Here is a 60,948-nt window from a genome sequence, read left to right on the forward strand (position 1 = left end):
GGCGGAGTTACACTGTAACTCTGTATAACTATTACCTTCAGTTTACAGTATTTTACAAGCTACTAGCTAAAGGAAGAATAGGCACTAGTTTTTCTTTCCTCTGTTCAAATTTTTCACTTGCTTAGATATATAATTTGTTAAACAATCCACTTACTTTTTTCTAACACTTCAACAACAGAAAGAAAGCATGAGATGCTTTGTAGATTATATGGTGATCCATATTGGTATCAGAGCAGGACTTTTAAGGGACACAAACACGCCCGATCAGGTATACACAAGCGAGTAAGGGATTGTGCATGAAGACGAAGGGAGGAAAGGTTTGGACACACTGACCTGAACAATTGCCTATACAGAATAAGGAAGCATCCAAAAGCTTGTTGTATACCCTGTAGTCAGAGATGGTTTTATCACGTTTCACCAATGCAGCAAACATCAGTAACAAAAGCAGATATGTCAGTTTCCCCCAATGAAGAAGTTGGACACTTTGCAACATGAAATCATTTACTACAACAACAAAAAATGTTCACTGTTTCATTGAAATACATATAAGAGACAAGCCTGTCATGGAAGCCCATTTCTGTCACATGTCCTATCTTAATGATGAGTTTTATAGTTAGAAATATGAGATTTAAAGTTGGAAATATGACTGAAACAGAAACTTATGTGGTAAATGTGACTACATCAGATAGTTACGCGTTTATTATTCCCTGCGTAGCTCTAATGATTCCCTGTAGGGTCTCCCTGTCAGATGAAGAACTGCTGCTGAACCAAGTTATGATGTGCAGAGCAGTGGTAGGACAGCAGAAAGTGTTGTGACAATTTAATCTCTCTCTCAGAGTTCTCAGGAAGGACAGTTATTGAAGGTAGGAAATGTATTTTCCCAGAAACTTGAACGTTGATATTCTCTCATCGTTTTCACATTTATTTACAAGAACAGATGGGACTGTCTTCCGAAAATCAATGAGAGCCTTTTTTGTCTTGGTTTTCAGGGCTTCTGGACGGTGATGTTCCATTATGCAAAAATATGTTTATGTATGCAAGGTATGCAATGTGCTGCCTGTGTGCATATTTACTCCTTTTAATGCATTTTTTTCTGATTAACAATGGGTAGAAATTGGCCAACAATAACACATATTTTATACTCCGGTGAAGAAAAGGTTTTCCGTTTATTATTTATAATTTTATTTTGAAGATCTACCGACGTTGTAAACGATGTATTTCCGACTGACCTCAAAACTGAAGGTGACGTATTTCCGGTAGAGGTCCGCCAGGGTTTTGTAGCTTGTGCTTTTGCAAAATACGAAATGACACAACGCAGCTGAACAAATATTGCTTTTAAAATAAGGACGATGTGGTTTGTGAGGAGATTTCTCTCGTCGGTGGTTTACAGGGGTTCGTATGTATGGTGATATTATGTGTTTTTTATTTTATTAAATCACGTGGTGCAGTTCAGCTGGTTGCAAGTGTTCAAAACTTCAATGGGTAAACTTTGATAAAACCACCATTTAACCCGCTCTGTTTAAATTATTCTAGGGCAGAATATTTAAAGGCAGGCTTATGATGTCTGCTGTGTTTTCCGCTTATATCTCTGTCCGCTGCAGGTCACTATGCCGGGCAGTCCGGACTCCTGCTCCGACCTCGGTTCGGCTCCCTTCCGGCGGACCTGGAGCTGCGCTACCTCCAGTGCACCTGTTGCTGGAGGAGCCGGGTTCCCGTGGCGGGTTTTGAGACTTTAAACGCCGCTCTCACTTCTTCTTCCTCCTCCTCCCTGTCGCCTGAGTCCTGTAAGGAGGACGGCAGGACTACACTGGACGCCTGCTACACCTCCGAGCAGCGGGACGCCATCCTCCAGCTCCTCAACAACGCCACCTCGGCGGAGATGGCCAGCGTCAAGCTGCTGAGAGGCCGCAAGTCGCTCAACATCGTGGAGTACAGGACCAAACACGGACCGTTTAAAACTCTGGAGAGCGTGGTAAATGTCCCGCTGCTGAAGCACAAGAGCGCCGTCATAGTGTTCAACTCCATCGTGAATCCGGTGAAGAAGGAGAGGAAGGTTCGGATACAGCTGGCCAAGTTCATCAGACCGGAGGTGGACAGGTCCTGGTTGGAGGTGAGATGCTGGTTCAGAGACCTCATGTGTCTGATTATGACAAACATCTTCTCAAATCATGTTAGAAGTAAACAGAGCACTCTTGCTGTGGGTTTATGTTTATACAGTGGCTTGCAGAAGTGCTCATGCCCAATGAACTTCCACATTTTGCCTCACTAAGTACCAAAACTAGGGCTGAGTGATAAATCGATTTGATCAATCAATCAAAACTTCTGATTACATTTTAGGAAATGTGGATATTGCACTCCTTGGGTTTCCATAGTCTGCAGGTCAGTCCACCCAAAAATTACAATCTTGTTCGCCAAGCAAATTTTGCAACTTCAATTTATTTACTTTCTCATTGAATGAGAAACTTCCAAACTTTTGGTCTGAACTGTACATTGAAGACGATAGTTGCAACGTAACGAAATGTGGAACATTTTAAGGGTCATGAAATGCTTTTTATGATCACCCTATATTTCGAAAGTAAAAGTCAAAGGGAGCATAAAGCACTGTTCCCAAGTCATTGTTCTTTGTGTACACAGGATGCTACATCCATAGTATCACTAGTATGTGGAACTAATAAAATCGCTTGGGCCCATGTGGACCGGGAGATGACGGTATTAGAGTGGAAACAGAAGGAGTGTCCTAATTTCTTGAAAGGGACGTACATGGCTTCTTCTTACCTGAATGATGTGAGTACGCTCATCACAGCTTTTCAAACGGTGTTATCTGAATCCTCACATCCAGCTGAATACAAAGGTGTTTCCTTTTCTGCCCACAGGTGTCCACGGTTGTGTCCGTCTTGCCATCAGCAGATTTCTATCTGATAGAGAAGCCCGCCATCTCTGTGCAGAATACAGCTCTGTTTCCTGTCATGGCCCACATGAGGACTGTGGAGGCCCTGCTGTTTGCTCTGCTGGAGCCCAAAATCTCCCCACCAGAGCCTAATATTCCTCCCAGGTCAGAAAAGACGCTAATTGAAACAACCATAGTTGAGCATTCCTGTCCTTTGTTTTGAAATGTATTATCACAACTGTGATACTTTTATAGTTATTATTGATTATTTTTCCTGTAGAACAGCGGGGTAACAAGTAAAATAGGCATATCTCATTTGGTGTGATCCTCTAGTGGTTTTAACAGAACCTCATGGACTTCTTTGACTGCTAAGATTTACCAACAGTCAGTTCTGGAAAAACAGCAACACACCTGTTATTTGTAAGATGTTTAGCTTCACACACGTTTGTGGTTAGAAATTATTCACAAAGCCAGTAAACTTCAGAGTTATGAGTTTAAACTTGATGCTTGTGAACCTGGTGGTTTTTCAGATCAATCCTGGGATACACCATTGTCCTCAAAATTGCTAAAATTTGAGATGCAGCTTAAAATGAATGATGCCTGCCACATGTTTTGTGGTAACTGGAAAAGAAGGAAATCAGCTGGGTTTTTTTTGACAGCTTACCTGATTTAAGGTGGCAGCCAAAATGATGAGAAAAGCATATCAACAATAAAGCTGGCATTTTGGTGTCTAATGACAACCAGTAGACACTATCTACTGGTTGTCATTAGACAACCATCTAGTGTCATTAGATGCTAACAGGGTGTTTGGGAGCGATATCTGTAAAATATTTTTTTCTGCCCTACCATCACAAATGTAAACATGTAGAAATTCCTGAACCTCACTGGGACTTTTCCTGTAGCTGTGCTTTGGTCACACGAAACGAAAATGCACCTTTTCAGCTACTAATGCTGCATAAGTCTAGGTTGTTTGTCAAATATCTGCCCAGTTTAGGTTACTAAGTACGGCATGCATTTTATTTTAAAATATCTTTCGACGTGTATTTTTCTATCATTACCACGTGTCTCGTATCAAATTTACTTTTATAATGATTAAGTCAACCAGATTTGAGGTTTAGCACCTTGTCATCCGCAAAAGATTTTACTACAATCCACATTCAGTGAAACCGTTTGACGTTTTCTCGTCTTCAGCAGCATTAAACGCAGAAATAACGAGTCCTCTTTTCCTTATCAGGGTTCTTAACATGATGAGGACCGCCGTGGGACGCCACTTTGACCTGATTGTGGGGGAGTCTCGGACTAGCGGGGCTCAGGTAGTGCGCCAGCTGATGACTGAGTCAGTAACGCAGAAGTTTCCCAGAATAAACGTCCCTCAGGAACTGCTGGCCAAGTACAGGAACTACTTCCAGATGGGCAGCAGGAGAGGAGGGGAGGAGCTGTGTGACGCTCTGCTGCAGGCTGTGGCTTTTTACGAGCTCCTCACTGATTCTTCCTGTTAGCTGGATATGTTTGATTCACCATGAACAGACCTCACTGCAGACTCCTGAACTGCATCATCGGTCCTTTAGGGATCCATAGGGTGTTTAAATGGGATTAATATAGAATTTGGTATTTTGTGTTTGTCATACAGTGAGCTATTTTTTTTCCTCTTTTTGGAGCATCTTCACTCCCTATGGTGTGTAAAATATGTCAGGATGGATTTAAAGCGCACCTAATGAATAGTATAACAAATCTTATCTAAAAATACTTTTATTTATATTTCCTATTTGCACTTTCATGAAAATAAAACATGATTAGTCATCTCTAAGGCAGTGAATCCATCAGTCAGAGTTTAGGTCAAATAAATACGGTGAAACCTGTCGAGCTCAGGAGTCTTTCTGAACTTTCGTTAACAGGAAATCCTCAGCCAGGAGTTGGATGGCAGATTTTGAGAGGCCTAAATGTGAACGGCCCAGGTAGTTCCAACGCCTGTGAGAACAAAAACAGAAACATATTTTAAAGACTATTTGGCTGCATTAAAAAAAAAAAACAGAGAGAGAAGATTCAACTATCTCAACATTATTTGTTTAAAAAGTAGAAATGGTGAAGTTTAGCACAGAATCAGTGACCCACCTGCCCAGCTCTTCTCTGTGCTGCTGTGCACTGACAGTGTGACAGATGAGGCGGAGAACCGGCAGGTAGTCGACGCAGACGGCACGCCTGTTCCCCAGCAGGCTGAAGGACTCACTGCTGAGCAGCAGCCGACTCACTCTGGACCTCCTTTGGGACACCCTAGAAAGACGGATAAGCTACTCAAAGTCAGGTATACTGCAACAGTTCGAGTCTTCTTTTATACTCCTGAAAAAACAGATGTTAGGACCCAGCATAACCTTTACTTTATACAGTCATTGGAAAAAAAAAAACGTACACCCTGTAATCATTTTTCTTTTACTAGCTTGTAAAAGTGTTCAAATTTAATCTCAAGTGTAGAAAAACAACAAATGTCTTACAGATTTACTGAAACAAAAAGCAAAACAGCAAAAAGTAATTATACCATTGCTATTTCCATTTGAGTTGTAAAGGTAAAGAAGCAGCCAGATGCTAATCAATCACATATTTTACCAGAGACTTAAGTCTGTCAAATAAATGGGTGATCTATCCCAGCCTTTAAGCGCCTGATTAATTTTGTGTTTCAAAATGCTGCAGTTTTCATTCCTGAGTCAGATAATGTACAACCGGGGTGTCAGTCAAGTCTGGAACAGGAAAACGTCTCAGACTGGAAGGACGTCAGGCAAGTTCAGATCGTAGAAAACACAAGATCTCCAACTCAAACAATCCACACCTCAGTTAGCATGTTGAAGATCACGATCTGGGAATTTCAAAATGACTTAAATACTGCATGTTTGGAAAGGTTACCAGGAAACCTGTGTCTGTAGAAAGACTATGGAAGCATGGTGAAGGTTTGCAGAGATGCATCTAAGTTGTGGAACAAAGTGCTTTGGGCAGATGAGACCAAAAGTCGAGATGTTTGACCATAATGCACAGCAGTATAGCTCTTTGAAAACAAATAGCTCATCAGGACAAACACTGAATACCAACCGTTAAACATAGTGGTGGAGGAATGATGATTTGTTAACTGAGCTCTGTATACCAAAGTATTCTGGAATCAAATGCAAGTTTCAGGTAAATCTCGGCTCAAAACAACCCGGATCTCAAACAAGACAGAAAATATAACAGTGAATGAAGGCGAATTGGCAGGTTATTATTTTTTTTCTTTGTCCATCAAAACTCCCACCTTTTTCAGCTTGTAAACACACCAAAAGCATGTTCTTTGAGTTTAGTAGACAGAGGACAAATACAAGAGATGTTGATATACTTAAAATGGAACAGCAATGCAATTCCTATATTTTCTGTTGCATTTAAAACTGCTACCTCTAATGTTTTGCCCATGTTTTTATTTTATGAACACTATTGTTAAGTTTATGCCCATCGTTACCTAAGGAGGATTTGTGATGCTGTGGTTTTGAAATACAAGAATGTACTCTAAATAAAGTTATCTTTCCCAGAGTGCGGTTATACTATTGCACTGTATGTTTAATTTTTACAGATCTTTACATACCATTAAATCTTCTAGATTAAGAACTTCTAGAATGTTGAACTGAAAACTGTTTTGCATAAGAAGCTGGCTGGTGTGGAGTATTAAAAGTGGAGCAGACTCACCTTGACGCACATCGAGGTTGAGCAGTAAAGCTGAGACTCTGTCTTTTACAGCAGCTAGTTAACAGCAGCCTCTCCTGCAGTCTGTTCCACTGCTTATCGCCCAGTTTTTGTTTACATCTGTAGGCTTCAGTCCGCGCCTCAGTAACTCTCCACCAGCACTGTCGACAACCCAAACCTTCAGCTGCTGCCTTCATTTCCTCAAGCCTGCCCTGCTTCAGACTCCTGCTGTCCTCCTCCCCCGGCTCATCCAACAATCCGTCCTTTAAATCTGCTCCGGTCCAAACAAACACTTCGGCCGTGTGCGGGCCTGAAACATAGTGAGGTAGCGTCGCGTCAATGTCTGACATGAGGTCAAAGAAATCTGCCAGTCCGTCCAAGCAGTCGGTAACCGATTTGGCTGCACGTTTTTCAGGTTTGTCCCGGGTCTCGGTGAATGATGGCGCTCTTTGAGGTCTGCTGGTTAAATGTGACGCTGATTTGGAAGCCGTGAATCTCCTTCGGCTCAGCCGGGAAGATTTGTTGTGGGTCAGCGACACCTCTGAACCGAAGGTGTGACTCAGTCGCAGGATGTGAGGATTAGAGCGCCTTGGCTCAGTCTGCTGCTGGGAATCGGACTCAGGGGCTCCGATAGAGAGAAGGAGCTCCAGGTTGGAGTAGAGCAGAGGTACACCTCTTCTCCAGCTCTCGGACAGGATTTTGAGAAACTTCAACATGTTCTCTTCTGAGAGGGACCCACGCTGGAGAACAAAAGAAATAAAAAAAACAAGAAGTCTGCAAAGATATTGGGGCTGAAATGGTCAGATTAATCGTGATGAATTGACTATTGAAATGATAGTCAACTAATTTAGTAATTGATTAATTGTTAACTGTACACAGACTCAGAAAGAGGCCATTTGGAGAAAGAACAACACAGAGCAGTAAAGGCTGAGCTTTTCACATCATGATTTTTCAGATGCAGATTCATCCTTTGCTACAAATGATCAAATGTTCACCAAATTAATGCTATGTTATTGCATTTTAGGCAAGAAAATGCTTTTCTTTTTAAAAAAATGAAAAGAATTACTGGTTTATTTGCATATTTTACTTGTTTCTAACATGGTATAGGAAAGGCTTAAATGGTTAAATAAAAAATCTAATCATAATAACCAATAGCTACAATAATAGTTAGTTGCAGCCCTAAAAGGTGTTCAGAACCAGTAAATAGAGCCTCCCAGTGTGTAATCTAATCTTTGTATAAAGTACTTGCCTTTAAGAAATTAAGAAGGTAATTTGGGGTCACAGGATGGAGACCCAGCATGTGTACGGAGCAGCCTGCTTGCCAGGGAGGAACTTTTGAATCAAGACCGCATCCTTCTGTTGCGCTGCAGTCTGCAAACAAAACCGCTTCCAGGTTTGTTGTTGTCGGAGTTTTAAACAACAGAAGACGTATCCACAAAATTAAACTTACGGTGTGAGCTGATCGGTTCTTCAGCCAGCGCTCCGCCCTGCGACCCGCTGCTGCTGTTGACCCAGAGCTGCAGCTGCAGCAGGCTGCGCCTCACGTCGCCGCATGCGAGTCTGAAGAGGCTGCTGGCATCGTCTGGAGGCAGCTGGAAGTTTTCAGCCAGACACACCAGCTGCAGATAACTACAGACATTCACCTTCAAAACGAAGAAAAGACAGTATTTTTTTAAGATTTTGCTTCGCTGATCTCCTCATTACTTAACTGTGCAAGAATTGAGGAAATGGATGAGCTTTTTATGTGTTTTTGAAATCAATTGCAGCTGCAGACATGCATGATGCTGTGTCAATGTAACTTACTGATGGTGGAGTTTTGAAAGTTATTTCATCCAGGTTGCAGCCAAATCTCTCTTTGAATGAGGGATCTAAGGAAAACATACAGACATGCATTTAAAGAAACTCAATATGTTTGATCAGAAGTCTAGATCCGTCCATTATGGACAAGAATGCCATTCACTCACAGCTTTAAATTAATCTTTTACCAGACTAGAGTCAACAAAAACTTTAATGATTTTTTACAAACAAAGACAGAGAGTGCAGCTGAATATGCTGATGCAGCATATCCAGCTGCTTAAACAACTCGTGACTCACACACACCTAGAGAGCATGATTCTGTACTGTTCAGAACAGTGTTCAATCTTAATTGATAATATAACGTGTCAATAATTGTCTAATTAGGACTGTTATTTTTTTAAAGCAAGCTTTCTGGCTTAGAGAAAAAAACCAGTTCATTTTTCAAAGTCATATTTTTACTAGGTTATTCATACATCTACTGTATAGATGTCAGTTTCAAACTAAATATTTAATTTACACACTAAATATTTAGTTCATAAACTAAACATTTAGTTTTGTAACAAACTTTTGTTTGCTAGCTAAATGTATGAAAACTCTTGAACTGTCCATGAAAGTTTGGACAACACTGTAAAAGCAACCAATTTGCAGAAAGTTTGTTTAGTTACAGGATGTTCTGAGAGACAGTTGGCAGCATTTTATAACAGCTGTAAGGATCAAGTATCAAAAAGGTGCAATAAATGCAACCTTTTGCACCCAACTTTGGTTTTGAAATTTGAAATTGTTTTGTTGTTTGATCACACCACCGTGGAAAAAGTTGAAACCCCTAAATTTAGATTACATCACATCCATGTTGAGTATTACAGAACGTTTTTCAATGAAACTGTCCTCTAAATGAGCAATTGCATTATTTCAAGACTTTTATTTAAAATAAAGAGGTTAAAATCCAAACTTACCATTAGTGGTCAGGACAACAGGTCGTTTTGTGGTGGTCATGAAGGCTTTTATGGCTGTCAGGAAGCCAACATCGTCCTCAAATACCACATCAACCTATTAGAGCAGAATGTTGCAAATAAAAAATAAAAATCAACTACAGCCAGGCATTTAATAACTTATAAAGAAAGGTTTTACCTCCTCGAACAGAATGAGTGACGTGGCTGTCTTCTTGTTGTGTGGCACCTCTTGATCGCATCCTGCTGAGGAGTTCTCCACTTCCTTGGTCTTTGCTTTTCCAGTTTTCATCTTAAAGTAGCGAGCCAACGTGACAGTGGCTGGCTTAGCTTTAAATTTACGACTAGACGAGTTTCGCGCTGCACGTTTTTTGGACGCGGCGACGGTATTTTTAGGGAGTTGTAATTTTCCTGGAAAACAAGCATTAAGAACATCAGGAAAAAGTATTACTGTTGCTGCTGACTAAAGAGTCTCGTAGAACAGTTGCATTTTAAATAAACTCAAAGAGCATTATTTACCTTCAAACTAACTGATTTTTTTCTTTAAGGTACAGTGCAGACCAAAAGTTTGGACACACCTTTTAATTCAATGAGTTTCCTTTATTTTCATGACTATTGACATTGTAGATTCACACTGAAGGCATCAAAACTATGAATAACACATGTGGAAATATGCACTAAACAAAAAAGTGTAAAACAACTGAAAATACCCCTTATATTCTAGTTTCTTCAAAGTAGCAACCTTTTGCTGTGATTACTGCTTTGCACACACTCTGCATTTTCTTGATGAGCTTCAAGAGGTAGTCACCTGAAATGGTTTTCACTTCATAGGTGTGCCCTGTCAGGTTAATAAGTGGGATTTCCTGCCTTATAAATAGTGATGAAATAAAGAAAACCCATTGAATTAGAAGGTGCGTCCAAACTTTTGGTCTGTATTGTATTGTCTGCCATCAACTTCTTGATTATTTTTTTCAATTTCATATCATAATAAACAAACTAAAAACAAAATTTCTTTGTGGGGGAAAAAAAACAGATATTTCTGTTTTCACTGCGGTGTAGAAACAGTTCTGGTTGTGCTTTAGTGCAACCAACACCCTACCTGGTAAGGCCTCAGATTTAGGAGTACAGCTGTTTGCACTGTAGTTGTTGAAGTATGCAGGCTTCAGTGGATCTTCCCCTGGAATCTCCACGAGGTGAGACTGTGTGGTTTCCTTCAGCTGAGACAGAACACAGCGGCCACTGCGCTGCGAGGAGCAGTTCACCTCAAACACCTGTCGTTTAAAAGGGGGGGACAGTAAAGTTTCACAATGTCGTCTTAAAATTCTGCAATAATTCCTCTGTGGAAAGACTTAGAAGTGGAAAGATTAAAAAAAATTAGTCCACAATGGTTTGCAACAATCAGCTTTAAGCCTAATAAATAATTGATGGTAAATCCCCACCTTGAAGCCGAGCTCCTGGGCGCAGGCGTACACAGCAGCCGTCTTGCCCACACCCGAGGGTCCTGAAAGCAGCATGGCTTTACCCAGCGGCTCCACTCCTCCTTCCTCCAACCCAGCCTCACCCTGGAAGTCTCCACAGTCCCACGAACCTGCTCAGTGGTATTAGGAAAATGTTGTCAGAATGTTTCTAAAACATAAAAACAAGAAATTACATTAAATCAAACTAAACTTTGAAATAAAGGTAGAAAGAAAGACCACCACTGTTTTCGTCTGGTTTCCTTTCTGCCCTTTGCCTCCGCTCGTCACCGTCAGCTCTTTGTTTCCAGTTCTTCAGCCAACTGCTCAAAAACAGAAAGAAAAAGCGAAAAAAAAGCAGTTTTTCTCAGGAAGTATTTACCATGAGAACTTTATTTGATGGCAGGGGTCAGGACAGACTTAAATTTACCTGTGCAGCTTATTTACCGAGGCAGAATTACCGATGACTTCACTGGAATGTTGAGGAACATACTTGTCGGTCCAGAGAACATCCTCGAAACAGGGATCTAGAAAAAAAAGGGGGGAAAACTATCCTGTACGACACAAAGTCATTGTACAAAGTAAAAGACCCTCTGTTTACTGGGGTTTTGAATATCAGGACTTTTAAAGGATTCAAATTCAAATCCAACTTCAATTAGTGACAATAAGTCACACTGTCAGTATTTATTAAACAAAAACAAAGCTGGACTGAAAAGCTGTAGTTGATAAACTGAGTACAGCCTTGATTATATGCATGATTTCAGAGGTAAAGTAGGACGTAGGTGCTGCTGCTTTATTGCTTGATTGATCAGCAACTGTAATTACCTCTGTACTCCAAACAGATGCTATGCTAACACAATGCTAAGAAGGAAAGACAGCAGCAATTACAACAGAATAGCCATTATTAAAGCCCATTAACCAAGAAAAGGGTTAAAAGGTGATCTCCAAACACTCTGAAGTTCATCATTCAGCATAGAGAAAGGGATTATTTACAAATGGTAAATATTTTTAACAGCAGACAATCTTTTCTGAGTAGAAATATCAGCAAACTCCATCTCCATCTCAAGCTCTACATGCGTGAGATGACTGTTCTGGCAGACAAAGCAAGAATCTAAAACAGAATAAGTAAATTTAAAAAAATGTGTTCAAATTGTTCAGCATTTATTATAAAGAGCTCTATACAGTCTTTAGCAACGTTTTGTCCGGTCTCTGAATCAGTGAGTTTGTGGGAACATTAGGCACAACTTCATTTAAAACCTTTGCTGCCAAGTCTGAAGAGTAAGTATGTCTGTGATATTTTATAAGTGGCATGGAGATCCAAGGTATCCCAAACATAAAAAAGGCATTGCAGTGACCCAGCCAAAGTAACACACCTTGGGCCTATTAAAAAGTATAGGCAAAATATCAATAAACTCATACATAATCGCAAAAAAAGAGCCTTCATTGAATAGATGACTGTGCAATCTGTTGCATAATAAAGAGCAGATCAATTTCATCATGTCCTGATTTGTAAAATCCAAGAATTGACAGAAGGTGTACTTTCTTTTCACTGACCTATTGTGAAAACCGATCAGAATAAAGCAGGGTTTACCTCCTCGACCCTCTTCAGAGCTCTTTATTAGCTCAGTCGCTGGCGTGGTGAGGTTCATCCACCCAGGGTTTGTATGACAGCTGTTTTCCAGACCTACTGGGCTCAGCTTGTGTCCCTTGGGCCTAATCTTCTCATCCTGTCCCGACAGGGGACAGTGTCCCTCTGTTGAGGGGTCAGACCGCAAACGTTTCGGTAGCCTTTGAGAACCTTCAGGTCCACTTCTCCTTTTCTCCTTTTGCATTGAATCTGGATGGAGGGAATGCTCTCAAATGAATGTAAAATAAAATAAATAAATACAAGTGCAGATTCTGGTAGAAAAGACTTGGAAACCTCACCTGCAGGCCCTGACTCATGCAGCCTCTGGCTTGCTTTCTTCAGCAAAGTGTTGAAAACTGTTGAAACTGGAAAAGCTGGATTTGACTTTTGGATTGCTTTCAGGCAGCTTTCCAGATGTGAAGCGGGGAGCCGTTCCCTGCAGATGACAGGTTTGCCTGTCAGATGAGATTCTGGATGTTGGCCCTGCACGTCATCACGCTGAGAGGGGGACATTGATTTGTGTTCAGTCTGATAAGACCCTCCATCTGAACGTCCTTTAATCTTCACGTGCTGCAAGAAAATCGGAGCCATTTTAAATCCTGTGCAGAGTGAGCTCTTCCTCTCCTCGCTGTCAGCTGCCAAGAGCTTTTCCTGCGAGGTTTCACCGTCAGAGCAGCCGCCGTCTGATAACACGATAACTGCAGTTCGCGCATGGCGATGATGTCCATCTTTGTTTTGCTTGGTTTTATTGCGCTTGAGTTTGTTTCGCTTCATCTGAACATCATCAAACTTTCCGGTCTGCAGCTGTTTTGTATTTGGCGCTCAGCTATGATTGGAGACACGACGCCGACGTCAAATTATGCGACGTAAATATCGGCATATGTTCATGTAGCCGACTACTGTTAACGTGGGTACTGCGACGTAGGAAATGACGCCTCTTGTCTCCCCAGATCCGTTAATGCCTTGTGTAAAAGTGAAACCAAAACACTACCTAACATTGTTTACCTCTAAGTAAATAAGTTATTTTAAATGGTATTAACGCTTTAACGTATTGAATTTGTAGGCATTACATTATTTTAACACCGGGGGAACGCTTTAAGCGTGACGCAGCCAGAGATCGTCTATTCAGAAAGACGCTTCCAGTCCCTTTGCAAAGCGTTTTTATTTAACCGAGACAATCATTGGGCAAGAAAAAGCAAATAATACATTGTTTTATTTAAATAGAAATCCATAATCCAATTTGCATTTATTTCCCGTCACTAAATACTTCTTGAACCACTTTTCCTGCAAATCTTTTGTAGTATGTTTACCAGCTTTGAACTTCCATAACACAGAAATATTTGTCCATTGTTCATTACAACTCGATCTTCACGTTAGATGGGAGTCTTTAGGTATCAGGTTTTAAATCTTTCAAGCCAAGAATTTTCAGTATCATAGACATATTGTCATTGCTGTGAAACAAAGTAAGCATTTCTGCACTGTCACATTTTTTTCCCTGTATATTTATATAAAAGATGTACACATTGTTCCTCTTTTTATTTTATTTCCCCTGAAGTTGATCTATTTATTCTTAATTAATGGACACTGTGAGTACCTGTAAAACCGAAGTTCTCGTTTCTCATTTTGGGACTTGTTTAATTTTGAAAAAAAAAAAAAGAGGAAAAAAAAAATACAGGAAACAAATTAATCTGCTCAATTTTGCCAGCAAAACAGAAAGCAGTTATTTAAATTATTTGTGTACAAATTAACAACCAAATGCTTTTTGTAAAGAGATAAAATTGAAATCCAAGTAAAATTTATTGAGAAAGTGCTTTTCAGAGACATAAAGAACTACGTAAGCAGATAATTAGAAAATTAAAACATGAAAGAAAACATGAAAGAAAAATAATTTGGCAAAACATGTCCAACAAGGACTGAGGCATGAAAACAAATCAATGAATGCTTTATTTGGTGATTGAGCAAAAGGAAGCACAAGCTTGACTAATTCTTTGATTGCAATTTCAGTGGAGCACAGTCTCAGCCTTAATGGACGTTTTGAACAAGATAATTTCAAAAAAGTCAGTCAACCAGTGGATTAGGGTGGACAAACTGTTTAACATATGGTTAAAGGATATTTGAAGGTAATTAGCATAGCGGTTAAAGAAAATGTCAGAAAAAGACTAAATGATGCTAGTCAATGGAAAAACTGAATGAAAATAATAATAGGCCAAAAACTGAACCTTGAGGAACTCCGCCATTTACATAGGTATTGTGGGAGGAATGGCACATTGTTTTTAATAAGAGACTGATGATTTAAACAGACTAAAATAAACATGTCTACTACATAAAGACCAGGAAAAAATAAAACAACAACAGGGTCTTTTACTTAATGGCACTAAGTACATATTTTATCTACAACAGAAAGAAAACATTGAAACGAGTTAAAAGATCAATCACCTTTGACACCTTCCAGATGATACAACAGGTGTGAAAACAACAATAAAGAACACACTCTTTAATCCCTGAAGTTGAAATTACATTTTGCTATGAGGTCAGTGGTGGATTTCCACCAGTTTCATCCTGCAGTTGATCACCTTGTAATGGTCACATTGAATTAACTGAAAGCCTACCTTTGTTTGATTTGTTTCCTCTGAAGAGTCTTTTGCCTCAACCTTAAATATTCCCAAAAGCAAAAATAATTTCAAGTTCATTTCTGGTTAACTCCATTATTATAAAAAGTAATGGATACACTATTGGCCTGACAATAAAAATATCATCAGACCAATAGGGTGAAAAAAAATTTAAAGTATGTGTTTCAACTTTATTTAATCTACATTTTGATCTTTAAAACTATACTTTGACTGCCCTTGATGCAGAGCAAGACACACAATCTAATTATTCCTTTGAGAACCATGGTACTCACTCATGGTTTTTTTACTTGCTCATAAGGCAGAAGGTGTCATCACAGATTCTAGTTGAGTAAATGAAAATCATGTCAAAACAGGTTAAATACTTACATGTATTTAATGCAATAGTTAATCACAAGTAAAACAGCTTGAGGTTTTACTTCTGAGACCCACAGCAAGGGTAAACAGAGCTGGATTAATGCACAATTCACAACCTTGAATCGCAAAAATTGACAAAATTTGAAAGATGAAAGTTTGTTCTATAGTGTGTTCACTATAACTTAGGAGGATGAACATTGTCTGAGCCTGTTGATGCTGAGAGTGCTTTGTTCTGCAGGAACTCTGACACAAGCGGTGCGACCACTTCAGGGTTATTCAGGTGGACGTGATGATTGCCTGGAACCTGCACCACCGTGTTCTGAAACGTGCATGAAAAAAAATAAAAATTAACTTGAATTGGCTGTCTTCTCACCAGTGTGTAGGAGAAAAGGTTGATGTTAACGTGGCACCGAACGTTTATTGATCATGTCTTTTGAATTTAGCACCTGCAATGGGGGATGCTGATAAATGCAACTAGTTTAGACTAGCGAAAGCAAAAAAAGTTATGTTTTTGTGATTCTAAAATAAATTCAACACCACAATAACTATTCTGTTTTAGGATTAAAGCACAAATTTCTTGTGTTTTTGCTTCTTTATTACACTTTATGCTTTAGATCATCAAGAAAGCCGACCCGAGTAAATACAAAATACAGTTTACAACCAATGATTTTATTAAGGGGGAAAGCTACCATATCAAACTGGCACTGTCTGAAAAAGTAACCATCTTCTAAGTATAACTTGTTATACTATTGGTGGCAACAATACCTATCAAGCCTTTATGATAACTGGGAATGAGACTTTTGCAACACTGTTGAGAAATGTGCCCCACTCTTCCTTACAGAATTATTTTAAATCAGTCACACTGGGGGGGGGGTTTAAATGTTGAGGTCATCCCACACCCATTAATGTCAGTGTTCAATGGCTCATCAAAAACAGTACTGTAAAACTTAAAAATCATGTGAAATATTATCCTTAAAATTAGTCAAAAAGCTGTGTTTAGTTCTGTTTTAAATGTTCTGAAATCAGTGTTGATCTCTATCAACTCCTGCTGAAAAGTGAACAGCAAACAGCCCTGTGTTGACATGTATTGATGAAGAACAGTGGACCTTTTGAACTTGGATATTGGTTGAAACAACTCTCTTGACAAAAGCAGTCAGGAAAAATGAACTCACATGTCGGTCCCTGAAGGCCTGAAGAAGAGCTGATGTGTATTTCTTCTGATCAGACTCGACAAACATTTTCTCAAAGCCACTTTCTGCTCTGTTAAAACAAACATAAGCACAGGTATTCAGTGTGATGAAATCCGAGTGGAATCGGAAAAAAATAAAAAAAGTGAAGCGGAAGAAGATCTTTACAGAACAAGAAGGACAGGGGCTTCTATGCTTGACTGCAGCTCCAGACTCTGCTCCAGACTGATCCGTACTACGTTTCTCTAAAAACACAAAAGAAACGTTCACAAGCCGCATCGCGTGGCTACACGGAGTCAAACGGCGCAACAGTCGCCTACCAGGTTGATCCGAAAGTCTCTGGAGAACAGAACTCCTGCAACAGAGAATTATCAGTCATGCTTGCAAATCCTTTATGAGGACAAAATACAGCAGATCAGACGTCAGAAGGTTATTCATGTACCTCCTTCAACTTTAACTAGACCTCGCTCTAGGAGGATCTTTGCAGACTCCTCAGTCAAACTTGGGTTTCCAGCCAAAAGCCTAAATGTTGAACACACAGTACGAAACCGAACGAGTGTGACATATAATAAGTCTTGAAAACAGCAGATATAAGAAGATGTGGTACCTCTCAACGGCTTTTTCGTAAGTGTAAACTCTCATCTTCTTTTCTTCCATCTTCTTTTCAAACTGTATCATCTCATCCAGCCCCTGTCGTAATATTCTGGGCATTTCTTTCTGCAAATAAATTGACATCCAGTGATGTCAGAAAGTATATTAAATAATCAATTTTTCATATTATTCATTTCTCTGGGCTCTTGCCTCCAGCATTCCAGAATAGGATAAAAGTATGCAACAAATGGATCATTTTGAATCCAGCAGGTCAATATATCATCATTCAAAGAGATAACATTCAACAATATTTCCTACATTTTTTTTTTTTATTGAATGCAAAGATCTTTAATGACATTCTGACATAAGAATTTAACTGAGAAAAGCGCTGTAGTGTTGGTAAAAATACCGGATCTGTGGGTAAGAATCCGTAGGAATCCAGCAGCACCAAGGCATCCACCATCTCTGGATAGAGAGCGCTGAACTGTGGAAAACACCACATTGTATCATTTATACAAACAAAAACTCTGTGTTTTGTTTCAACAAATACCAGTATTGCAGAACTGTGAATTGAAAGTAAAATTATACGTGCTTTTCAACGTTTGAAACACCTGAAAATTTGACATGAATTTCCTTTAATAGTGGCTCTACAAATTAAGAACTATTTTTGCTGTAGTTTTATCTCTTAGGTTAAATCTCTATCATTTTTACACATCTACAAGCTGACATTTTTCTTTGCAAAACATTTTTGCTGTTTTAAACCCTCCGGTTCTGGCTCTGGTTTTGTGTTTACTGTCCTGGAAGCAACAGCTAAAGCTAAAGCTCAGTCTCAACTGTTTTGTACCATGTCAATAGTTATTAACCTGCATTTAGCTCCATTCTCGTCCCATAACGTCTGGCCAGATTTCCTGTCCTTACTGAATCAAAGGCTTTGTCAGAGCATGATGCTACCACCACCGTGTTTCACAATTTATGTGAATTATATGTTTGTTTCCTTTTGTAAGGAGGTTCACTCACCATTCCACCTATGTTACCACCTGAAGCAAAAACAGGAATATTATTAAAATACAAGAATACTTTACGGCTCTACTGTAGTTCTTTTCTGTATCTTCACTCACCCATGCTGTGGCCAATGATGGAGAATTTGTTCCACTGTAGAGCTGTGGGTGTAATTTTCCACATCATCAACTCCATTTTGAACCATAAAACGAGTCTTAAACTCCTGGTCTCAAGTAATACACCACTGCTTTCAGGTAAACTGGAAATACATGCTGCTAGCTAGTATAATGAAATTTGATTTGATTTAATTGCCAAAATGGGAGTTTGCCAGTTCTGGTCATCACGTACCATCAACAACTCTGCGCATGTCCATCACGTAAGAGGGGAAGACATTCAGAACTCCAGGAGGACGGTGGGATGAGCAGCCGTGACCTGCCAGGTCAATTGCAACATATCTGAAGTCTGAAAAAAGAATGAAGAATGAGGAGAACCTGTCCTCCTTTAAGAGTTACGGCCACAATTATTGGCACCACTGGTAAAGACTTTTAAGCAGCGTTGAAAAGCATATGTTTGTCATCTAAATACACAATTTAACACTGAAAAAAGAATTAATTTAAACAAATTTAGTCAGTGGGAAAAACGTCCAGGGGAAAAAAAATCATCAGTGCTGTATTTAAAGTGTTGGATGCTTTTGATTTTTAGATTTAAAAGTTTTTGTTGCCTTGGGTAATATATATGATGTGACACCAAGGTCATTCAAAAAGGCTCTTCTAAATCAGAAAGACAAGAGGTCATGCCATTTAAAAAAATGAGTCAGGAAGTAGCTGCAACAAAAAAGCTGCTCAACAATAATCTTGCACTTGTAACCCAAAAAAATGTACAATTTGAAAATGGGAAACAACTGAAACTGTGACAAACTAGGCTGGATGAGAACTCAAGTTTTTCTTGGTGGAATATAAAACTCTTCAAAGCTCACTGTTAGCATCTCGGTGTGACAGTATCCATAGAAACCATACACATGGAGTTAACTAAATGCTGATGGCACTTTAATTTGAACTGAGTGCTTTGGTCACATGAGATTAAGGTTGGTAGGTTTGCTGTGGAACAAATGATAACTATGTGGAAAAGCAACATATGTCCACTGTTATATAAAATTGAGAGCTACTATTACTTTTATAGACCCCATGTTACAATAAGGGCTGGGGTTTGATTAAACATTCAGTGTAATTAGAAAACATGTTTCACATTTAATGCAAAAACAAAACAAAAAAACCTCACCTTTAGGTAGAAGAGGGAGCAGCGTGTTGAACGTCCCACAGTTGTCTGCCCAGCCATGCAGGCACAGAACTGGGCGACCGTGATCAGGACCCCAGATTTTACCTCTGATCTCCCCCCATGGGACTGGTACACAGAGCTCTGTAACTGGACATGAAGTGATGAGGTGATCAGATACATACTGTTAATAATTATGGTGAGTGACGTGGTCTCTCAAGATAATTTTAGCCCATCAAAGAAACACATAAATCATTTTTTATGCACTGAAAGCTTTTAAGCAGGTGGTTTCCAAACATTTCCTAATGAGCAGTACCTCCATGTCAAGAAATTTAAAAACAAGAGCACAACAAAAGTTGTACATACATTATTATCCATTTAACCTGAAGGTTTGAAGTAAAATTTTCCAAGTTTCAAGATGGGAAGCCCCAGTTATTCAAGATGGGACAGACAGAGTTTTGAATAGAGTTGTAAATTTCTTGAGTAGGGCACAATCGTCCCTCAGTCTCCTGCTGTATGTTTGTTGTTGAAGAGATCTGAAATACTGAATGTATCCAAATAGATACCTTTTGGTTTAGTTACGTCATGCAGGTTTATTTTAAAACATCAGAAATCAGCTCTACCCCCCAAACTCAAAAGAATGAACCGATGCTAAGATTTTCGTCTTATCATAGTCATTCATATCATGAATCAGATTTCAGACCTGTAAGCTGCAGACCAGGATAACAGAAGAAAAACTGAGGAACTGACCTCATCTGAATTGGTGGTAGACCCCTGTGCATATGCACCATTTCGTGGAAACATCATAAGAGTGAAATCATGTTAATGTTACTGCTCATGTTCAGGAATGTTTGCCACCACTACAGATCTTATATCTCTGTTTGACTAAAGTCACACAGGCAGCTTTTGTTTTAGTTGGGAAGAGATTTGTTTTCACATAATTAGCAAAAGGAAAAAAGTAGCAGATTTGAATTTCTGCTCCAAATTCAAGCTGGGTAAATAAGTTCAAACTCATTTTTTTGTTACAAAATCTTTATGTGGCTCTGTCGATCAACTACTATCAAACTATCAGACATGATATAGCAATAGCTACCTGCTTGCTTCATTGTACCGGACGTTACGTGTCTGACACCTTTTAAAGCCTGTATCATCTCGGACAATTCCCCAAGTAAAAAAAAAAATCTATTAATTCAAAGTCAAATAAAATAAGAAAAACTTGCTGTCAACTTTGAACCAAATATTTAAATTCTTTCTGAGCCTCGCCGATGTCTTCCGGTTGTTGCATACCAGTTAGTTCAGTGGACGCTGCTATTGGATAAACTGGGATCCGACTGAGAAGTTTGATCCAATCAGCGTTCAGTCGGGGAGGAGCGTACTTTTCACCCAGTGCAGTGTTAAACATTAACCACCAGAGGGCAGGTTTGTCACTTGATAACAACCATTGACATTCTGATGCCTACTTATTTCTTCCTCCCCCCCTTTTTGTCACTCTGAGCTGTTTTGGATCATCAGGCAAATTTTGGATTCAGACAAAAATATCCAAGAAATTACAAATGCAATTGTATATTTTTCCTTTTTATATTGATCTTCTAATTTTATTATTGTTATTATTTTATTGTTATTCTTATTTCTATTTATTCATTTTTGCTTTATTGTACCGAAGCAGTTTTCTAGCCTGAGAACTTGTGGCAACAGCAATAAAGTGATTCTGATTCTGATTAAATAATTATTATATTTAATGTTATGACATTTGGTCAAGTACTGCACATTTGTTTATCATGGAAATAAGTTACATTAATAAGCTGATAGTTGAGCTTATAGTTTGCAAATTGTGTGACTAAATGCATGTTAAGAAACTGTGGTCAGTATTTAAACATGTACCTACATTTTGTTTGCATGTAGACCGGTTTTGCACCATATATGGATGTGAAACCCTTACATATGCAGATCTTCTTGAAATTTTAGGTCCAACAGCAGTGAACTGATGAATCTACAAATGAAATAATAAAAATGCCATCATGGAATGCTTTATCTAAGAGGAAACAAACTCTTGAAACTGAAGTGAAATTGTCGGAGCATTCCTTTGTCACACATGGGACACAAACAGTAGGTCAGATGATTTGTAGATGAAATGAAGTCCACTTATTTTTTTGTTTATGAGGGTTGTTTTACATCATTCTGACTTATTTTACATGCATGGTAAATGATCCGGAGAAATTTGGGTTGTAGAGAAACCATTGCAGCTGGTTTATACATAACATCTAAGCTGCAGGTGTAAGCATGAATATAATAATAATCAAATGCATTATTGTTGGCTTGGACAAGTCTTAAAAAAATACCCCACTTTTTTATTTCTCTTCTTGAATGAAAATGTTTAATCAAGATTGTGTGGGTCAGTGTATGACTTTAAAGCTTTATTGTCTAGGGAATCACAGGTTGTTGTGACAGAAAACTGTCTCTGAAGGTCAGTTTGGGGCCACAATAGACCTTCTTTGCTTGAGCTGCACATCCTTTTAAGATGATGTCCTTTGTATACGTACTGGCTCTATTTCTTCGAAGCCAAAACAGGAGGGTTTTGTTTTTCTAACATCCAATCTGGCTGAAATCCGAGAGCAGAATAAAGGAGGGAAGTATCCCCTGAGCAACGCTCGGCGGGGAGCATCTATGGAAACAATAACTCACAAGTCTAATTGTGCAGATTTTAGAATCCTGGAAATCAACAAATAGGATGAAGCACAGTCTTTAATGTTAGTGCTGAGATGAAAAAAATACCTCAAGTGGAGGCTATTACTAGCTAAAATTAAAAAATAACAGCATAGCTGTTGGTTTGATTTAATTAAAGAACATGACTGTTCTTTAACAGTCATGTGAGTTGTGGCTTTTACTATGTTGAAGAATTAATCTGGGAAAGATGTTGTCTATGAATTTTTACACATGTAACTTTATACAATCACATGCATTTATTCCTAAATTGTTGTGTTGGGATCTGGTCCCTAACTTTGATCATAGAAAATATACTGAAAGAATTAGAAAAGCTTGCTTTTAGCTATATAGTAACCAATTTTCTTCTTTTTGTGTGCATGTTTGTTCACATTTCACTCTGTAAAAAGCGTTTCTGTCTCCCATACTTTTGTTGTTTTCTTTATTTCCCTATGTAGATGACATTTCTGTTAAAATTTTAGAACATGCCATTTAGAAGACGCAACAGACATGTGGAAGAGGGTGCTCTGGCCTGAAACGTCCAAACCGAACTTTGGTCTTCTTGTAAAACAATATGTTTGACAGAAAACCTTTGGTAAAACATAGTGGTGGCAGCATCATGGTCTGGAGTTGTTTTCTTCAGCAAGGACAAGAAGCTGGTCAGAGTTTCTGAGAAAATGGATAGAGCCTCCAACAAGAAAACACTATGGAGGCTGTAAAAGACTTGAGATTGAGGACGACGACACTAAACTTCCAAGTAGAGCTACAGTAAAAGAGTTTGCATTGAAAGGTGGCTAAGCTGATGTTTGTTGGGCATCAGAGGTTGGTGGTGGTGAGAGTGTTTTTAAGAGACGTGCAGGAAGAGCAGTAGACTGAGAGGAGTGCTGGAAAAAAATTGGGTGGCAGGACAGAGGGAGGGAGTATAAAAGGACAGTTTGAGAGGGGGGGAGTCAGGCCAAGGAGAAACTTGAATAACCACACAGGATCATTTTTGAGCTTACAGGTCAGTAAATACCTTTACTATTGATTTTGCATCAGAATCTCTGGCAAAAACTGGAACATTTAAATTAATGTCAAAGGTTTAATGTAATTTAAATCTAAATCAATAGACTGAGGAACAATTTCTTTGCAAAAACCGTTCAAATATTTAACTGAGATAATTGGTCCTGGTTTATAACAGATATGTTCAAAATGCATAGAAATTCTTCCACAAAAAGATATCTTTAGATCATTTTTCACAAAGAGTTGACGAGCACAAGCAAATCTTGGAGAACTATTGCCTTTAAAGAGAAAAATATCAATAGTTAAAAGAGAAATGCATGCATGTATTTTAATTTTACAGCTATAATAATCTTTGATGATATTAGATGCATCTACTGTGTATCTAATATCAATTTAAACTATACAAAACAGCACTGAGGCTATATTACACAGTCACTAAGGACAAATGAGGTAATAGATTCAACTCTTTCTGGCAATGAGATGCCCTTGAACTGAGTGGGGTTTGGCCCGAGGCCACCAAACCAAACAGGAGAAATGCAATGCCACACAACAAGATAACACTGTTTGTGGAGCTTTTACAACCCTCCTAAAACTGGATTTTTTTCTGCCACCTCTCCTTTTTGGAAAGAAGAGCCTTAATCCCTAACTAAGTGTGTTTTATAAACTATTTTATACGTCTGTTTCTTGTCAGACTTTTGTCTTCCCTGATCATGGCGGACTTTGATATGGTTCTGAAGCACTGGGGTCCGGTGGAAGCGGATTACAACACCCATGGGAATCTGGTTCTGACCCGGTCAGTGGTTCTGGAATGATAAGACTGTTTCCATCCTTGCGTGACAGATTGTTTTCACAGCAATAATTGGTGTTTCAATAACAACACGTCCTCTACTGTGAATGAAGACAGGAGTTGATGGTTATTTATTGTCATGATTTATAAAAATACAAATCAGACATCAAATTTATTATTGGTTTTTAGTGGTTATTTCAGAGTATTATTTTGTATTCTGTTCTGTCAAACAAGCTGATGTTAGCTGGTCAGGCTTTCATTCATGCCTAACAGTCATGCTGTTGGATTGGATACCTAACATTTATGCATGTTGAAATATTAGATATCCAATTTCAGTAAGCTGGCCAGCAGTGTGCAGCACCGAGTTACCCAAAGTTCCAGACAGTCTGAGAAAACTCCAGTTGCTCAGATACTTCCCCTAGTGCCTCATTAAGAGGAATTTCTGGGATTAAAAAAATGTATGCAGATTTGAATTCCTAAGTTTTTAAAACAGTGCTGAAGATACCGGTAACCAGCCTATCCCTTCTCATGAAAATCTAAGTTGTTTACCTAAATAGTTTGTCACTACGTTTTTGGTGCAATAATCCATCATTCTTTGATTCTTCTTTCCTTTCCCCGCAGCTTATTCCATGAGCACCCAGAAACCCAGAAGCTGTTCCCGAAGTTTGCTGGCATTGCCAAGGGAGACCTGGCCAGCAACGCAGCTGTTTCTGCCCACGGCGCCACTGTGCTGAAGAAGCTCGGTGAGCTCCTAAAGGCCAAAGGCAACCACGCCGCCATCCTCAAACCCCTGGCCAACACTCACGCCACCAAGCATAAGATCCCAATCAATAACTTCAGGGTGAGGATGCTGCTTTCATAGCAATGCTTCTCTTGAAGTAGTTTCCCTGACTTTCTCGATGTTTCCTTCCGTTCAGCTGATTACTGAGGTGATCGCTAAAATCATGGGGGAGAAGGCCGGCTTGGACGCTGCCGGCCAGCAGGCCCTGAGGAACGTGATGGCGGTTGTCATCGCTGACATCGACACCACCTACAAAGAGCTGGGCTTTTCTGGTTGAACAATGTGATCACACAAAACTGTCTTGGATTTCAGCAATCAGAAAATCTTCCACTTGCAAACACTTTCACATCTTGACATTCAATGAGTAATAAGACTGCTGATTAATTATACTAACCTTATCCTTAAAAAAAATCGTAATAAGCTCAAGAGACTTGCTTTCATTGTAACTAATTGCTTGTTCGCTTAATGCACATCTAAATTCTTGAAAACGGTTTTAATGTACTGTAAATCTAATGTTACCAATAAAGAATGTCCTGCTTCTTCTTACTGCTCACTTCTTTTGGTGATCTTTCTGTGTGTTTGTATTGTTTACCCTGAAAGGGGAGCTCTAGTAACAATCTTCCTGTGTGAAACACTGTTGAAAACAGAACAGGTAAAGCATTTTGACACAAAATAACTATGATAGAAAAGTAAAGCAAGGTAAAACTCAAAAATAATAGTAGTTGAAATGAAAGCTATTTCATAGAATTACAGACCAATTAAATAGTTTTGCTGATTGTGGTCAGTATGTGTTTGATTCTTGATGATCATTAAGGGTGCTGATCTCCAGTCTTCATTTCTTTCTGTAAATGATGAATTGGCTACTTTGTAAACACCAGATGTGACAATGGTTTGAAAGTTCATAAAAATGTGTTCACTTGGGCCTCTGTTGCATTGTTGAGTATGGAGTTGCTTAAGGATTGAAGATATCTGCTTTGGTTTTGGCCCCATTAGACTAGCGGTTAGCTTTGATAATCTGGATCTATGCTATATGAAAACACTATGTGGAGTTAACTGTAAGATTAGCATCTTAAAATCTTGTGGAAAAGGGACAAACTCGACAGTGTTGAAAAGCTAACACCTAGGTTAAGTGTTTTGGCTGATTTTAGATATTTAAAACAGCTCACACAAAAGATGCTCATACGCAAAGAATAAAACACTAAATTAGCTTATATTAAATGTCATAGAAGACTGTTGTCATGCTTATGCTTGCATTCTCAGACACACAGCATATATTCTAACTACATGTTACATCAGTTTGCCTAATAAGTAATACCTTATTGTAAGTTAACTTAATTGTAAGTTTCCCAGAAGAGGTGGTGCGCTTCTCAGAACTCCTAGTTGTTATTTATCCCACCAGAATCAGAAACAATTGTTGAGGTGATGCAAGCATCAAATTCTGCTAACATTACTTTAACATTTTAAGAAAACTGTGAGACACATTTCTGTTAATCACAACAAATATTTCTTGTGAAAATTAATATATTTATTAGCTATAATTATAGGTATACTACATCCAAGAAAATCTTCTAATACGTTTTCTCCATTTATGTTGTATTGAATTGCTAATATAAGCTAAAAGTTATGGTAGCCTGAGGAGTTCTTCACCTTTCTGCAAACTAACTTCATAAAAGTTTTAAGAATATCTTTAAATGTAACATCGTTACATTTAAAGATATTTTAAATGTAACATTCTCTGCATGTTTTTTTAGAAAAAAAAAGACGAGAATTGTTATAACTCAAAATCTGAATATAGTGTTAGCATAAAAACATGCAGCGTCTGAGAAATTGACTAGTTTTACTTAAATTAAAACTGATAGTAGCGTGTCATGCTGTCAGATACAAAACTATTCAAACACAGAGGTACTGAAACCTAGTTTCTCTTGTTTCGTCCTCGGACCTCTTTAACTAAAATACCTTTATCACATTTCAACAGAGTCTCAGCGGTGTGAGTCTCCATGAGTGGAAAGTCATGGCCTTCTCTTTCAGCTTGAATGGTCAAGTGCTTCTGTCCGTTTTAGCAAAGACGTGCGTGAAAGAGCCAAGAGATTCGAGGCTATCAGCGCTATCATGGACATTCCTGCATCCCACTGACATCCTGTTGTCCTTCCCGATCCTTACTTGGTGCCAAAACACTGTTTGGTTAACTTGTCTGACGGATAATTGCCTTGATGATAACCTCTTAATAGTGCGTGTGTGAATGTGCGTGTGTGTGTTTGTGCACACATTGTAGACGTGACACAAAGCACAATCCCTTTAGAGAGACACACCTCTGCCTCCACTTCTCCTCAACCTTGTCCTCTGAAGTTCAAACAGCTGACAGCTCAGCTGAGGTCAAAGCTTTTCAGCGGATCAGTAAACCCGCATTACACGATACGCTTTGTGAATGAGAGGCAATCAGGTGTATGCTTGAGAAATGTGTCCCAAGATTTTCTTAGTTGCGTTTTTTTTTTCAGAGTTGGTCTGCATGGTAGAGCTTTTTTTTTTTTTTCTGAGTTAACACATGCACTTAAAGAAATCAGCATTCCAGGAAATTATTGCAATCACTGTAACTGCTGATTAGAAGATTTTCTTTATTCATCTGAGAGCTTGGTGGGAGTCTGGGAGGCTAAAGAGAAGGTTGAAGCTGTATATCTGAAATCCTGCTATACAATTTTGCAAAGTAATACCTCTCTTTGTTAGAAATGCCTGTCTAAAACTCCTAATGTCTAAGTTTCTAAGTTTAATGTTCTGATAAAAAAAAATTTAATGGTTAACGCCACATGCACCCCCTTGGATGTTCTACACTTTTTATTGCTTTTACAAATCAATCAAGATCAACAACATTTTTTTTTTTTTTTGGACAAATCGATTTACAAAAAACTTCAATGTCAGAGTAAAAACTAATTTCTTAAAAAAAAAAGACAATTAAATAAAAACGAGGTGTAAAATAAACGACTGCATAAATATTCACCCCCTTCAAATTATTATTTAGTAGATGAACTTTATGCTGCAATCACATCACAGAGTCTGTGTCAATGGATCTCAGTCATACTTGCCCTAACCCTAACCCTAGACACTACAATTTTACTCAATTTTTCCTTGGGTTTTGATAATATTATGGACAAATATTACGTTCAACAAAGCCCACTCTGTAAAACAGTAGTGCGTATAATGAAATGCCTACAAAAATATTCAACAGCAATAAACAGTCTTGGTCATATCAAACAACAACAAAAGCAGAGACAGGAAATTGTCTGATATCTCAAAATGACTTGATGGCTCCATCTGCGTACTCAAGTTAATTTGGACTCTGTGGACATTCACACGGCCACGGCCCAACGTTTTGGCAGAGAAACAAATTGTATACTTTGCAAGATTTCTAGTATATCTTTTCTTTTACAGTTGGCAGTGATTTTAGTTCACAGTGGAGAGTGATCAAATGCATATGAACTCAATGCAAAGAACTTTTTAAAAATAACTGCACATCCCACAAACCCATCTTCACTGTGCTATGAACAAAAGCGTTTGCCAGCTCCATGTCTCTCCTCGTGACCATCTCACAGAATAAGAATAGCGTAGGAAAGTTGAATAATTTCAGCAATTCAGTTCACAAAGTGAGAAATACATATCATATCAGTGATATATTTAAAGTTCCTAATTTTTTATATTGATGTTCATGGCTTACAGATAGTAAAAACATAAAATCATTATCTACTCAAAATTAGAATAACACAAGACCAATAAAAAGCGGAGTTTTAGAAGACACGGTTTTTATGCAAGGCCAGGCTGCTCATGAAGGGTTTTTAACTTTCCTTTAGTACGACAAGGAAATATGTGGAAAAGAAAAGCTTAAGCCACAAATCATGGAAAATGTGAGGTGGAAAGACACACAGGAAAAAGAATACAAAAGTCTGTTTCTGACTTTTCTTTCCGATGCTAACAGTAAAGTCATATTCAATATATTAGAAAATGCTTGATGAGGTTTTTTTGTCAGACGACAAGTACCTTTTGAAAATAATTAAGCAGATCTTGCACATACTTTTCATTAAGCTTACTGTATTAAAAACTCTGTATTTTACACTTTTGTTTCAGAAAAAAGCAGAAAATGATACCAGCAAGGATCAATCATCATCAGCACGCACACTTGTTTCCCAAAACTAAGCAAGAGATTTACGTTTTCCAATACAGCAGATATTTACTGTATCTTTTTGGATAGGTGACGGACAGATCAGCATTAAATTTAGCAGATGATTTACCTGCAAAATAAATTAGGAATTTAATGACTGGACCATGACCTGAACTGTCCATGGTTTAACTGTCAGGTCTTTCAAAAGTTTTACTGTTTTCTGCTCAGAATGCTTAGTCCACTCTAAGCAAATGTTCACCAAAAATTATGTTAAAACCTAAAACGAGTTAAAACCAAAATCTATCTTATCTATATGAAAAATACAAAAGAAACTAACCATTAAAAAATACACTGTGGTGTGAAGAAAGAGGAACAATGAGCCAAAAAGACAAGTAAGAAAATCATGTCAGCGTTTTCTTTCATCAAAAACCTGGTCAGAAGAAAAACAGCCATAGAAAGCAGAATATGTTAAGGACCTACAGGAGAAATTAAATTAGACAGCACTGAACTGGCACTAATGTGATGGAGGATGTGTGTACTGTCTTCCATTTATCCAAAGTACTACAGGTTTGTTCATGCAATACAGTCTAAGAATTATTCTCTTGTCTACCATCTACAGATGAACAGAATCAAAGCATATAACAGAAATAAAATGACAGTGACGTCACAGCAGAAGTGCTGTCTTAGTGCAATTAAAAATGGTCAATTTCAAATCCCTGAACTTAAAACACACTTTCCAAATCGTGATCGTATCTAAAACAGCAAACACACCCTAAAGACGTGACAGTTGATGTTCCACGAAATCTGCATCATTTCCTTATGCTTAGATCTGTGTAACATTCTCCAACAAATCAGCTTTAATAAGAAAAGTGACAACAGCTTTGACTTCACCTTTAGCTTGTATTTGTATTTTGTGAACTCTTATTTCAGAGCTTCTTTCTGAAACAGCTGAATGAACATCCTCTTGAGTGTTATTCCAGATTTCTTGCCAGAGATGAAGTCATACACAGACTCAAAAGGTCATCAGCTGATCTTTGTGCTACAGAGCTGACAGGGTAAAGTGCAGACAATGTGCAGATGGACATTTCGTGCTCAGATCATTCCTGGGATGTGTCTAAATAGGTCTTCCTTCTGCACAGCATGGAGAGAAAACAGCTTTGAGACGCAAGAAGACACAAAGCTATCATTGTTTTCGCAGAAATTCCTTTGTCTCACTAACTCATTGTAGTCTTCAGTTGGAGGTCATGTGTTTAACATCCTGTACGGTGGAAAATTGCCAAAATGATAACTATTAATAGCGTGCGTGTTAATGTTTGCATGCAGACGTGACTCTAGGGACGGGGTCTCTGGACACGCTCTGGGTGACACACCTTTTCCCCAAACTGACTTCCTTTGATATCACAGAAATGAGCTTGTGTCTACTTAAGACGACACAAGACTTGAGCTAAGATTAGATTTTTATTTGACGAACAGAATTCAAAGTTATAAATCCTAATTACATACATTTCCTTATATTAACAGAAGATTTGTATTAAAGCACATATTTAGGTTAAACACACAGCACTATGTACAGCATATTGAAAAAAAAACAAAAAACTATGGCATACCATCTTTAAAACTCAATACATCAACAGACACACAGATGAAACAAATGAAATAAAGCATTACAAAGAAATACAAACAAAGACAGCAGGAAAGATTTTACTTCAATGAAATGACAGAGGGGAGCTAATCGAAACTTGGCTGGTCGATGTCCGGCGGCATGGTGCACCTGGTCAGACTGGACAGGTACAGAGCGGTAGTGTTCGGAACGAGACCAGACGCCACTTTGAGGATAGTGAGCAGTCTTCGCGCTGAACTCGTTGCTCCTTCAGGAGACTGTGGAGGAAGAAAAATGAAGAACTGAATGACATATAACTAACTGGGAAAACATAAATATGTTGTAGATGAGATAAAGCCCTTAATTTATCGTTTATTGCAGTAATATAGTGAAATCAACACAGAAATGGTTCCAAAAAAAGAAAAAAAAAATCAGTCTTTCTCTATGGATGTCATGAACACTATGTAAAACCTGTAGGGCGATCTGAGAGGGGATTCTGGGTGATCTGTTGGTAACATCTTGATTTGTAAAAGAATGTAAGCTCACTGCATTTAATATGAATTATTAAACTTTTATTGGAAGAATGAGAGAAATGTATCTCTAAAAGCAATATAACCTGTACTTGTTTTCCCCAAACTGATCCAGAACTGGAATATGATGAAAGCAAATTCCCGACTTTTCAAGACTGCATAGGAATTCTGAAGGAAATCACAGCAGGGGGAACAACTGGAACATGTTTTTTAATCTGTCTTAAAAGATTGCATTTTTTTTTTTTCTTTCTCAATAATTGAGCTCAAATGAAAGGTTGGCTTTTTACAGAGATTCAGTGATATGATTGTCATTTTTAAAAATCTAATAAAAAGCAGAAAAACAATAATAAACAAACACTATGAAAAGTTAATGCCTTACAGTGAAAGGCAGCACAGTTTTAATATCTCTTATGAATATGCCATATTTTATTCTTTGGGCTCAATGTGGTTGAGAACAAACCCGATATAAAACTGGCATGACTCCTCCAAACAGGCACTAAACTCTCATCGCCGTCATTATTATTAAAGCACGATTTAAAAAAAAGAAAGCCATTATGACCTCCACATCATGTTATTATTAAATATTTCTTTTGTTCTTTCATTTTAATGTCCTAATCTTTTTTCTGGCTAGTAGATTAAACTTTAGAATGAAAATATGCTCAGTAATTGTGGCACAAACCTGATCCTCAGCAAACAACAGAGGGCAGTGGAGCAAGACGGCAAGCTGTCTGAGAGCATCCAGGCACCCTGTGCGGACTGAGGCATGGCGAGCTGGGCGGACAATAGTAAAAAGATCAACCACTCACAGAGAAAAGGTGTTTATTTTTTCATTTTTTCAAAAGCCTCTATGTTGAAAGCTATGGTACAGTGGTTTATTAGTACTCTTCCTAGCTTGTGGTACACTTGTGTGACTCAAGAGAGGATTTGTCATACCATTAGTAGCCACGAAGCAGACTTTCCCAAGGAAATATCCAGGATCTAAATATTTCAGAGAAGCTTTTGCTGACTCAAAACTATGACAAAACAATAACGAAACACAGAACAGGATTATTTGTTTGAGCATTTACTCTAGTACAAAGTAATATGAAATACTGCAAGGAGTCTCTATTTATACAATTAAATACGGAAGTCATCTTTTCTGCCCAACAGGAGAACGTTTTCTGATTTCATATGAATTTGGCTTCCAGGAAGTTATGAACAAATGATAAAATATGGATTTGACTCTATATTTCTCTATAATCATACAATTTGGATCCGTTTTTCATGCCAAGACCCTTCAGACAGAGGTCAAATCAATGCTAAGTGAATAAACTTAGAATAACAGAAAACAAAACCGCTGGATTTGAATGGATTACCTGTTTTGTCAAGTGACTGAGATTAAACATTACCTCTTGTCCGAGGTCAGATTAATGATGAACACCACCAGGTCGATCCTCGGTCGACTCTCATCGTTCTCCATGGGAAGTGGGAGACTCTTGGCTAGTCTCCTGCAGTGAGGGGGGCATGTAATCAGTCACAGAGACGTTGAAGAAGATCATAGTAGCTGATTTTAAACTGGCTGTAAGAGCAACAGGAATACTTTGCAATACAACTGACATGAACACAACAATGCTACACTTCCTAAACTAGCCCGTATCAGACAGCTGACCTGCAGCGTTAGCAGGGTGAATAGAGGGTCACTCACACATTCACGGTTACAGCCGTCTCCTCCACCAGGGTATCTGCCAAGTTCTGCTGAAACTGCTCCTCATTCTCCACCAGCTGCGGGGAAATCACTTTGAGTCAACATTAAAACTGGCTGGTTACTAAATTCATTATTGAGAATCAAACCATTTGAGAGGTCAAAACGCCTCAAAATTAACTGCTTCGAGTGAATGTATGTTCAATTTTTGATTTGTTTCCTTGAGCACAGCAGATATGCCCTTCATACAAAAGAGTGATTTATTTAGTTATGTATATTACTTTTTTAAATTTGAGGTAAAGGAGTCGGTCAATCAGAAAAATTGTGGTTTGATTCCTGCTTCCCCACCACAGTTTTTCAGGTGTTACCTATAAACTAGCAATATTCCAAGCTTTTTGATTAGGTTTAATTCAACTAGTCAAAACAAGTTGGATACTAGTAGGTAAAACAAAGAATCGGCATTATGAAGCGATTATATTTATACTGGGAACAATAATTTTATCAGACTGAGCTGTGTATAAACCCAAATATGGGTTGAGTTTGTGAAAGTACCAGAATATGTCAAAACTTAGAACAAGTTAAATAGATTAACGTCCACACAGTCCTGCTTTACGGCGCTACATACATACAAAAAAAAAACAAGCTCACCAGGATGTTGGCCGTATTCAGATCAGGAAGTTTACTGAACGGTTTTAACAGAGACATTTTAACAGAGACAAATAATATAACCAGAATCAACTCAGGATATTTAGCAAAACAATCTCGTGTACGTCTCGGCTCATTTCTTTTGCTCGCGCTTCTTTTTCGAACGTGTATTTGACGTCATTACGTCTGAATCGTAGTCACTGTGCGCCATCTAGCGGTGCCAATCATGACCTGCAAGTCATCCGTTTCGATCTCCTGGCAGGAGTGATCCCGTTTAGTTTATGGGAAAATAAATGAACAAATACTGCAAAAAATGTGTTTTGTTAAACTAGTAAATATCAGGTTAAGTAAAATTGATATGATTATTTTTATTTAAACAAAATTAAACAATTGTCTGGCAAACATCTTTACAGAGAAGTTGTCCGGTATTTGTTTTTTGTCTTGTTTTTTTGCTTGGGCTTGTAGTCAAATTTAGGATGCTTTTCATAAGACTTTACAAGCTACAATACATACAAAATACAAATTATAACAATGGCTTCAAATATAAGGCAACATTTCCATTAACATTCTATTAAACATCATACAAATGAATGTAAAAGCTTTAAGTATGCATGTTTCTTAGGCAATACTTCATTTTTTTTTTATTAATCATGTAATTAGTAATACTGTAGAATCTGTTGTGCATAGTTTGACACTCTTCCAGTTACATTTAAAAGCATTTGGAATCTGGTAAAGATCAGATAATTTAACACATCAAAATGAAACATTTAAACCCTAGTACTGACAAAGGTTGTACTTGCCTGGACTTTCAAAGAGACATATTTTTCATTTTAAGGGTCATGTAAGAAATATGTGTTCCATTGCACGCCGAGGTGGATCTCAAATTAGAATACCATCAGGAACTATTTGAATACAAAAGGCAACAAACTAGTGATAAATTTAAGGTCATTACCAATTGTAGTTTACAGCAAAACCCCACACAACCCTTTTCTTGGAAAAGTAATACATAATACAAATAAAAAGAAAGCATTTTTATTAGACACCAGATTTCTTTAAAGTATATTTGTGTACTCTGAGGTATATCCACTAACTTCGTCATGGGCTACTTTGGAGCAAAATACTACATCTTTTTGGCATAGTGGTATGGAGATGATCAGTCTGTGTTACTGCTGGAAAAAATGCAGTCTGCATTGCAAAAGGCTTTGTTAAATTTTAAAACAAACCTCGAACTTTGTCAGCTGCAACAACTAGATGTAAATGTAAAATGTACAGCCTTGCTACTCAATGGGTAATGGTGTCATAAAACATATTCGAATTGTGATAAGTAAAAGAAAAAAAACATACCACGAGTATTTGAACAAAAGAAGAACATTTTATTCACTTGTGGTGGTGGTATGGTAATGTGGACCCCTCCCACAAACTCTTCCAGTAAATCCATCCTACATTACAGCAACAGTGTGAAAATATGCACCAATCATTATTCTGTAAATTGAACAGATGAAAATATTTAGATGATTTCATTAAGGACAACAACAGAGGCTGTTTTCAAGGGGAGCACGTTGGATGGCGCCTCTTAAAGGTTGTGAATGGGGAGACTATTGTCTGCAAGGCAACAAATAAAACATTGTTAGAAGAATTTTGTCATCCACAGCCCATCTATATCATTAATGTGTATGAAACATTAACGGTCTAACTAGTCTGTAAAAAAGGAAAAGAACAGCACTTCAGTAAAACAGAAATAAAGCCAAGCCTCTCTCCCCTTGTAACTGTGCGAATAACTGTCAGGCCAGCAAGATGACAAAAAATTATGACTGTACAGCCTTCTTACAAATCCCGCCTTCTATAGTCTCTTAAAAGTCGGTTTGCATGTTTCTTTGATCCCCACCATCCACAAACCCATGTTCCATTTTGAACATGCATAGTCAAATCAAATGCACCGACACCAACAAGCTCATTTCCCCTTCCTCTTTTGTACTTAACATCCAAACAAGCAGGGTAACTGTTCAGATCTCGCCAGACTCCCGTTCCTCAGAGCTGGAGCGCCGGTCTCGCTCAAACGACATGGATCTCTCCCTTTCCTTTCCTCTGGCCACGTTAGGAGAAGCAGAGCGCTCCCTGTCCTCCAAGTCTGCCCCCTCCACTCTGTCATTTCGCCATCCCTCCGCTGCACGCTCCCGCCACCTCTCCTGTGACGGGGATGGCTCTCTGTCACGTGTGTGGGATGATCTGTCTCTAGAGGATCTGAAGGAAAAAAGAAAAAGGAAAGAGAATGAAAGCCATCCTTTGCAACAGAAAGCACATCAGTGTGTTTTATTGGGAATTTTCCTTCAATTCTGAAGTTGAAGGAAAAGGATGAATGGCTTCCCTTTTTTTTAAAGTAAAAATCTGACCTCTATTGATGGTATTCAACTTTGCACAACCACCTTTCACATCTTTAATAGCTGCAAGTCTTTTGTGTTACTTCATCTTTGTATAGAAGTTTAAGCTCAACCAGATGAAGGGTTTGCGAACTGTAAATTTCAAGAATTACCACGTTGAGTTCTGAACTTTCACTGGGCCGTTTTGACAAAAGATTATGTTTTGATCTGAACCACTCTCATTTAGCTCTGGTTGTATGTTTGGTGCTGCTGTCTTACTAGAACAGATCAAATGGCCGGTTTTAGATTCATTTTTGTTTCCAAAATATCTGATTCAAATAATTCATGTCATCTAGCTCCCCAGGGAACTTGTAATTATTCTGTTCCTTTGAATCAAGTGTGTTGGACCAGAGGACCATCTAAAACATGGAAAAAAACTGGCCCTTGAGGACTGACCTTTGAAGGCATGCTTTAACAACAGCTATGTATACAGCTTCATTCATCTTTGCTGTCACTGCTAAAGAAGTCATCCCAGCAACATGATGCATTCACTGCCATATTTTAAAACATAGTGGTGTCCATTTTAATTCTACTTCCCAATTATGCACCATTTTGTGTTGACCTATCACATATGACAATATGCAATATGACAAAGAAAAAAAAATCTGGAGCATGAATACTTCTTTATGTGTTCCTAAGAATTAGGAAGTAATATCTTAGGACAGATTTCAAAAGTTGGTAGATTTTCACTGTTCAAAGTCACTCCACTTTACTGATTCACTTGAGAACATATGCTTAAATGTTAATTTCTGTTCAAATACGAATTAACTGAAGTGATAAATAATATATACACCTCTTCTTTTTGTGCCTGTGAGAGTGGGAGCGTGAGCGGTGTCTGTCTTTGTGTCGATGCTTCCTCTCTCGCTCACGATCCCGGTCAGGTCCGTCTTCTCTGGAATGAGAGGAGCGGTGCCGTCTCGCACGATGCGACGATGAACTGCCTCCATCCCTGTTTAAGCAATTTTTCAATAATTGAATCATTAAATAAAACATGATAGTAATAGTAAACACGGCATATGGTGCAAACAGTTTGTAATGCAGATTGCAAGACTGTATAAGAAACACCATTTTCAGGGTAATTTTCAGTTTGATGAGGGTGACAAATACAACGTGTAAATATAAATTCTCTTTAACAACTGCAACATCACATTTTATATCTTCTCACCATTTCTCTATAAAGAATTCAAATCTTTAAAAAAACAAACAAAACAGAAATGCTATGTGACTCAAGGCAGCGAAGGAATACCTGTATCGATCTCCACTTCTGGATCTAGACCTGAGAAAATGACACATAAAGATACATATGACGTCTGTGAATAAATGCAAACTTTTTCATTGTGCGGCTGAATTTCTTACCTTCTCCGCTCCCTTTCTCGTTCTCTCTCCCACTCTCGTTGTTGCTCCCTCTCTCTTTCCCGCTCCAGCTCCCACTGTCGCTCTCTTTCCTCCTCTTTTTCACGATCCTCACGTCTTCTCATGCGCAATTTCTCTTGTTTTTCTACGACGGCTTTCTGAATATGGAAAGAGGAGTTAAAAGATCAGAAGTTAAAATGTAAATATACTGGATCCATGACTACAAGCAAACTTACCCTCAGCTTTTCCAGCTTCTCACGGATTTCGATGAAACCGAGGTGAAGTTTTCCCCCAAAGTGGTCTGCCAAACGGCGGTCATTATCGTGGAGACCCAAGTAGGCTGAACACACCTCACACACCCGAAGTTTCTGCTGTTGAAAGCTGGAAGCTGGCATTGAGTTTCTGTAAACATCCTTTTTAAAACAAATAAGCAAAATTGGGGTTAGGAAAGAAGAGAACGTTACTCCAAACATTTATTTTGGCATTCTGAATATCATTTAACTACAACTTAAACGTTTGAATTAAGGTCGTGCTCATAATGCAGGCTCACCTAAAACCTGGAGAGCCAAACAAAGCAACGGAAAGGCAACATTTCTGACCTCTGCTTCTTTCTTCAAGGCCCGGGTTTTCTCCACCTTCTCCAGCACCTGCTGGGCTTCATCTACATTCCCTTCGCCCCCCAGCTGCTCCGCTTTAGCCAGAAGCTTCCCAATCTCTTCGTTTAACTCGTGGACACGCTCGGCCTTTCGTGGCAGGGAAGACAAAGAGAAAAAGATAGACGGAAAAAAAGTTTGTTGCTTTTCTTGGGAGTACAACGCTTAAACCAAACAGAGCGCTCATCACCTTTGCCGCCACTTCGGCGCTGATCTCATCCTGAGTCTCGGCTAGTCTCTTCTTGGCCAACTCTGTTCTACGATCACAGTCAGCAATGAAAGACTGAAGGTGTTCTGCAGCCTGGAACAACATATTCGACAGTTCAGTAGCAGTATTTCTTAGACTTCTAAAATGACATAAAATGATTTATTAGAAAGTAGAATCATTTATCCCAATACTGGTAGTGTTTGTATGTAATAAGTGTGGACAGGATTATTTGCTGGACTACTATAGGTTGTATGCCACTTTGAAAAGTGGCAAAGCAATGATATATTAAGTTTATGGAAGTGTTTACTTGTTAATAGTAATTGCATCTCCCTCTGTAGTTATTCAGCAAACAATCCCACAAGAGAAGGAGCCAAATCAAAGCGCAGAGCACACTTCTGGGTTTTAGCACTTATAAATTGTGAATTTTGACAATATTAAAAGAAAGAGTTTAATTATATAAACAACCTAAACCCCTAAGATGCAGACATATAATGCTTTTGAGCTATGCACATATTATGAGCCTGATTCAGGTAGATAAATAAAACATGGAAGATATGTTAAGCAAAAGAAAATGTTTAAAATTACTTAACATACAGTACAGACCAAAAGTTTGGACACACCCGCTAATTCAATGGGTTTTCTTTATTTTCATCACTATTTATAAGGCAAGAAATCCCACTTATTAACCTGACAGGGCACACCTATGAAGTGAAAACCATTTCAGGTGACTACCTCTTGAAGCTCATCAAGAAAATGCAGAGTGTATGCAAAGCAGTAATCACAGCAAAAGGTTGCTACTTTGAAGAAACTAGAATATAAGGGGTATTTTCAGTTGTTTTACACTTTTTTGTTTAGTGCATATTTCCACATGTGTTATTCATAGTTTTGATGCCTTCAGTGTGAATCTACAATGTCAATAGTCATGAAAATAAAGGAAACTCATTGAATTAAAAGGTGTGTCCAAACTTTTGGTCTGTACTGTATATTTGGAGAAACAACAACAACAACAACGACAAAAAGTCGGTTGCTTTGTTTTAGAATCTTATAAGCGATGACTGATTCGGCTGGGACAAAGATTATGTTTCTTTTATTCAAAATGTCAGACTTGAGCTTGAGCAGTTAGGTGACTTACATCAAGCTCAAAGAAATACTCATTCTCCTTGGAAGCGATCTCGTAATCTGCTCGCAGAGCCAAATCATGGACTTTGGCACATTCTCCCAGGTCCATTCTCTAAAACAATAAAGAAAATAAATGCAATAATACACTTTCTACATCACTTCCTTGTTAATATGAATATTAACAGATACAAATAATATAAATATTATATAAATAACAGAAATATTATACATAATTGTTAGTCTGGACTTGTTTTACCACAGTCTTTACATAGAAGGTGTGTATGTAGTAATCATAAGATCTAAAATGCACCATGAGGAACAACCTAAATCACAGGTTCCAGCCCACATATTGTTTATAAATGCAATCACTCTGCTCAAGCCTAATCAAATCCTGATGTAAATACTTATTTTTTATTGTCCAGTAAGTTTACTTGGATTAATCATACTTACGGTGCCTGACAGAATGTCATGAGGACATGAATCTAAGAGGTGGCTCTTACAGACTCGATCGTCTGTAAATTTAATTCTCTGCCTCATGGTGTCTCCTGAAACAGACAAAAAGCAAGGCAGCAGGTGTGAGATTTGTAGCTTTATTTTAATACATTTTATAAAATATTTCTGCTCCCTTAAAACAAGTGTGATTCTATAAAAGAAAATCTAAACTGAAGTTTAGATTTCAGTCAGTCATTTCATTCTAGCTGAGTATTTCTTAACAGGGCGAACAAAGTTACAAACACAGGGACTTAATTAACTTAAAACAACTAGTTGTAATAGCTACATAGAAAACGGCTTAATTCAAATGCACTTTGTCGTTAAACTCTAAATAAGATTTCAAGTGGCTATGTAATGTTGTCTACAACAAGTTGCTAAGCTGTTAGCTGCCCTCATGTTAGCCAGGCTGTGAGTAGCACGCCTCACTGACAGCTTAGCCTTGCAGCTAATGCTAACACAAGTCATCGAGCGCTGTCAGGCTATTAATCAAGACTGAAACAAGACAAGTCCGGCTCACCGTCTCTGCCCGTCCCCATGAGCTGGTCCAGCATCGCTCGCATCTGCGCCTGGGCCGACATGTTGGCCTATCGTTGTTGGAGTGGGTCCGTCCCCGCCAGCAGTGCTCCTCTCGCGGGCCAGTCTCTTCAGCTGCAGGCCTCTCCTCTGGCTTTTTTCTTCACAATAACACGGTTAACTTCCCCCACCAGCAAGAAAAGCTCAAGCCCAAAAGTCACAGCTTCTTTAGTTTACTGAATGTCACTGTACTTCTACAGAAGCTGAATATGGCTTTCTAAAGGTGGATGGCTTCGAGACCGCTGAAAGGAGCAAGTGCAGCGGCTGTTTAAAAACTGCTGGAGTCCATTAGTCGGGTTGAAACGTGTGGCGAGCTGAGTGAATGCAGTCAGTGCGTTTGATTAGCTAACCAAATATGTATGGAAATTAAAACCAACTTGTTCTGTTAACATAGTATCTAAACGTATTTCTAGCCAGGCAGCTAGAAGTTGTCAAGTTTGTTCAACGTCCTCTCTCTTCCGCCTTCTCAGTTCCTCTTTGTGCGCGCCACCGGAAAGCGCGCGCTCCGTGATTCCGATGAGGTGTTGCAGTCAACTAGGCTCGATAAATTATTGAATTTTAATCTCTGTTACTATTATTTTAATAGAATACACGGCATAAAATTTAGCAGACAATTTTTACGGATAACATTTTTGATAATTATATTTATGCTGTAAATAGAATAGCTTTCTATACAGCTTCCAAAATTTGCATTAGAGGGTGGATTTGTACTTGTGGGAACTTTGTTTAGTGAAAACATAAAGTCATGTCAAGAAATCAAAATGTCATTGAAAAATTCACTTATTTCTTTAAATCGCAAAAGTGACACAGAACAGGACTTGAAAATGGCTGGATGTTATTTGTGCTTAGACTTCTAATGTAAGATCAAATATTTTATTAGAAAGTAAAACCGTTTATCCCGCATCACAGATGAGCCTTGGGTTAAATTTGTCTCTCTGAAGGAAGTCCTTATTCTTGTACATATGAATAAACATAAATATTGAGGTTTACAATCTTTCACTTACTTCAGGATATGTGCATCAGCTGTTCCCAAACAAGAATAACAGTGGAGGAGATTTTAGACTCACTCTGGTCGAGTATAAACATTTCTGCAAAATTGATTCAACATGTACAGGATAACAACACAAACATGTATATATTCATCTGATCTATTTTTAAGTACCCTATTTATTTCCTCTAATATTGACAGCATACACATTGCCATTATGCCTTTTATCTAGATTAACATCTGAGTATTGCAGAATTTCAAAGATCCCCTCTTTTGGGGCACCTGAAGCATAATCTATAGGGAAATTTAATGTCAATGACTCATGTGATAGGAAAGTAAATCTATAGGTGCTTTAGTGCCTGTACTAACTTGTCAAGTGATGAGACTTTACTACTGGTAAATTGAGGTTGAAGCGTTTAACACAATGTGTATGAACTAAAGTAAAGTTCAAATTAGTATGGGGAAAAGTATTTTTATTTCTTTTTTTATTCCCTATAATATACATTCTCAGAGTTAATTACTCACATCCATTTGGGTTGTGAATAATTGTGTTATTTAGTTTACCAGATGTGATGTGATTTTTTGAAAGCAAAAATTAGATTAATTTTTGGAAATATTTCTACTCAACATTTCATAATTTAGCAAAACTGCAGCTGGCAGGAAATATTAAGTAAATGGTTTCCATTAGTTTTGACCATCATGATTCTAAATTAATACACATAATCCCAAGACACGTCCATATTTTCCATGTGTTTTTAATATTTTTAATAATAGTTGTGGTACATTTGTTAATATTTGTATGTTGGTGTGGTGTTTCACAAAACTGCTAGTCACACCCAACCAAACCCTGTCCGAGCACAAACGTCCCACTGTAAAGAACAAAAATGGCGACGAGCTTACTGCTGCTTCCTCTCCGTCTTTTCAGCAGGAACACGGGCATAATGACCCGTAACCCCAGCTTGAAAACATCCACCATTTCCAAGACGACTCAAAGAAGAACTGTGGTATCCACACCTTCTGGAGCAATCCTTCCAAAACCTGAAAAAGTGAGTATTTTTATCTTCGCTAAGTAGAGAAAACCGACAAGACACCGGGTAGGCGGGCTTAAAGGTGTATTGACAGCAGAAACGGCCAATAGAAAAGCAGAAAATCTACAAAGGAGCTTCAGTTAGCCAGTGAGCGTGTGTTTACACATATACAGGAAGTATTTTACAGAATTTTTATCTTGTAGTTCTTCTTTAAATTTTATGTTTTATTTAAGGTTTCAAGGACAAATAAGATGTTATTTGATTTATCCATCCAGAATATTTCGAAATGGTAACAAAAATTAACAATACATTAGAATATCACTGTCGAATTTCTAAAGCTGGGATGGCATATTCTATTTAAATTCCTCACTGCAAGTATCCACTTTTTTAACCTTATGGGTGACAGTTTGGCAGACCATAGCAGAGAAAAAAACAGATTATTGTCAAAACTAAGTCTGTAATCTGGTTTGACATTTTCACCATTGGTAAACATGTTTAATTCAGCTTCAAACTCAGAATGGGTTCCTACAAAGCCTGAAAAAGTGTGGAATTTGATTTTTTATGTTTTCCTGGTCTGGGTTGTAACTAATAAAAGAAAATAGTGTATAAAATCTGTATTTCCAGGCTGTATTCCCTGTTACAGTGTTCATCAATTCATCCATCTAACCACATCAGTCTCGCTTTCTATGTACAAGGCTATTGTTTTTGCAGGCTTTTATATTTAAAGCTTGATTTAATCAGAAATATCTACAGTGAATTCACATTAAGATGGCCAAAAAGTGATGCAGTATTAAGCGATGAAGACCAGTTTCACTACTTTGTCTTTAGTTTGCTGTTCTAAACCCAGAAACACTTGACATAAAATCAAACAGTTCAAATGTTATGCACCTTTCAAAGGTGCATAACCTTTGAAAGGTGAGACAATATAAAAGTTAAGCCATGTAGCTCTAAATTTGTTAAAGACTATTTTAAACAATCATTGTCATTTTACTAGGGTGAAGCTCTCAGTCTAGAGCACAGTGCTTAATAGCAGTCAGAGTCTTTGACTTACACTGTTCACACTTTTGTAACTTTGCAGATACCCTTTGGCCTAATCCGCATGACAGTGGTGGTGGTGCCTTTCCTTTATGTTGGAACTCTGATCAGCAAGAATTTTGCCGCTCTCCTGGAAGAGCATGACATTTTTGTCCCCGAGGATGACGACGACGATGACTGACTTTTGTCTGCCACATAAGAGGTAAACGGTATGTGTCCCAGAGCCACACCTTAAACACTGGCTAAAGATTATAGCTCAAATCTTTCATGTCTTATCTGTGTAAATTTGGTCTCAGAAGCATGTTAACGAATTACAGACTTTGTGCATGTAATTCTTATCTCCTTTTTATTTGTTGAAGTTTTCAATTTATAGCATTCTTGCTAATTAATGATATTGTAAAAACCTTTGTCCACAGGGTGCTTTGCAATATGTACTGAAAGAATACCAGGCAGCACAGGCTAGATGAGCGTGGAAAGAGCACTTTCAAACATCCTTTTCGTCCAGCCATCTCCTTCATATCGCTGCACCTATTGATCCTGATTTTGAGAAATCTCTTGTCTTGTGAAGCTATCAGAACTATTATCTCTGCCTTCACTCTTGTTTGCATGTTTACAAGTGTGTCCACTAAATAAACAAAGTTGATCACACACGTGGAACGCATTCTCTTTATTTCATAACGGTCAGTGGTTCGTACATAACAGTTGTGATGCAATAAGATTGGTTTGACGTGATATTTATTAATTGGCTGGCTGCTGTTCATCCTTTGATGTGAAGTTTATGTGTTGACCTTATTGGTCAGGTGTGTCTGCCTTCCTCCTGGAGTGCAGCATTGGCCAGTCTTAAATGCTCATTAAGGGAACCCAGCTCCAACTGGCTTCGACCCCTTGTATCACTCAGTTCAACATAGGCCTCCTTATACTGCGAATAGACTGCATCTTTTTCCTGTAGCAAACATAGCATATTTGACATACAAAAGTTACAAGCACACTCCAATAAAGAATTATTCACATTTTCACATTTTGTTCTGTTACAACCACAAATATTAATGTATTTTATGTGGAAGGAAAAAGATAAATGGTTTTTAGTCAATCAAATCTGACAAGTGTACTGTACACTTGAATATAGACAGTATATTCAAGTGTACTGTGCACTTGAATATAGACAGTATATTCAAGTGTACTGTGCACTTGAATATTGTAGAAAGGTAGTTCTACAATAGAACTACCTTTCTATTGTAGAAAGGTAGTTCTACAATAATTTGTAGAACTACCTTTCATTTCATTCACAGCCGCAAGTCTTTTGTGCTATTTCATGAATGTTTAACTTAGTCAGATTAGATGGAGAGTTTGTGACCAACCGTTTTAGTTTTCCACAGATTCTCAACTGAATTTAATTGAGAATCTGTGGATTTGGATTTTTAGTAAGTCATTCTAACACACAATTGTGCTTTGATTTAAATCATACTATTGTTGCATATGTTTAGGGTCTTTGTCCTACTGGGAGGTGAATCTATGCCTGTAGTATGACATGGTTCCCTCTCCTTGTTGAAGAACGGCATTCCCTCAGCATGATCCTGCCAACACCATGTTTAATAATGGGCATGATGTGCAGTGTTAGACTTCTGAGCAAGCATTTTGCATTTTGACCTCCTCTCACCAGGGCACCTTCTATATGTAGAAAGAAAGAAATTGTTGAAATTCAACAATTTTCTTTTTGTCACTTTTCCATAAATGGCGTGTCTTGATAGGTTTTTAACTGTGACATGCTCTTCCCATCAATAAAGTATTTTTTGAAATTTGAATAAAAAAATTGTTTAATGACTTGAACATTTGTTTAAAGAAATGCTGGCCATCCATTTCATATTTCTACTTGTAAAAACTTATATTTTTTCTCACTTTACTAACTAATAGTTACCTTCTGACGATCTGTTACATAAAATCTTAAGAAAATACATTAAAGTTTGTGGTTGTAAAGACGAGAAGTTTTTGCAAGAGATTTTATATTAAGATAATTCAGGCATACCTTCATAAGCGTTTGGACCTCATTTTGTAGACAGCTGATTTCTTTTTTAAGATACTGCACCTCATTTTCCTTTGCTCTCAACAATGTCTGAAAGACAAAACATGCAACTTCTCACTATTTCAGCTTACAAGATGATTGTATGCGTCAAATAATATACTGACTTAATTCTCAGCTGAGTTCAATGTAGTTTTCAAGTTTAATACAGATAAAACAACTGGTATTCACACAAGCTATTATTACAAATTGGCAAATGTTGCTTCAGAAAACCAGAAATTGGTTAGGTTTTTTTTTTGTTGTATTGAGAAATATATAATCAAGATATTGTGCATCTGCTCCATCAGCATAACACAATACATTAAATTTACCAGGAGGCGGCAGTATATACTACAGTAGGATGTTTCTGACAACACATTCTTCACAAAGTCAAGAATTTCAAAACAGAAGTGACCAGGAAACAGTGTATGGAGGTATTAATGTAGACAAAGCAAACTACTTCGATTTATTTATGGGTTCAGAATTGCAGTGTTTAAATGGTGGAACTGTGTTGTTTCCAATTGTATATCAACACCATTTGATTGCTATGAACTCTAGGGGCTTGATTGCACTAAGACACTGGATTACTTATTGTAATAAAAATAATGTCAAAAGACTATGTTTTTATTTTTAATACCTCTAAATTGGAAGGAGTTTCCTCGGTTTTGCAAAGTGAGACCTCCTCAGACCTCTGGCCTGTAATGAAATATCTCATTCGACTGATTTCTTCTGCTAGCTTCATCTTAAGCTCCTGAAAAATAGAATTTGTTAGAACAAACTGTGTTCCAAACATATGTTTGGAAAGTTAAAAATACATGCATTATGCAAGAATGTGACCCTACAGTGGAGATTAAAACACAATCTCATGTCCAGCTACCTGGTTTTCTCTCTGGAGCTGCTCCATCTCTTTCTTCTTGTAGTCCAGCTCAGTCTCTCGGCTCTTGCTGTTGTGCTCAGTGCTTTTCAACTCCAGGCACTTTTGAGAGTATCGTTCTGATAGCACGTTTAACTCGTTGTACAAGACATCTGCCTGAGGCCTAATGTAGACAAACACACAAAGTTCTGAACTGAATTGTACAGCATCATCACAGTGAGGGTCGTTATGGAGTTAGGAACATCTCAGTCTAGCAGCAAGAGCCTGGAAGGAAGTTGCTTTTATCAGCAGCAGAACAGAGAGCTGAGAATAAACTTACATATGACCTCTGTAGGAGGAATCCAAGTGTGCCGCTCCTCCATCCAGCCCTCTGGCCTTCTCCACTTCTCTCTCCAACTCCTCCCTGTGAGCTGCTTTGAGTGCCTTCATAGCTTTAATGAAAATTAATCAGTTAGAAAACTAACCAATTGTAAAGTTATGGGAGAAGAGCCTTGAAGAAAGCAGAATCATCACAGTATAAGTGCTATTTAGGGATGTCCCAATTAAATTCCAGGTGTCAGGCTACAGACTGTGATGAATTTTCAAATAGCTTTGTCGTTTTTATCATTCCTTAAATCGTATAACTTCGATATCTTTTAGGATATTGATTTTAAGAGAACTTAGTAAAAATTAAAAGTAGTCATTAAATTTTATGCCATCCACAGCAATGTGAGAAGCTTACGAAGCAGGACCCTGTTGTCTGCTGAGCTAGAAGTAGACAACGGTGAGCCTTAATTATCAACAAGTAATGAGAAAATGGGGAGGAAAAACATGCTATGATTAGACTACTTCAGCTAACATCTCCACATAGACATGGATGTGATACACATGACACACCTGTAGGAACAAATGATAAAATTATACTTGTTTCAAGTATAATTTTACAATAGTAAAACTATGTTTACAATAGTAAGTACAATTGCAATAGTTCTGTGAACTAGTTGACCCATATTGGAGCAGCATATTGACGCTAACCTTCAAAATCTCTGGTTCAGACAAATTCAATGTCTCTGTCAAGAAAAGTTTACTGGTCAGTAAATTAAGTGGGAGAAGAGAAGATCACAATGCTAATGTATGTTGTGAAATAGAAAATAATTGTGTTATTTTACTGCATTGATATAGATTTCAACAATGTAATAAACTGTGACTCTATATTGGTAATCCTTATTCTAAAGTGGCTTGGTTCAGAATTTGGACAATAAATCTCAAAGGGACATCCTTTGACTGATACTATGTGTCAGCTAACCCTTAGCAGCTGACTGGCTCTCCTCTTGTAGCATGCGGTCTTTCTCTTCCTCCAGCTTCTTCTTCTCCCTGGCATGCTTCTCCTGCAGCTCCTGCAGTTGCTTTTGATGAGCTGCTTCCATGGCTTTCAGCTTGGCTCTACATGGGGCTCCAGGGCCACATGGACTGTCCACATCTATCTCCATGACTTGATACTCCTTTCTGATGCTTTCAACCTGCTTTTGGAGAGAGGTTGGTTTGCACACACACACTAAGTGTTAGAAGGTGCAAAGCTTTTCTTTTGCATCCTTAAACAAATTATTGGCTTACCTCCTTTTGAAGAGCTTCAGCTTTGTTAGTTGGAAGGATTTGACTATTTATTGATGGAAGAGCCTTGCCCGAAGAGGACAGGCAAGTCTGATTGACCTGATCTGGGCTTGGTTGATACATTTGAGAATAAATTAGAGACTCTGACAAATCTGGAGAACTTGATTGATGGGCCTGGGCTCCAATGAGAGACTGGGAGCTTACGTCCTTATATGACGTTTCAAATTCTGTCCATTTCTTATTGACTTCAGAATCCATGGTTTCAATAACAGGGACTGTAATGTTCCCCTTTTTCAGCTCCATGGAGTCCCACCTGCTGCTCAAATCACTCAGAGGGACCCCTTCCTCAAACCACTTGTTCCTCTCTTCCAGTCTCTTTGCTTGCTCACGGTCCCAACCTTCTCCTTGTTCCCTCTGAGTGGCCGGAGACAGGTCTATGCCTGGGTCTCCTTCTGTCGTTGGGTCCTTGTTGGCGTTCGCGTCTACGGTATTGTAGATAGAAGTGGCAGGTTCATAGCTGGAGTCCTTGCAGGGGAACTGAGCGGGCCGTTGGCTTGACGACAGCCTCCGGGAGCGGGAGTTCGCTTTCTCACTGCTGGAGTCTGATTGGCTGAGGTCAAAATAAGAGGGAATACATAAGAGTAGAGTTACACATCCAATTAAGGACAACAGAATGGGGTCACTGGAGACTGACCAACCAATCACAAAAAGGTTCAGACCCCTTGGATACTTGTTAGTGAAATTACAATTACAATTTTAGATTAAAACGATATAATACACTTCAAAAAAGAATTGTTTATTAATTTAATTAATTTATTATATCAATTTATGTCAAATAACTAAATTTGATCAACAAATTTAAAAAAGTGATGGAAAATATTTTATTCCTACCCATTTTTCATTTTTACATCAAGAATTAAAATTGAAATGATGTCTGTTTAGAACAGGATAAATGTCATTAAGATTTCCCTCTTCTAAAAATAATTTTAAAGGACAGTTATGGAGCTTTAAAGTGAGGTTCTGCTTTGGTTCGAAAAGAATCTCTTTAATTCATCCCATAATGAGACCAATTACAACGTGGAACTCACTGTGAGTTGTTCTGGATGGCCTGTGTCAGTAACTTCACCCAGTTCCGACGAATTCTGGATGTTATAGCAGAGAGAGTGAACACAGCTCTTTTTGTCTGAAGAAGAGAGAAACACACAAGAAGTGGGGCATCTTAATGACCGTCCACTGACCTGGAAAAATGCTTTAAAACATGACGATAGTAGCTATGCACTGAAAATTACCTGAATTTGAAGTCCATAGTTCTTCTCTACATCACAGTCTGACACCTTCACACAGGACGTCAGATCAATCTCTCCATCCAAATCATCTGACTTTATAAGAAAAGAAATTATGTTTAATTAACTTCATTTTGTTTGGATTTTTGACACATAACACATTAAAGACATAACTGGTATAGTTGGACAATGATAGTTCCATAGTTTCAGTTATGTCCTTGTAAGACATTTTACCCACAACTGTACAGTTTGGTTCAGCAGAAGTTACCTTAAACTGTTTCAAACCTCCCTTGTGAAAATGTTTTTCAGAACTAGCTTTTATTGTGATTATAGCTGCTGTCCTTATACGCCATCACTGCAGAATTGAACATGTAAGGGCTGAACGTTTTGCCCACTCTTCTTTTCAAAATAACTCAATTTCAGTCAGATTGAATGAGAAGCATTTGTAAACATCAATTTCCAAATCTTGCCACAGATTCTAAAATAAATGTAGGTTGGGACTACCTACATTCTAACATTCTAACAAATAAATACAATTTGATCCAAATCTTCTTAATTATACATGGCTTTCGCTGCATGTTTAGGATAGTTGTTCTCCACCATTATGTTTAACTGTGGGGATAATTTGTTCAAGGTGAACAAAGTGCAGTGTTAGTTTTTCAACCATTTTGGACTCATGAGACCAGAACACTGTCTTCCACATGTTTACAGTGTCCTCTGTATGACTGGTAAAAAACTGCACACAGAACATTTTATAGTTTTTCCTCCAACAATAACTTTTTCATAACAACCTCATAAACCACTGATCTTTTCTTTCCTCTTCACAAATATGTTCTACTTTGTGTTGCATATTAAAAATACCACTAAAAACCTTATACTTTGTGGTTTTGATGGGATAAAATGTTGCAAGGCACTGTAAGTGTCATTGAGACACATCTGTTCCTACCTCCTCAGCCTCCGAGTCTCTGTAGTACCTCAGTGAAGTGTCACCAAGAACAAACCAGTGCTTCATCCACTGTTGAAAATTAACAGATGTGGGCATCTAAATAGTACTTGGCAACATTATCATCACACTTAAGTTTTAAATAAAAAAAAGTTTTTAAAATTTGTTTCAATTTGTCACAGGGTCAAAATTAAACATACAAAATGAAATAATACAAACATGCAACTGTAGTAATATTTAGTTAAAAGCCTTTTTTACTGTGATGAATTATCCAGTAACATCCGTGCTTCATTTATCTGATCCAAATTGTCTTTTGGCTTGCTCTTAAAATCCAGGAATCATTATGCTTAAGACAATCATAAAATAGAAGGTGCTGCAGTCACTTTCTACATCTCAGCCTGTTTAACATCAGTGCAGACTGAGATCTTCTGAGATACAGGTTTTATGGTAAAAAAAGACAAAGTTTAATTTGACCACAGTGACAAAAAGTACATGTGAAGGACTCAGAATGAGGCTTTCATAAGATAACATAAGAACATAAGATATTTCAAGTATTAAGCATGGTGGTAGCAGCTTGGTATTGTGTGGCTGTGTTAATAACAGCATGCCTTTTACAACTGTACAACTGTTTGTGGGATAATAAAAAGTGAGGGCCAGCATATTGTAATATTTTTAACTGCATCTTAAATCAGCTACTAAAGTAGATGGTTTAAACTTTGACATGGTTTGGTCTTTAAGCAGGTTAAGAGAAAAATTGTTGAAATGGATGATTAAAATCCCAAAATGAATGTGACGTGTACTGATAATGTTTGCATTTAGACCAGAATTTTATTTTTAAACGCTGCTTAAATCATATCGAAGCCACGCTTAACACAGCCCAGACAATCATCAGAGTCCGTTGGCTGAGTCAGGCACATCAAAAACAGGCTCTTGTACGTTCTGGGTTCAAACTGTCTGCCAGGTTCTTTACTGATGCTTATAGCAAAAATCTAGCTTGATGAACAAATATAAAAACAGGTACTTACTTTGCCTTGCTCATCCAGCCTGGACATCCAGCCCTTTAGAAAACACCATCTGCAATTGAAGCATTAGAGCCAAACGGTTGGAAAGCAGTCTGCTGTGGCTTGTGTCTCAGTTTTGATTGTGAAACTAAAGGAAGCGGAAACTTTCAAGCAGACAAAATGGCCCAGTTGATATTGATACAGTAGTCTGAAACATGCACAAAGGTGATAAAGACAGTTAACTCTTCACAAGTAACTACAATCTTGAAAAATGAGGACATAAAACAGGAAGATCTGTAGTTACTGAACCACGATCAGTACTGCTGGAGGAGAAAGAGGAACTTGTAAAACGTTTTCAGAATCACTCTAAAAAGCAAGCAGATGCTGTCAAAGCTAGTTACTACACCTTAAAACACTCACCAAGCAAGATGTTGTGTCCAAGTTGCATGAGGTGATGACAGAGAAATAGGACTTAAGAAAGAAGTACTGCATGGCATGCAGAAGGAAGAGGAAGCCACAAAAGTGTGGTCATACCATTTCTCTTTGCATTTTAGACTGCAACAATGAAGTCTTGTGACCCAATTTAACATTCTCCGCAGTAAAACAATAGAAATATGGTCACAGCTTTTTATATCCATTAATTACACACTTATTCAGCAGTTTTGAAAAGTGAAAAAAAACAACAACTTTTTACTTCACTTCTCCAGGGAAAGAAAAACTCCTGTAGAAACAACTCCTGTTGCAAAACTATTCTTGAATCCATTAATAAAGATGATTAATCACATGCGCATGCCGCTCTAAAACAGACTGCTGAGTAATGTTTTTTTTTTTTCTACAATGAGCTTCAGTGAGTCAGACTCAGATAAAACAGATGGAATAAACATCAACATGATGCATGAAAACAGAAGCAAAAATGACCCATTTTCCTCTGAACACGTGTGTTTTAGAGTTTCTGGAAGTACTGAAACTGCTCACCTGTGTCTGCGAGCGCTCAGGGTGCGCTCGGTCCTTCTTTCTCAAAGATCTGTTTTTTTCACTTAGATCTGATGTCTTAAGTGGAAGAAGAACAAACTGGGTTTTCATTGGCTGTGTCAACATTTTTCATGAAGGCCTGGGCAGTTGCTAGATCTTACCTGTGTATGAAGAGAAATGGCAGATTGTCTCTGAGACAATCGTCCAGTTTCAAGGTCCCGACATTTTTCTCGTCTGTCTCTCCCTCTCTCTCTGCCCCTCCTCCTCTCGTCTGGCTCTATCCTTGAACTATACATGTCTGTTTCATCTTGATACCTTCAGAAGATGAATACATACTTTTTCATGCTAGAATTATTTATATAGCAAGTTTCACAGGATAAAACCACAATGCGCTTCACAGTAACGCAACCACAAAACATTTTGGAAAGATAAAGATTTTAAGGAGAGTAAAATAGGATAGATAAAATATCATTAGCATAAAACTATCAAAAAGCCAATATGAACAAACAAGTCTTTAGCTGACAAGGAGAAAAAGAATAAACAATCCTGACAGTGCCAAAATGGAGGTAATGCATTCCACATTCTAAGAGCTAAAGCTCTAAAGGACCTATCTCCTATGGTTTTAAAATGAAAAACAGAACTTAAGAGAGAAGTACAGAGTTGATGAGAAGAAGAAAAAAGCTAAATAAAGGAGCAAAACCAATTGGAGGACATAAAAGCCTGGAGTGGAGGTTTACCTTCCAGCAGGACAATGATTCTAAACACAGCCAGAGTTGCTAAATCTTTGGCATTTGACAATAGGTGTTTACCAATGCGTTATGTACAATCTACCTGAGCTTGACCTATTTTGTAACAATGAATGAACTAACACTTTCAGACTCTAGAGGTTTAAAACTGTTGAATACCCCATTTCACTTGCAGCTGCACTAGCAGGGAAAGGTGGTGGCTGAATATAAATGTGCACCAAAGTTTTTTCAGTCTATCACATAAAGTCACACTGCAAATCTGCAAAAACTTGTGGAGCATTATTCTGCTGTTTCTATGTCATGAGATATCTAATCACCAACCGCTACAGTCATTGGCTGTTCCATGTTAAACACTTTCGTCGTGTTAAGTCCTTTCTATGGCTGAAGAAAACTAAAATTATCTCACACACCTGTATGATCTTTGTCTCTGGTCTCTGCAGGGACTAGGACTCTCATTTCTCCGTCTCAGCCCTGGAAATTCTTCTTCTGACTCCACCTGAATCTTTGGTATATCAGCCAGCATGATGTAGTCATCTATGGTCATCCCAACCTTGGATTCATAATCATTTGTGCAGATTTAGCATTTGTTGACAAGAATTTTACCAAAATGATGAAAAAAATCCTGATGTATGTACCTCTTCAGGTTCTACTACAGCTTTTTCCGGTTCGGAGAGCAACAGGGCATCCATTCCTCGTCTGACAATGCTCTTACTTCTGTCAGAGCTGACTTTAGTTACACCATTATTAGCATTTGCAGCATCTGTTGCCACAGCTTGCAAAGGTGATCCACCAATCTGAAGGTCCGTTGCCTGTCTCAATGAATTGGAGCCTTGTGATGGCGGGCGACTGAGTAAAGAGGGTGAAGACCCATGCGAGGAGCCGAATCCCTCATTAACCTTATCAGAGTCTGTGACTGCAAATTGTGAGGGTGATCCTCCAAGGACCCGAGAGTCTGCTCTCTGTCTCGATAAAGAGGAAGCTTGTGATGGGGGGCGGCCGAGTAAAGAGTGTGAAGACCCCTGCCAAGAAGCAACCCCATCATTACCGTCTGTGACTGCAATGTTTGAGGGCGACCCAACTAGAATCTGGGAGCCTGCCCCTTGCTGTCTCAATGAAGAGGAACCATGTGACGATGGGAGATTGAGTAAAGAGTGTGAAGACCCTTGCCAGGAACTTTGGGATCTACTCATCCTGCTGTCTCTTGAATCGGGCTCTCTTAATGAGGCGTGACTCTGTGGACTGTAGCCATTCCTGGATGGTGACACTTCACGGCTGTTGTGGGACAGAGTGTTGGCCAGACTGCTAACAGCTGTTCTGCTTCGAGGAGACGCTTCGTATGAGTTCTGCTTGACTGCAGAAGAACTACGGCGGGAAATAGACTCAAGATTTCTGTAGAGTTTCTCAGAATCCAAACTGTGTTTATTTGAAGCTTGTGACGGACTCCTTGACTCTTGGCTGGACATCTTAAGGTCTTCATAGCCAGCACTGTGTAACGGAAATGAGTCTGCCCGTCTGTGTGCTGAGGCATTACGAGGAGCTGTGGAATCCCTTCTGCGTAAAGGACTGGACCTGCCAGATGTGTGGCGTGAAGCACCATTAGACTGAATTTGGAGAGAGCCCTGCAATGAGGCACGAGACCGAGCCTGACTCCTACAGAGGGAGCTCCCTCTCTGAGGTCCCATGGCAGACTCAGGTAACCTGTAGCGATCTGGACTCAAAGAGCTATGACGTGTTGGAGAATTCCTCTCGGAGTCTGTACCTCTTCTGAAGTTTGAGTGGTATGTGTACCTCTGTGGGGACTCACTTCTCCAAGTTGCCTGCATATAGGTCTCTGGGTTTCTTCTTTGGGACGGCAGTCCAAGGCTGACATTCCTGTAGGGGACGCAAGCTTTGGGCTCGAGCACATAGTTGCTTGGCAGGGGATGTCCCCTCTCATAATAGCGATGGGTACGCTTGTTGTCCTCATCCATCTGCTGCACACCGTCACCTCTTCTGTCAGGGGAAAAGTAGCCACTTTCTTTCTCCCTGCCTCCTCTGGACTCTGAAAGTCATATGTTCCTGTCATCACCGTCTTATTATTTAATTAGCAAAGAACAGTTTAGAGAGAAAAATTAATGTGTGGCAAAATATTGTGTCTAAGTTCAAGATAAAGATGTTTTGTATGACGGGATGTACTGTGTGACAGACCTGAAGCCCGGCGGGACATGTCTCTTCCTCTCCTTTCATCCATCCAGGAGTTTTCAGTGTCTCTCGGGGAAGATAGGTCCAGTCTGGTCATTTCTGTTTGGCCTGCAGGAGGGCTCTGTGGGCTGAGGGATGTGCTCCTCTCTGAACACTCCCACTGATTTGAATAGCTAGAAGACAGAGACAGAAATTGGATATTCTCCTTAAATGGATCAAGACAAGAAGCAAACAGTAACACTGGAGGACTTTCTAAGAAGTACGGTTATGGTCTACATTACACAACATTCTCTTGTCTGGACTAAAGAGCACGGTTATAAGATGAATACTTTTTCTCCCAATGAAAAGATGCAAGTCTGGTTAAAATCCCATGTGAAACCATATAGGATGGACCCAAAACTTTTGGTGTCTACTGTAAAACTGACCTCCTTCGTTTTTCTTTAGCACTTCGGTTAGTCCAATCATACATTCAAATAAACTAGAGAGTAGTATTAAGAGAGGAAGAGTAAAGTTTTAAAATGGCTTAGCCAGAGTCCAAGACTAAGTAAGACTGAAAATGTGTGAGTTTATCAAAAGAGGGCTATTCACAAGAGATGTCATCTGAGAGGCATGATGAACTTTTGTAAGTTAGAGTGGAAAAATGTTTTCAAGCCAAGATGTTGGACACTAATAGACTCTGACTGAAGGAGACTGGATGCCAAAATTCAACCAGAAAGTGGTTCAATGACATATCAGTTTCAAGGTGTGCACACCAATTTAACTAGGTATTTCACCAATTCCCCCCCTTTTTTCATGAAGTGATATATTTTTCAGTTAAATATTTAAAAACAGGTCATTAAAATGAATGATCTGGGTCACCTAGGTTGAATGTCAGTTTCACAATTCTCAAGTTCCCACTCAGGACTCAGGCTGCGTTCAAGATTCCACTCAAACGTCCAACAACCACTGGCGTCATCACTGCTGGCACATGTTGTCACCTCAGACAGCACTAGATCCTCATAATCATCCTGATCATCATCATTAGTGTCACCTACATCCTGGTTTGTAGACGAAAGGAACAAAATATTAAATATAAGCATCTGGATTACTTGCAAAATGATTGAGTCAAAGGTTAAATTAAACAAAGACTGGGATTACAGCAATATTGTGAGATACATAACCTGATTGAAACAGTTTGAGCTGTAATGTAACTAGCTTTTTTAAAATAAGGAATAAAAATGATATTTTTATTTGTCTATTTTGTCAATTTTACATGAATCCTGCGCCATGTGACTAAATTAAAAAGCTGGAGTCTTCAAAGAACAAGCCCTTAAAAGTAAACTCAACACACATATCTCTGTAGGAAATTTTAAGTAAAGTCTATCAAGAAATCTTTCACTCACCGTGACAGGAAAGATCCTTTTGTGAAATCTGCTGTCAAGATTCTGCTGTTCAGCTCCTTCTACCTTCACCTCTTCATTCACTATAGCTACAGGACGTAACTCAAGCTAGTCTGTGTTCATGCTCATCATTATTTCATTGCTCTAGTGCCTTTGCATTACCAGCGCCACCCATTTGGAAGCTTTTTGGTTTTTTCTTGATCCCAATCATAAGTTTGACCTATCATTAACACAGATAATACACTTTATTTGTCCTTTAGATTCTCTCCAAATTGGATGCAGGTGTATGAATGTCAGACCCAATCTCTTTTGTTTCTAAAAACACAATAAAGCCTAATTTAATGTAAATGTTGTCACTATAGGATTCCTTGGCATGTTCTACTCTACAGGTTATTTTAACCAGTGGGGTTGTGCTACTGCAGGGTGTTAGTGACAGTGCCTATCAGATTTCCACCCATTCCCCAAGGACTGCAGCAAGCTTTCATTAATTAATGATAAAAGAATCAAATGCCACATTGATGTGCTATCTGTCTGTCACCTCCACCTTAGGTTTTACTTTATTGACTGGCATAATCATACAATACAAATGGTAGAACATTGTGTCTCACACTTCCTTGGAAATTACTTTATTATTTTACTTGATATTAACTCTGAAACATGCTAATGGTGCATGCATTTATTGCATATCACAATGAATGCCAGATACTTTTTTTTTGAGAAGCTTCAACCACTTACAATGTTCTGATTTCAAAAATTCATATTAAAACACAAGAAGGTCTGAGAAGCTAACACCAAAGTCAACATATTGACACTATGGATTGTGGATGTATTTCAAAACTGAAGTCATACATTAAAAAAAAAGATAAATAAAATTCAGCTAAATATGATATTAAAATAGGTAAAAAATGGAACTCTTACAATTCACTCATTTTTCAGATATACATTGATAAAAAAAAATTCCAATGCAGAGTTCTCTCTCAGGCTCAATTTGTTTAACCACTGTGGCTAACTGTCAGCAAATTCAATTAGCCATATGCAAAGTTGATCAGCCACAACCTGAATATAGCGCTGCTTAAGAAAAGAACATATTGACACCGTTTGGTGTCAATATGTTGTCATTGTCAATATGTTGTAATGCTTGAGTTACAGTAAACAGCAAGATCACATAGAGCAAAAACTAAAGAAGTACTAAAAAAGCTCCAAGATTGTAATAAAGTTTACAAGATCATTGAGTGCAAGTTCTTAAAGAGGAAGTAAATGTTTGGTTCAATGGAATCATCTTACAGTTTAGCTTGTAACAGTTGTAATGGTTTTGAATGGTCAAAAGCTTCAGCTATAAGAGACTGCAGTTTTGACAGTTGTCAGCAAGGTATATGCATTATGTTTTATTTTCTCAGGAGCATATTGATGCTGCAAAAATATTTTTGTACAAAGCTTGAAGCCTCAGAAGGGCAAGTACCGGACCTGCCAAAGAGTGCAAGCAAAATATTGAAACTACCGTACTTTAAAATGCTTGCTAAATTGGATCTGTATTCTAAAATAGAATTTGATATCAAATAGAACCAAGTAATATATTAAGCGTAGCCAAAACCACGAAGATTTTTATTTATGTGGTCTGTCTGGCAGTGTGGCACTCACAATTGTTGTCTGAGTGCCAAGGAGAAGCCAGCAGATTTATTTTCACAAGTGGAGTGTAACGGCTTTCAGCATCAGGTATCTTGATATATCTATAAAAACTTTATTAGAAAATGCTTTTCAAATGCAATAGACAGCAGACGGCGAAGAAATAGGAAAATAAAAGAAAGGTAGAGAGATGGGGTAAAACGTTTAAAGGGAAAGAAGAACTTACGAGAAGAGAAAGAGAAAAAGGAGAAGAGAAGAAAAGAGCTTTCACACATTCAGATAGAGCGAAGCCCTCCCACTGCCCAGAGAACTGAGAAACCACAGCTACAAAGAACATGTGCATGTATAACAAAAGTAACGTCACTGAAAAGTACCCGGTACTAATTAATAAAAGATGCATTAAGTAGTAACCACAGGGAACTGTCTAAGGTCAGGTTCATTTCTGAGAAACCAGCCAATAGAAAGTCTAAGACATATTCAGATTTTAAACTAATGGTACCTTGCAAAAATAACATTCTGCATTCACGTGCTCATATTTTGTTACAATAAAGTTGGAAACGTAATGGGATTTATAGTGAGAGACTAATACAAACTGTTGCATAATTTTGAAATAGAAAGAAAATGATACATGCTTTTTAAAATTTAAAATCTGAAAAGTTTGGCATGCGTTTGTATTCAACTCTTAGGAAAATTTGTCTTTATGAAAGGGTGGCAAGTAGAAAGCCACTGATGAAAGAAAGACATAAATTGCATAAACTATAGTGGTGCATAAGGATCATGCCATGAGGAAAATTTTATTCATAAAATAAAAATTGAGAGCCCATGTACTGTTTTCCTTCCAAAAAATTGTGTTTTCTATCAAATAAAATCATATTAAAATGCATAAAATATTTGTAGTAGAAAAATAAACTGTGGAAGGGGTGTGAATACGTTCATGACATACTGTAGGAGAAGAAAACACCAATAGTGATGCAGCAGGGAAGGACTCGGTAAATTCTCTCACAGCTTTAGAATAGCCCCCAAAATTTACACTGTACAGTAATTAGGTTTGATAAATGGTCATCATTTCTTACTTTTCCTCAAGAGATTTCTTTGTTTTTTATGCCTAACCTTGGTTTGCTAAAATGCTAATTAGGCTGATTTCACAACTGTAATGCACGTACCAGCTCATGTGGAATGTCCAAAGCTGCAGCATCTGCGTATTCTCCAGTCGATTTACTGAGGTGCATGTGATTGGGCCGCAGGCAGGACCTGCAGCGGGAGGGGTCAAAGGTGTTGGGCAGGAACTGGCGGCAATAATAGTCTTCAGCAGGGGGCGCCATGTTGATGTTGCTGGTAATTCTCTGGGACGTCAGCACTAAAATAGCTTCTGATTGACTTGTTTCAGTAGAACTGGTGTGGTGTTATTTCCCAGGAGACTCTTAGGCTGTAAGCACAGTTCATTACCATTATATAATAACAAACATAATCAAAACAGCTGAATCCTTATTAGCTACAATTAGGCTTAAGAGATTAAAAGATAACTATTCAGATGTATTTATTTGAAACATAAATACATGGAGTAAAAGAAAAAAAAACTGATTTGCTACAAAACACAGCAAAATGTCAAAATAAACTGCCCCTGTCAAAACAGCAAAAGTAATCTTAAACTGAATTATTTTTAGTAATTAATTGCACATGAAAATATCTGGTGAAAACAAATAATGTTACCTGCAGGGTGATCCAAGTGATCCAAGACTGGATTAAAAATATACCTTTAGCATGGCATATTTCCACAGAGCTATCCTTATTTGGAAGGTCTCTAACGGGTAAATGCCCTAGTTTGACTGTGGAAGTATTGCAGGGGTTGGATCTTTTAATGGAAACCCCCCCACAAACCTTCATTGTTTCTCGCATGGGCTCAAAACTCAGTGGCCTATCAGATGACATCCTCCTGAGAAAACTGAAACGTAGTACCAACTCTTTTGAGCAGGTGTCTTACGGACGGGGCTACTCCACAGATGGTCCTCTGAAAGGTCAGAACGCATCAAAACAAGAGGATGGACAGGTCCACCACTCACCAGCCTTGCTGTAGTTATGGTATAAAGAATAATACCAACAATAACTTCTATCTTGAAGAAGTAATTCACTTAATATCAGAATAATGAGTATTGTTACAGAAATAGCAGGTGGACATTGAAACATGAAGACCATTGTTGAAGACCTCTGGTTTAGATCAAATAAATCTCATGTTAGAATGACCCTGCCAAAGTCCAGAGCTGATCAAAATTGCAGAACCAAGAACTATCAGTCTCTATACCTGCAAAGCTGGTAAATGTTGCCCAAAGGACTTGCAGTAACAAGTTATTCTGGAGCAGATTTAATACAAATACACGCAACACTTTTTAGATTTATACACGTCCTTTTCCTTTCACTTCTCAACCATATACGACTTGGTTGGCTTATCCTTTACAAACTTTCAAAGGTTGCGCAACATTAGGAAAAGCTTGTGGGGTGTGAATACTTTTGCAGTGTATTGTATATGTATATATTGTTAAGTAGTCTATCTGTCCTGCATCTGTTTTAGTGTAAGTCCTATGAAGTAAACACTTTGTCCCACTTTACATTACATGGTTAATCTCTAGAGCGTGGCAGCAGTGTGTGGTGTTTAATTACAGTTTCAGAAGCCTACATTTTGTCAAGCGGAGCTAAGACACAGAAGTATAATTAAACATTCTGGCACATGAAATGACAATTAAGGAGAGATATTCTTGTCCTCTGCCGTCGGTGTGACACATTCTGTTGCTACAGTCAGCCGCTCTGGCAGAAGTTGCCGTAATGAGAAAGTGGAGCTGGTATCCATGGAGATGCAGTCAGAAAAGTTAAACTCACGCTCCTTAAAACTAACTGTAATTCAGACAGTTTAATGACTGTGGTAAAGCTACTTAATCCTTTTTTTCCCCTCATAAACAACTCAGAATTAAATTGTTCCTCCCACGCAGACACAAAGATTAGAAGTAAATCAGATGTTTACTGTTTCACTAGCCTCCAAACAATAAGTAGGATGAGTGGTATGTTCATATTTCTCTTTTTAAACTCCAGTGTTGGATATATGAATGAATTATGGGTCCTGTCAGAACT

The 60,948-nt window shown here is 38.3% G+C and overlaps 8 protein-coding genes across 15 annotated transcripts; 3 read left to right on the forward strand and 5 right to left on the reverse strand.

Moving 5' to 3' along the window:
- Nucleotides 1–1,239: 1,239 nt before the first annotated feature.
- Nucleotides 1,240–4,903, forward strand: tefm (transcription elongation factor, mitochondrial). Its single transcript, XM_032563335.1, has 5 exons — nt 1,240–1,392; nt 1,602–2,110; nt 2,635–2,784; nt 2,874–3,052; nt 4,122–4,903. Exons 1-5 carry the CDS (start codon nt 1,350–1,352, stop codon nt 4,384–4,386), a joined length of 1,146 nt encoding a protein of 381 aa, XP_032419226.1. The 5' UTR covers nt 1,240–1,349; the 3' UTR covers nt 4,387–4,903.
- Nucleotides 4,737–13,488, reverse strand: atad5b (ATPase family AAA domain containing 5b). Of its 2 annotated transcripts, none has more exons than XM_032563334.1 (14): nt 12,708–13,488; nt 12,373–12,618; nt 11,212–11,308; nt 11,028–11,104; nt 10,767–10,915; nt 10,427–10,598; nt 9,509–9,738; nt 9,334–9,427; nt 8,387–8,451; nt 8,034–8,226; nt 7,833–7,954; nt 6,587–7,323; nt 5,000–5,158; nt 4,737–4,855 (listed from the first exon to the last, which is right to left on the reverse strand). In XM_032563334.1, the coding sequence occupies exons 1-14, from the start codon at nt 13,180–13,182 to the stop codon at nt 4,753–4,755; spliced, it is 2,919 nt and encodes a 972-aa protein (XP_032419225.1). In that variant the 5' UTR covers nt 13,183–13,488; the 3' UTR covers nt 4,737–4,752. The 2 variants fall into 2 exon arrangements, with proteins under 2 accessions (XP_032419225.1, XP_032419224.1); XM_032563333.1 differs by having other exon boundaries at nt 11,025–11,104.
- Nucleotides 13,489–14,181: 693 nt separating this feature from the next.
- Nucleotides 14,182–20,750, reverse strand: serhl (serine hydrolase like). The gene is made up of 12 exons (XM_032563336.1): nt 20,535–20,750; nt 19,448–19,591; nt 18,518–18,631; nt 18,289–18,330; nt 18,188–18,207; nt 17,580–17,654; nt 17,187–17,296; nt 17,022–17,101; nt 16,900–16,934; nt 16,748–16,824; nt 16,565–16,652; nt 14,182–15,711 (listed from the first exon to the last, which is right to left on the reverse strand). The coding sequence occupies exons 1-12, from the start codon at nt 20,590–20,592 to the stop codon at nt 15,568–15,570; spliced, it is 987 nt and encodes a 328-aa protein (XP_032419227.1). The 5' UTR covers nt 20,593–20,750; the 3' UTR covers nt 14,182–15,567.
- A 2,297-nt stretch (nt 20,751–23,047) lies between these two features.
- Nucleotides 23,048–25,257, forward strand: mb (myoglobin). Its single transcript, XM_032564230.1, has 4 exons — nt 23,048–23,144; nt 23,835–23,936; nt 24,552–24,771; nt 24,848–25,257. Exons 2-4 carry the CDS (start codon nt 23,854–23,856, stop codon nt 24,986–24,988), a joined length of 444 nt encoding a protein of 147 aa, XP_032420121.1. The 5' UTR covers nt 23,048–23,144; nt 23,835–23,853; the 3' UTR covers nt 24,989–25,257.
- A 5,040-nt stretch (nt 25,258–30,297) lies between these two features.
- On the reverse strand, nt 30,298–34,831 carry pane1 (proliferation associated nuclear element). Of its 2 annotated transcripts, none has more exons than XM_032562945.1 (6): nt 34,696–34,831; nt 32,673–32,749; nt 32,377–32,475; nt 31,922–32,001; nt 31,668–31,759; nt 30,298–30,736 (listed from the first exon to the last, which is right to left on the reverse strand). In XM_032562945.1, exons 1-6 carry the CDS (start codon nt 34,750–34,752, stop codon nt 30,587–30,589), a joined length of 555 nt encoding a protein of 184 aa, XP_032418836.1. In that variant the 5' UTR covers nt 34,753–34,831; the 3' UTR covers nt 30,298–30,586. The 2 variants fall into 2 exon arrangements, with proteins under 2 accessions (XP_032418836.1, XP_032418835.1); XM_032562944.1 differs by lacking the exon at nt 34,696–34,831 and adding an exon at nt 33,318–34,556.
- LOC116719997 (putative RNA-binding protein Luc7-like 1) lies at nt 34,667–40,618 on the reverse strand. The gene is made up of 10 exons (XM_032562942.1): nt 40,074–40,618; nt 39,515–39,609; nt 39,078–39,176; nt 37,928–38,038; nt 37,684–37,827; nt 37,321–37,497; nt 37,088–37,242; nt 36,978–37,007; nt 36,525–36,680; nt 34,667–35,555 (listed from the first exon to the last, which is right to left on the reverse strand). Exons 1-10 carry the CDS (start codon nt 40,132–40,134, stop codon nt 35,318–35,320), a joined length of 1,266 nt encoding a protein of 421 aa, XP_032418833.1. The 5' UTR covers nt 40,135–40,618; the 3' UTR covers nt 34,667–35,317.
- Nucleotides 40,619–41,959: 1,341 nt separating this feature from the next.
- On the forward strand, nt 41,960–43,834 carry smdt1b (single-pass membrane protein with aspartate-rich tail 1b). 2 transcript variants are annotated; one of them, XM_032562946.1, is made up of 3 exons: nt 41,960–42,163; nt 43,224–43,389; nt 43,597–43,834. In XM_032562946.1, exons 1-2 carry the CDS (start codon nt 42,002–42,004, stop codon nt 43,359–43,361), a joined length of 300 nt encoding a protein of 99 aa, XP_032418837.1. In that variant the 5' UTR covers nt 41,960–42,001; the 3' UTR covers nt 43,362–43,389; nt 43,597–43,834. The 2 variants fall into 2 exon arrangements, with proteins under 2 accessions (XP_032418837.1, XP_032418838.1); XM_032562947.1 differs by having other exon boundaries at nt 43,224–43,382.
- Nucleotides 43,835–43,898: 64 nt separating this feature from the next.
- Nucleotides 43,899–59,356, reverse strand: LOC116719996 (TRIO and F-actin-binding protein-like). 5 transcript variants are annotated; one of them, XM_032562940.1, is made up of 12 exons: nt 51,903–51,979; nt 50,952–51,000; nt 49,930–49,998; nt 48,990–49,079; nt 48,789–48,883; nt 47,704–48,310; nt 47,396–47,612; nt 46,430–46,541; nt 46,114–46,273; nt 45,874–45,987; nt 45,204–45,290; nt 43,899–44,123 (listed from the first exon to the last, which is right to left on the reverse strand). In XM_032562940.1, the coding sequence occupies exons 2-12, from the start codon at nt 50,976–50,978 to the stop codon at nt 43,977–43,979; spliced, it is 1,725 nt and encodes a 574-aa protein (XP_032418831.1). In that variant the 5' UTR covers nt 50,979–51,000; nt 51,903–51,979; the 3' UTR covers nt 43,899–43,976. The 5 variants fall into 5 exon arrangements, 4 of the variants coding, with proteins under 4 accessions (XP_032418831.1, XP_032418832.1, XP_032418830.1 ...); XM_032562941.1 differs by lacking the exon at nt 51,903–51,979 and adding an exon at nt 51,348–51,477 and having other exon boundaries at nt 47,396–47,609; nt 50,952–51,091; XM_032562939.1 differs by lacking the exon at nt 51,903–51,979 and adding an exon at nt 51,348–51,472.
- Nucleotides 59,357–60,948: the final 1,592 nt, after the last annotated feature.

This window comes from Xiphophorus hellerii, chromosome 5 (assembly GCF_003331165.1).
Source record: "Xiphophorus hellerii strain 12219 chromosome 5, Xiphophorus_hellerii-4.1, whole genome shotgun sequence".
NCBI classification, from domain to species: Eukaryota; Metazoa; Chordata; class Actinopteri; order Cyprinodontiformes; family Poeciliidae; genus Xiphophorus; species Xiphophorus hellerii.

Excerpts from the sequence above, each read along its gene's own strand:
- mb (XM_032564230.1), top strand. The coding sequence starts at position 23,854 with ATGGCGGACTTTGATATGGTTCTGAAGCACTGGGGTCCGGTGGAAGCG. Across the intron at positions 23,937-24,551 it reads GGGAATCTGGTTCTGACCCG|CTTATTCCATGAGCACCCAG; the intron begins GTCAGTGGTTCT and ends CTTTCCCCGCAG. Across the intron at positions 24,772-24,847 it reads TCCCAATCAATAACTTCAGG|CTGATTACTGAGGTGATCGC; the intron begins GTGAGGATGCTG and ends CCTTCCGTTCAG.
- LOC116719996 (XM_032562940.1), bottom strand. The coding sequence starts at position 50,978 with ATGTCCAGGCTGGATGAGCAAGGCAAA. Across the intron at positions 49,999-50,951 it reads GGCTGGATGAGCAAGGCAAA|TGGATGAAGCACTGGTTTGT; the intron begins GTAAGTACCTGT and ends AATTTTCAACAG. Across the intron at positions 49,080-49,929 it reads GAGACTCGGAGGCTGAGGAG|TCAGATGATTTGGATGGAGA; the intron begins GTAGGAACAGAT and ends TTTCTTATAAAG.
- smdt1b (XM_032562946.1), top strand. The coding sequence starts at position 42,002 with ATGGCGACGAGCTTACTGCTGCTTCCTCTCCGTCTTTTCAGCAGGAAC. Across the intron at positions 42,164-43,223 it reads TCCTTCCAAAACCTGAAAAA|ATACCCTTTGGCCTAATCCG; the intron begins GTGAGTATTTTT and ends GTAACTTTGCAG.
- serhl (XM_032563336.1), bottom strand. The coding sequence starts at position 20,592 with ATGATACAGGCTTTAAAAGGTGTCAGACACGTAACGTCCGGTACAATG. Across the intron at positions 18,331-18,517 it reads CATGCGCAGAGTTGTTGATG|CTCTACAGTGGAACAAATTC; the intron begins GTACGTGATGAC and ends TTACACCCACAG. Across the intron at positions 16,825-16,899 it reads GAGACTTTCGGATCAACCTG|AGAAACGTAGTACGGATCAG; the intron begins GTAGGCGACTGT and ends TTGTGTTTTTAG.
- pane1 (XM_032562945.1), bottom strand. The coding sequence starts at position 34,752 with ATGGATTTACTGGAAGAGTTTGTGGGAGGGGTCCACATTACCATACCA. Across the intron at positions 32,002-32,376 it reads AATCTGACCTCGGACAAGAG|TTTTGAGTCAGCAAAAGCTT; the intron begins GTAATGTTTAAT and ends GTTTTGTCATAG. Across the intron at positions 30,737-31,667 it reads TGTTGTTTGCTGAGGATCAG|TCTCCTGAAGGAGCAACGAG; the intron begins GTTTGTGCCACA and ends CTTCCTCCACAG.
- atad5b (XM_032563333.1), bottom strand. The coding sequence starts at position 13,182 with ATGAAGCGAAACAAACTCAAGCGCAATAAAACCAAGCAAAACAAAGAT. Across the intron at positions 11,105-11,211 it reads TCGGTAAATAAGCTGCACAG|TTGGCTGAAGAACTGGAAAC; the intron begins GTAAATTTAAGT and ends GTTTTTGAGCAG. Across the intron at positions 10,599-10,766 it reads CCCAGGAGCTCGGCTTCAAG|GTGTTTGAGGTGAACTGCTC; the intron begins GTGGGGATTTAC and ends TTTAAACGACAG.
- LOC116719997 (XM_032562942.1), bottom strand. The coding sequence starts at position 40,134 with ATGTCGGCCCAGGCGCAGATGCGAGCGATGCTGGACCAGCTCATGGGG. Across the intron at positions 36,681-36,977 it reads AGAAGTGGAGATCGATACAG|GGATGGAGGCAGTTCATCGT; the intron begins GTATTCCTTCGC and ends TTGCTTAAACAG. Across the intron at positions 35,556-36,524 it reads CACAGGCACAAAAAGAAGAG|ATCCTCTAGAGACAGATCAT; the intron begins GTGTATATATTA and ends TTTTTCCTTCAG.
- tefm (XM_032563335.1), top strand. The coding sequence starts at position 1,350 with ATGTGGTTTGTGAGGAGATTTCTCTCGTCGGTGGTTTACAGGG. Across the intron at positions 2,111-2,634 it reads TGGACAGGTCCTGGTTGGAG|GATGCTACATCCATAGTATC; the intron begins GTGAGATGCTGG and ends TTGTGTACACAG. Across the intron at positions 3,053-4,121 it reads GAGCCTAATATTCCTCCCAG|GGTTCTTAACATGATGAGGA; the intron begins GTCAGAAAAGAC and ends TTTCCTTATCAG.